This window comes from Watersipora subatra, chromosome 11 (assembly GCF_963576615.1).
Source record: "Watersipora subatra chromosome 11, tzWatSuba1.1, whole genome shotgun sequence".
Lineage (NCBI taxonomy): Eukaryota > Metazoa > Bryozoa > Gymnolaemata > Cheilostomatida > Watersiporidae > Watersipora > Watersipora subatra.
This window is the reverse complement of record NC_088718.1, coordinates 33,179,093-33,251,181: the sequence shown is the minus strand read 5'-3', so window position 1 is coordinate 33,251,181 and position 72,089 is coordinate 33,179,093. Positions and strand designations below refer to the sequence as shown.

General features: G+C 35.3%; 1 protein-coding gene across 1 annotated transcript; it reads left to right on the top strand.

The window, feature by feature from the left end:
- The first annotated feature begins 40,508 nt into the window (after positions 1-40,508).
- LOC137407985 (putative acyl-CoA synthetase YngI) lies at positions 40,509-71,241 on the top strand. The gene is made up of 14 exons (XM_068094374.1): positions 40,509-40,682; positions 44,368-44,502; positions 46,671-46,828; positions 49,502-49,682; positions 51,489-51,575; positions 57,217-57,383; positions 59,545-59,710; positions 63,280-63,393; positions 65,014-65,162; positions 65,950-66,097; positions 67,970-68,025; positions 69,260-69,323; positions 69,815-69,886; positions 71,131-71,241. The coding sequence occupies exons 1-14, from the start codon at positions 40,509-40,511 to the stop codon at positions 71,239-71,241; spliced, it is 1,782 nt and encodes a 593-aa protein (XP_067950475.1).
- The last annotated feature ends 848 nt before the right edge of the window (positions 71,242-72,089 follow it).

Sequence of the window (72,089 nt, the reverse complement as noted above, 5' to 3'; positions counted from 1 at the left end):
AATCTGTTTGACCGTCCACTTGAGGGATGCAAAGACAGAGGAAGTCTTTGTGGTTAGCCCTCTGAGCGAGGATGCCATACTCGGAATGCCATTCTTCATGGCCCATCCATGCGCTCTCGAATTTGAGCAACCGGTGTCTCTGCGTGGATGGCAGACAGCTAGTCTGCACGGAACGACATGGGCTGCTACTACAGAGCAAGGTACAAGTGATAATGGTGGTAGTAGTTCCCACCCGGACAGAGATGGCAATATACTGTCGCATAACCGCGTGAAATTACTGCCCCATGGGACTGATCGAAAGATTTCTTGACGGACCTCCAGTAGCAAGTAGCCTGAATCAGCCGGGACCCAAGAGACAGGTCATCACCCGCTGCATGAATGCTATGGAACGGCCATTGAATTTCCGGTTCAGAGCCACTATCAGCACTTTCACGGGAGTGGAGACCCTGCAGGTCGAAGAGGAGGATCCCTTACTGTGTGACGCCGGTCCGACTTCAATCAATGGAGTGCCGGCTCACCTTGAGGAATTTTTCAAGGCGCCCCGGCCAAACTGTGAAGGGATGGGTCAAATGGCTAGATTGACTTTTTTGCTGAGTCGATATGCTGCTGTGTTCAGTACAGGTGACGACGACGTAGGAAGGAACATCGAAGTAGAACATTCCATTCTACTTAAGGAGGGAACCGGGCCAATCCGACAACCCCCCAACAGAGTCGGACAGGAGAAGGAGGCCGAGGGCAAAAAGCAGGTCTAAGATCTGCTCAAGCAGGGGTTTATCGAACCAGCTGAAGGAGCTTGGAGCTCCCCCGTGGTGTTGATCCGGAAAAGGGGTGGGAAGTGGCGCTTCTGCATCGACTACCATCGTCTAAACGCCGTCACCGAACAGGACGCCTACCCTCCACCCAGGATCAACAACAGCCTGGACGCCCTGTCCGGCAGCCGCTATCTCAGCACGCTCGACCTGGTGAGTGGGACTGGCAGGTACTCCTGGATGCAGAGGTGCAGGAAAAGTCGACTTTCTCAGCACGGTCCGGATTATGGAAATGGAAAGTGTTGCCTTTTGGAATGAAGACTCCGCCACCTTCTAAAGACTCATGGAACGTGTGCTACACGGCCTCCACTGGAGAACGCTGCTACTGTATCTGGATGATATTATAGTCATTTCCCCGGACTTCGATACGCATCTGCATCGGCTGGAGGAGGTTTTCCAGAGACTCTACAAGGCCGGACTAAAGTTAAAGCCGTCCAAGTGCAAACTATTGCGACCCCAGATTAGCTACCTCGGCCACATAGTAAGCCAGGATGTAGTCTTTACAGACCCCAATAAGGTGAAGGTAGTCACGGAATGGCCTAGCCCGCGCGAAGTGAAAGAACTCCAAGAATTCCTCGGGACGGTTGGCTACTACCGACAATACGCCACTATAGCGCATCCCTTGCACCGATTGACTGCAAAAGGAGAGCCCTAGAGATGGATGGAAGGAGAACAGATTGCCTTCAATGCACTGAAGGATGGTATCACCACTACCCTGATCTTGGATTACCCGGAGGCAGTACATCCTGGACACAGACACCAGCGAATGTGGAGTGGGGTCATGCTGTCCCAAGTACAGGAGGGCTGTGAGAGAGTCTTTGCCTACTACAGCAAGACTCTCACCCCCTCGGAGCGCAATTACTGCGTCACTCGACGGAAGGTGCTTGTGGTGGTAAAGGCAGTAAAGCACTTTCAGCCATATTTGTATGGCTAGGAGTTCTTCCTACGGAAGGATCACACGTCACTCCAGTGGCTATGCAAGAGGAGGGAACCCTCGAACCAGGTAGCCTGGTGGCTAGAGATCCTGCTAACTTCCGCTACGTCCTGGAGCATCAGTCAGGGAGTCATCATGGGATTGCAGATGGGTTGAGCCGGCAAATCTGCGAAGACTGCCGGCAATGCGCAAGCATTGAGCAGAGGGATAGTGCCCCTCACTGAAGGAGTTAGCAAACAAACAATGGTCGTTAGCTGTGTGGGTACTGAGCAGTGGCCTTGATGGGACTCCTGCTCTCGACAGGTTGGGATCAATCCTGGGCAATGTCGCATACCCCAGAGGGCCGGCCGGCAACTGGCACGGGACTCCCGCCCCAACAGTGGAGGGATTAAACCTGGGGGCCGGAGGTTCCTCCGAGGGGCTACCGGCCACACCAGGGACAACAGGACCAAAGGTCGAGCTGGCAAGGACACAGGCCAACCGACAAGGACCAGTGGCCATCATGTACTGTGCCATCGCCACAAGAGAAGAGGTGCCAGTAAAACACCTGGAAGTCAGGAGCAGAGAGCTGGATATCCTGCATCACATGTGAGGCTCTCTGCACATACAACAGGACGGCCTGCTGGAAACACGCGTAGCCTCGCAGGGCCACAGCAGATAGTGCGCCATCTGCACCCCGACCATGCGGGAGACCACGGTGTGGTAAACGCACGCCCTGGCTCACTCTGGGGTAGGAAAATTAATAAGCCACCTCCAGCTGACTTGGTACTGGCCAGGACTGATGGCCACAGTCAGACGGTTCATCAAGAGTTGTGAGGTGTGCCAGGCTGCAAAGCATGGAGGGACAAAGGCGGCCAGAGGGAAAAGAAGGCTTTATGCCGAACGACCCTGGCAGAAAGTGGCTGTGGACCTGGTGGGGCCATATCTGATCACGCCTAGGAGGAACAAGTGAGTGCTGGTCCTCACCGACCACTTCACCCAATGGCAGGACGCATTGGCACTACCTGACACCACGGCCCCGGGGTCGCAATCGCACTGGATGAGCGGGACTTCTGCTACCTGAGATTACCCAAGCAGATCCACACGAACTAGGGGGTGCAGTTTGAGAGCCAACTGATTGCCGAACTGTGCCAACTCTAAAACGTGGGGAAAACCCATACGACTCTTTATCACCCACAGGCCAACGGAATTGTTGAATGAAACAATCGGGGATTCAGAGCCTGCTTGAGGGCACTGCTCCTGGCCTGGGAAAGGACGAGTAAGACCTGCTGCTTACCCAGCTGATGAGGGCATACCGAGGCACCCCCCCCCCACTCTGCAACCGGAGAGACAGCCAACATGTTGATGTTGGGACGGTAGCTGAGGTTGCCGGACCAGCGGGAAAGCCACCCACCACCGACTGAGTTTTCTCCTGCCCAAGAACATGCCCTTAAGGTCCAACAGAGGTTGTAGACGGTGCACAAGGCAATATGACAAAGTCAGATGGAGGTGAGACAGGAGAACCGGGAGGAGCCACCACTGTATGCCCCAGGCAACTGGACATGGCTCACGAATAAACGCCGGAAACGGGGAGAAAATTCCAAGCTACAGGCAAAGTTCGTGGGACCATATCAGGTCCTGAAGGCCTGAGAGAACCACACATATCTGGTGGAACGACAGGGCCAGTCTTCCATTCAGAGCGAAGGAAGGCTGAAACCTTATCATGCTTGCCCAGAAGGGTTGAGGCAAGCCCCGGCTACCCTGGAGCCAAGAAGAGGTCCTAACATGAAAGGAGCTCGACCCAACAGGCCGGAGACGAGGCAGAGAAGGTCAGAATAGACCCTGTACTTATAATTCTGCCTCCCAGCTGGGAAAGGTTGCTGCTAGAGGCTGCAAAAAAACGAAGGTAGGAGATAACTCCGGAAGAAAATCCGGCTGGGCCAGAGGAAGGAGAAAGCCAAAGATGCCTTCCGAGTTTCGAGGAAATCAATCCGGCCACACGGGAAAAAGCTTCGAGAGAACCTGAAGCAAACCTGGTGGAAACCGAAGAGACTACAACACGAGATCCTGTCAACCCCGCAATCCAATCAACTCCAGTCCGGCACAATCCGAGGCCGACCTGGACTACCAGGAAGCCGGAACGGTTTGGAGATGGGGTATGCAACTCCATGGAATTGTCAGAAAACGGTCCGGAGGTCAAACAGGAAGGTAGCAAAACGATCTTCACAAACGCGACCAAAGCTTTTCTTTTAAAACACTCGTTTTTTCTGGACGAAGTTAGAGCAGTCAAGAAGATGGACAGTGAAAGTAACACCTCAGTACAGGATTTATTGACTTTGGTCACAACTAGCTTGAAAGAAGCTGAGGAAGCACTGGGTGTACTGAAGCCGGTAGGTGTGGCAGTACCCAATGGAGATCAGGAGTGGGAGGAGGTGACTACCGAGGCCAGCATGAGCTGCCCCGGAGAAGCTGTCTCTGAACAATATGACGAGGACCTGGACAGAACCCTGACAGGAGAAGAGGAGGTCTGCCGAGTGGTTACCATAAGCTCTTTCCCAAGGTCTAGATTGGAGACCGTGGTCACCAATGGAGGGGGAATGTTGTTTAATGTGATCCACTGAGAGCTGAGCCTAGGGCTGAGCTAAGCCGAGCTGGGCTGTGCTCTGTCAGGCAGAGTGACGAGGTCAGAGTTTAGCCAAGCCAAAGCCAAGCCAGAGCCGTGCCGAGTCAAGACCGAGCTGAGCCGAGCCATGCCGGATACAGCCAAGTACGTAGAACGGAGGCGAAGCTTACTAGCTATATAAGCTTGAACATTTGTGTAGAAGAGCAGAGCTGTTCTGGGCCTGTTCATTGCCTGTTACTTGAGCATTCTTGTACGAATTATGAACTAAGCAGAAAATATATGTATAAATTCATGCACCGAGTCTTGTACTAGTGGGGGAAAGTGAAGGTCGCACAAAACCTTTACAATAGCTAATCAGCTGTGAATGTTGCAGTGCAAAACAGCAGACTAATGGAAACAAATCCTAAATTAGCTTTTTCTTAAAGACAGGTTAAACTTCGAGACTAAACTTTTTCAAAGAAAGTGTTTGCTGGTCAATGGAAATTCACTACCTAGAAAACTTGAAAATTTAAATCATTCCAACATATCATGGCAGTAGTGCAGCAATTCATATTTCTATCAACAGTAATAACAAATTCTACATTAAGATTTCAAGCAAAAATAGAAGAATGGTGTTATATTTGATGAAAAGTTGTACAACTGTACAATTACACTAGATCAAAGGGTTGTTTATATGGCTTTGTTAGAGGCTGTTTAGTTAAATCCCTAGGGAAAGAAATTAAATTAGAGCTAATTTGAATATTCAATGTATCGACCAATCACAATTAGGCATTTTAAAAGTAGATCACTCTCAGTGGTAATCAGAATGGCGAGGAGATTAGATGCTTAATATAAACTTCTGTCTGGACTGTCAGCTCAGCATTGGTGAAAAAGCAGACTACTTGAACCCACCTAGCCTTGCCTACATAGCCAATAGTTAAGTTATGGTGCTGAAAACATTCTACAATCAGCTATAAAAGGAATTTTAATTGAAGCCCAACTTGGATAAGAAAGACTTACGACGACCTCAGTCTACAGGAGTCTTCAGAGTTTTGCCGAACAAATGTTCAAAATTCACCGTTACCTTCTGGCATTTTTGTATAGGTATTAGTACTCTAGTAGCCTAGTCTCTGTGAGAGATCGTCAGCTGCGCTGTGAGATATCGTCAGACGTGCCGATGCAGCAGCAAGAATAGCGATCTGCACCGTCAAACGGAAACACCGAAAGGCGGTTGATTAGCGCAGTTGGTAGCGTGTACATCTACCAAGTCGAGTGTTGTGAGCTGCACATCTAACCATTCCTTTGAACAGAAGGTCGGAGAGACACAATCCTTTATCATAGTAAATATCCTGTCTAGCAAAAATTTGAAAGACTAAGCTGTTTTCATCTTTCTAGAGCCCCTTAAATTGAAGGATTTTGTTTCTGTTGTTTTTTAATATTTTAAAATTTTGATGAAAACAAATCAACTTGTAATAAGTTTGTTGATATTTGAAACATTGCGCTAGTCATATAATACTGCTCGCAATGATAGATGTTTCAATCTATATATATAATTCTCCCTGTTTGTCATTTGTTATCAGAATGTCCAATTAGAGTGATAAAGTTTTAAAAACAAAAAATTTGCTTCTCACTGGATTTGCACTTGGAACCCCCAGTTTTGCAGACATGATAGTTCTACTTATTACCCTACGCCTCTAACTGGCTATAATAAAAATGAATTTGCACATACTTATTACACTGGGTAAAATACGCATACTTGAAGTGCCGGCAAAATTACTATTGGTTACTACTAGCACGCTTGAAGATCCTGGTTACGTGAGAGATCACGACCCATAACAAAATGATTATAAGCACAAGCTGGTTTCAGACAAACAGGCACGGCTCTTATTATAATAAAGATTTAGACTAGCTTAAGTTACTAGCTTAAGTTACTAGCTTAAGTTACTAGATTATGTTACTTGTATTATTTTATTATCTGTACAATGCTAGACATTCAACTAGTACACCTATATTATTTAGCATTCCATGCCTCACTATGCGTCATTCAAGATATTGGTAGGACGATTTATTTTCATAGTAATATTAATACCTGGTAATCAAAGTTATAAAAATGCATTAAATAAAAGGAAGTGACATTGTAATAATGAGTTATTTTTAAGAGCTCTGCAGTTTTATAGCAGTCTTGTTAGCTCTACAGTATGTTTATAACGACAGTAACTCTTGTTGTCATTGATTTCCGATACTGTTCATACCAACCGATTCTAAGTTATCTATTCATTTCAAACAAAATTATCTGCCATGTAAATATTTTTATCACATTTCGTTTAAAATAACTTGAAGCTTCCATACAAGCAAGAATTATTAGGTTATGTTGGCCAGCATACCGTAAAACCTTTGTTTGATTGCCTGTACCTTTACCTTTACTTAAACTCCATCTTCAATAGAGCCCCACTATAAAACAAGAGTTGAAAAATACAGTGGCACTCTTTACTTGAATACAACCTCCATTTGGCCACCACTTAAACATTATTTGATTTTTACAAACTCATAATAGAAAGAGATCCGTAGAAAAATGTTCACAAAATGGTACTAATAATGACTAATAATGTTATAGTGATTATAAAAAATATTTACAATAATTATGATAATACTAATAATATTTATTAATAACAATTAATTATTTCATTGATGTAGTAGTAGCCATGGTTTTTGTGATGGTCACCAGAAAATATCAATCATCTCAACCACCAGAACTACACTATGATTCAAAGTCACTGAGGTCTAAATCCTCTAAAATTGTGCTTAGTTTCATCCACAATGTGGTTTACAATCTGACCTGAAAACTTTAATGCTATTTGATGAACGGTGAGAATACTCTTCAGGAACACCGTACGATGTACTGGCAGCTATTGTTATAGAGTACCAAAGTCTGTTTTTTTAACTCTAAAGATTTACGTTTTTTTATAAAACATTAAAAGTGGGTTTAACAAAATTTGTGCAACCAAAGGCATGTTGGCCAATGTTGCTCTATCTGAAAGTGAGGGCAAAATATAGGCGACATTAGCATCGTTGCACCTGTACACAGGTTAAATGTGTTTCCTCAACATTTTGACGAGCTAGATGCAAAATGCTGCACCAATCTCTACCTGAATGACACCTTTAATAAAATGCCACTATAGGGGAAGGGTTGAAAAACAGAGCTTCATGGTGTTCAAATAGAGGTTCTATGGTAAATTATACATTATGACTTTGAACAGAGGGACAGGCTGATACAGCTCTTATTATAGTAAATATTGTATAGTAGAATATATTTTACACTTAACTCAGCTAAAGAAGGAAGTATACACACTATATTGCTAAATAGCATTATGAAGGAGTACATATCTACACTCAGAATGACTTAGTTGGTGAGATAGTTAATTTTTAATCTAAACATTCAATACACAAGTGCTGGTTGTATAAGCAATAGCAGTGAGTTTGTTAACAAGAACTGATTTTACATTCTCATAATACTTATCACAGTTTATTGCTTTCAGGTGATAGCTGGGACAACCAATGACTTCTATGGTGATGAACTAACTTATTGTATCAAGTAAGTTCTATGTCTATGAAGTGAGTGTATGCTTTGTCTGCTGAGTTTCGAGCACTGGCTCATACATCTATACTTACAAATAGTCTGTGCTATTATGCTTAGTATGTGTACTTTTATCTTTGGTAATAGCTCAATAGTCAAACATACTTAATATATCTATCATTCTTAGTGTTTGTATTTTGCCTTTTTTGTGTGCTATATGTCCAGTTATAGCAATTAAAATCTACCAACAAAAAATTCGCTCGGTGATGGGATTGAACTCACAACATTCAAATCGCAAGTCCACTAACAAGTGCATAACCACAAACCTAAGCCATTCCTATGCACCAGTCGCACTTACCATGCACTGTATATCCTTTTCAAGGTTGCGCGCATTAAACTATTAATTAAATACAAGGTGCCCTTGGGTTATGATAGCCTGTATAAAGATTTTTTGCCCTTACAATTTGAGCACAATGATTTTTTGTTTTAGCCTACCGAAAAACCAATTTGTGTTGGCTTTTTTTGCCATACCATATCAACAAAATATTTTTTTGATATTAAAATTTGGCAGTCGGTGTACTGATTACAATGAAATAGCAAAAATACCGATATGCGATTTGCTGAAATCCCTCCCACAACGCCTGAATAAAACTTGATGCTCACTCTCTTTCAGTTCACTGTCATTTATTATTAGTTATAGCAAAAGCAAAACTGAAAACAAAACAGTGATGAAATTTATTTCAGTCTATCACAAAGTTGAAGTTTAGGTTAGTAAAATAAATACTAGAACTTAGCTTTAAGGTGTGTGTTTAGTAAGCTAAATTCATTTAAGTTAAATTCAACATTTATGTTATATGTCTGTCTCAAAAATAAGACTACCCACCGTACATTCTGCACACTGTACATTGTAATGTTAAATTTTGTTGGAGATCATAACCACTGCAAGTTGCCTGTAAATACATATAGTTACCTACAAGTAGCTTTAGGGTATTTACATTTATATGTAAATTTAGGTAACTATAGTTACTAAAATTACCATATATGATTTTGTCACTAGTTTTTAATATTTTTAGGACAAATATAAAATTTTGGTAATTTTTACCAGGGGATGCTTGCATTGGATAGTTGTCATGGGTTTCTATACCACTCTATACAACATTTTTGCCTTGCGATGCCAACACTGAAACAAATTCAAATCATATAATTGTATACCAAATGATTTTTTATTGTAATCATAGCAAAACAGACTTTATTTAGCCATTTCTTGCTAATCATTTCACATTTACATTTAAACACCTTTACAGTTGTATTATTTGTTCTCTCAATTTATTTGAATTGCACAAAAAACTTCTCTCATGATATGAAGTTTGAAAAGTAGAACGGTAAATGTTGTTACATGTTAACTAAAAGTGAATTTTCTGTACAAAGACTTGTTTATTACCCCGCAATGCCAAGCATTCAGCTAGTCTATAAATAAATCTCAATGTTTGTCTGTAATCTGTTTGCCCGCATATCTAGTTATAACGATAAAGTTGTAGGAATGAAAAAATGGATATGAAGTTGGAACCCTCAGTTCCCCAGACAGGTATTATCCAATACACTACACTGTTTAAATGGCTATACTATAAAATAAATTGGACCCATACTTATTACACATGCCAATCTTTCATGGATTCAGGCCTAACACTGCAGATAGCGTCATGAGTAAAGCCATACCACACAAAAAATGTGTCTCTATAAATGAAAAAAAATGCTTAAACTCACATCGCCAACAACAATATCGCAATAAGCCTAGATCTGTAATAAGCACTGCAGTTGGTACAGTATGAATTACACAGAAATGAACCCAACACATAGAAATAAAACACTTTAATTTAAAAGCTAGAATGGTAAATGTTGTGTACCTTGATTAAAAATAAATTTTCTGAGGAAAAACCTTTTTAATTGCCAGTGCAATGCTAGGCATTCAGCTAATATAGATATAAAACAGAAAGTTCTACATAAAAAGAATGCATGACAGGAAGTTGAGTTTAAATTGAAAGTACTTATATTTGTTCTAGGTTGAAAACTGGTGTAGAAAAACAATCAGAGGAAGAGTTGTTAGAGTATGGAGAAGCCCATGAGGTTGGTAAAAACACAGGCAACAGTCTTTCAATTTTTATAGCTCACCGTGTTCTAGAAAAAAATACATAATGCTGATTTTTAAAGTATATCTTAAACAATGGCTGGTAGAATATAACCATGAATTCTTGACACCCTGTTTGGAGTTTTTCAAACATACATATTTTAGCTAAACCAAGTAAAGTTTTCAAAGTCCAAACCAAACTCATCAAGTTAGGGTCGTTGTGATGTTTTCTGTTCTCATATTTCCTTTCGCTGTGATGTAAATTGTTGTCAAATCAATGTCTTGTAATTTATCAGTCAATAATAACATGTAGTCTACCGTACATATCATGTCATATTAGCTAATCATTTGCTAACAGAAGCAAATCAGACTGTAGAAAAAAATAAAAAAATAAAAATATAATGATTAGGTAAATTAAATGAAACATGATAGAAGCTCTTCTGTTGCAAGTTTTTCCCTTTTGGTTACTTTAGCTTCTTCATGTAACTAAAGCTTGTGACCTCGAAAGCTTCACATTTGGTGCCATGTGAATCACTCACTCTTAACCAGAAATCATGCATCAACACATTACCACTGACAAAGGCAGATGCTTCGCACCAATTTACTTATCAATGTGTTCTCAACATAATTGCATTAACACTAACACGTTGGTGCTTGATCAAATTGCTTCTCTAATCTCATTGGCTGATTTGGTTATCAACGCGTGTATCTTTTGGCGTTTTTGACAAATACTGAAAAGATTTACCACATTTTTGTTTGTGAGAAACAAAGATCGAAAATTCCTAATGCGGCATAGAAACGTAAGCTACAAGTCGCAGAGATGAAGGGAAATAGAATAAATCAAATAAAGTTCACTAAGACTATTATACTAAAATCTCTCATTCTCTAAAACTAGGAAAAGCACCTGCTGCAGGTGTTAGAAGCACGTGTTAGCATCAGGTTTCTTTGTTATACATTCTGCATGAGTACACATAGGAAAGCGCCTGCTGCAGGTTTGTTAGCATCAGATTTCTTTGCCATACAAATCTATGAGAACAGCCACAAAAGCGCCTGCAGCAGGTAGAGCTGGTCACTTGAGTTAATATGCTTACTTGAGGAAGACTCAACCCAAAAATTAATTCAATTCAACTCAATTTTCTAGTATCTTTTATTTACTGCAGATTTGAATTGACTAGGCACATCCTACCAGCAAAATTGAATTGAATCGGATGTTTACTGTCATCATAGACAATTTGACTTGTTTCTCTATTTTCAAAAAAGCAAAGCGACCCTAGTCAAAATGCATCAATGCCTCCCTTTATTAATATTATTATTATTATCTATGTGCTTGTTGCTGTGTTGAAAAATCTATCACAGGCAGTTATACCATAGATATAGTAAACCCTAGATATAGTAAAACCCATAGATATAGTAAACCCTAGATATGCGAATAATCAAAACAAGTGAGGCCTATAATTAGCATGACGCAACGTCATGGTGATGTGCAAAGCGAATCAGCTGATCTATTAACTCCTATTGACTTAGCACTAAAAACTGCTCAATTTTTCCATAGTTTGTGCATCTGAGACTGCATATTTTATTGAAAATATGTAAAACTTATATGCAGTAATACTTCAACTTACAAGTGCCCTAACGTACGAGAAACTTGAGGTACGAGCAAGCTTTTAAGCAAGTTTTAGCACTAAAATACGAGCCATGTTTGAGATACTAGCATATGAGACAGTTGCAAAGTATGTCGGAGGTGTTTTATGAGAACAGCATCACTCTGTATTTTTCAACTGCTCAGATTATACTTTTGTACCATGTTTTTTGTGCGCGATTTTCAGTGCAGAATTATGTGAATTAAAAGTACCGTGCGTAGACCGAAAGTTTGCCAGTAAAAGGATAGATAATGCAAAAAAAGCGAATGATAACAATTGATATTAAATGGAAAATTATTGAAAAATATGCAAAAGATGTATGCGTGATTGAGCTTGCTCAACAATATGACAGAAATACATCCACAATTATCAAACACAAGGATTATATTCAAGGCATTTAGTTTGCAAAAGGACTAACCATAGTTTCTAAACGATGCAGCGATCTTCACGACCACTGATGGAGAGACTGCTCAGGTTTTGGATAAAAGACAAACAATTGGCCGGTGACTGCGTAACTGAAACGATGCTACGTAAAATGGCCGGTGCTATCCATCAAGACTATAAAAAATAGACATTCGGACAAGTTGGCTAGCGGTCGTGCATTAACCCTTGGTGACAACACCTGTGTTCATCCTGATCGCAACACGTTGAAAGAGCGACGAAGGCAAACGTCCTTAGATAGGTTTTTCTTAAAACGGCTGGCTGGTCGTGAGAGCGAAACAAAAGAAAAATTAGCTAACCAGCGAGAAACTTAAAACTATGAACGCCGAAAAAACTTTAATTACGTTAAGTTAAAGGTTAAAGTTTGCTTTTAGGTTTGCTTTTAAGTTTGTCTTTTAAGACTTGGATAAAATCCAAACTTATTAAAGTCAACTGTTGTAATGAAGGATAACTTATCTCTCCCTCTCTGGCAAATGCTAGCGTTAGCTGCTATTGTATGTATTTAATTTTACATTTTAATTAATCACATTTCCTTGCATTATTTTTATTTGTTGCTTTTTGAAAGCATGTGGTAAGTTAGGACAATAACCAACATGTTCTTTCTGTTACAATATATTGTTTTGAGTGTTTTATTTGCATTTTCAAAGTATGAAAACCTATCAATATATATTTAATTGTTCTATATATAAATAAATTGCACCAACATGTGAGTAAATTGACATACGAGCTCAGTCTCTGAACGCATAAAGCTCGTAAGTCGAAGTATGACTGTAATGACTTTGGATGAGAAAGGCAAGAATCTTACACACTTGGTAATGAATAATACCAAAGATTTAAAAGCTTCTATATCATTGATAATACAAAGAGTGACTAAATAGAAATTAAACTAATAACAAACTAATGAGTCAAATGAGGTTTAGAAGCAGTTACGCTGGACCCCTGTATTAAACACCCATTAGACATGACTTAAAATAACTAGACGAGATAGTTTTTGTCTAAGGTTGGTTGAACTAGATTCCTGCTTTGAAGCGGCATAGTGTTGTCTGATTTTAGTATAGCGATTTACTATAGTTTTGAGTAGACTGTTGGCATGCACTGTACATGTAAAACCTTGATGGAGGTTATGTAATAAAACATATATGTTACTGTCTGTGATGTTACTTGTTTAAAAGCTCTCTGTGTGATATCACAGCTCTCCATGTGTGAACGTAGGCACTTTTCTGCAGCAATGCATATTTGGCCTATCAATCTGATCACCAATCCTCCTCTGTTTTCAACTGAGATTAGGGTTATGTCATCAATACTGCTACTTTCCACTACTTCGGCATTGGTCAAGAACTTGATACGCTCATCACACTTGAGTTAGAAAAAATCCTCATCACCGAACTCCTCATCTTCACCTTCCTCAGCTTTTGTCTCTTCTTTCTTTTTCTTTCTAGCCAGAGAATGTAGCAGGAGTTGGCCAGTTTTTTCAGCCCTGTTTACATCCAGATCAATACAGTTAACATTGGGATTTGGTGTGATATCTGCTTTTATGAACAGTGCTCGAAGTGCAGATCTAAAGCACTGCACATCCGGGTTATTGTTATAGCCACCCTTAGATCCTATTGTGGAAAACAAAATCTCAATGTGATCCTGGTTGATCTTAAAGGTTAGGAAGTAGTTGATGTAAGGGTAGTTGCTGAAAAGATATTGAGCAATGTCATGTACAGATTTGGCTGCTGACTCAAAACCAATGACGAAATGATGATGATTTTCCTATTATTTTTCACTAGCAGCTTCCAGCTTGGTGTCTTTAATCGGCATAGATAGCTTATGATATTGTTGAGAACTTCACGTTTTGAGTTGAAGTTCTGTTTTCTTATGGGCAATTCAGGATATACCTGGGGTGTTGTGGTCTCTTCTGATGACATTTCACTAAGAATTTGGTCTTATTGTTATGTTTATGACTTAAAAACTAGCATGCCAAGCGTGCTTCCACTGCTAAACTTATTGCTCCAATGAAGGCTTTGATGCTGTGCTGCACATCACTACAACGTAACGTCGTGAAAACAACAGCCAATTATAGGCCTCACTTTTGCTCCATTGTATTGATAGCTATTCGCCAATCTAGGGTTTACTATATCTATGAGTAAACCAATGCTATTTGATGCTATTTGGTGCGAGCTGAACCAAAAATATAAGTGCAGTGTTGCCGGTCACACATGTTCCCAATAGACCTTGATATCATTTTGTATATTTTACTGGTCAACAATGTCTACTAATCACTAATATGATATAGTTCTATGGTTTATCTGCGCACTGGCAATAAGCTTAGCTATGTTATTTTGATTGTCATGCAACAATTGTAACAACACGTCATTCAAGCCCCAGATCTCATCATACACAATTGTCTCAGTTTTATCAGTCAGTAGTAATTGGTTAGTTAGTTCACAGGATGGTTGTTCTCAGTTTCGTGGTTTGTTAGTAAGGTATTTTCTTGCTTGATAAGTAGTCTGGTGACTTAAGTATTTTCTTCAATATTTAGCTATTAACAGCTACAACATCTGGGCTAACTAGTGGAAATGCTTCGAACTGATACAGAATCGATCTTGTCTATTTGGGTAAATTGAGTTGAACCGATTTGTGGAAGTTAGGATAACTAACGAATTGAAAACTGAATTGTAATCATTTTTTTTAAATCCTGACTTGAACCAGCTCTTACTCAATCTATCATGCAAAATAATTGAGAATTGAATTGTTAGTTTATTGAGGAGACTTGAATTGGATCGAGCCGTTTTCAGAGCCTTGAAAAATTTTTAACGGAAGGTTTGTAGCATCAGGTCTCGTTGCCCACACAATGAGTACACATTTTGTCCCTTGTGTCATTGATAATTAAACATTGAACCTACGACGCATAATTATTTGGGAGCATTGTTTCATTTATAAAATAATAACTTTTATTTTATTAGATTGAATTCCATTAACTATTACAGTTGGATGAGATGCAGAGACCCTGCAGACTGATATACATGGAAAAGCTTCCATATACCAACAATTCTCGTAAGGTAAGTCTATGTATGTGACTTACTAATTAAGGCAAGTTTATGTCTGCGAGACCTGCTAATAAAATCAGATCTATGACTATGATCTACTAATAAAGGGAGACATATGTCTGTGATCTACTAATGAATGCAAATCTAGGCCTGTGATCTACTAGTAAGGGTAAGTTTATGCATATGATCTACTAAAGCAGTTAAGTTAAAGTTCATGAACTACTAATAAAGGTAAGTTTATGTCTGTGACCTACTAATAAAGGTAGGCCCGTCTGTGATCTACTAATAAATGTAAGTCTATGTCTGTGACCTACTAATAAAGATAAGTTTATGTTTGTGGTCTATTAATAGAAGCGGTTATATAAAAACAGAATACTATTTTAAATAGGAATTATTTATTCAAATCTAAGTTGTCTTCTCTCTATACGGTGTTTTAGAGCCTAGAGTATTATTGACAAAACCATTCTGATTCTAAATGATTATAAAGAGCTAAACTTGATCCCACTAGTCAACAAGATTTCCCTTCTATTAATATGCTCTCCATGGAGTCATTCTATTTAGAGTCACTCTCCTCTGGGTTACTATTCATAGAGTTACTATCCATAAAGTTACTCAGCATAAAATTACTCTCCATAGAGTCACTCTCTATTGAAATACTCTCCATAGAGTTGCTATCTATAAAGTTATTCTACATTAAGTTTACTCCCCATAAAGTATTTTTACATGAGGTTACTCTTCAAAAAGCTACTCTCCATAAAGTTAATTGCCATAAAGTTACTTTAGCTCATAGAGATTTGTACTTAATACTTCATTTTCTAGAATTTTTAGTGAGATTGATCCATTCTCATCTATTTACATAGATAAGCAAGATGAGGCTAAGGGAGACAGTCCACGAGATGATCGCGAAGGATTCGAAAACTGGGCTTTGTGATTGGTACAAAGAGTTCATGGTTGCCCTCGGAGAACACTAGTTTTTATCCTACTAAAAACGTCAATGTGAACAATACTTGTGTAATTAATTTATATTATGAATAATAGACATAAAAATTAGCAACTGATGGTTATAAGAGCTGCATGAAATGTTCTAAAATTTATAGAATTTATGAACTCTTTTCAACAATTTAGTTTTTAAATATTTTTATCATCAGAAAAGCTTTGTTCCATATGATGATTGCTATACACATAAAATAAATGAAACTATTAGTTATTACTTACTATTATTTTAAATGCACTCATTAAACTATCATAATTGACTTGCTGCCATAAACTTATTACCATAAACCTATTATATTAGACTTTTTACTATAGAACTGTTACCATAGACCTGATACAATAGACCCGCTACCATAGACCCGTTACCATAACCCGTTACCATCTTCCTGGTTAAAAACAATATCTGAATGATTGTGCAATTAAATCTGGAACAAGAATCATATGGGAATCGAACTCACAATTTTGGCATAGTAGACCAGCACTGTAACTTTTGAAATTGCAATTAATATAAAATTGGTGAATTATATATATTATATATATCAAAACTTTACCGGGCTAAATTAAAGAACACTTAAAAAGTTAAAGGCATTTAAATAAAAAGAGGTTTGAATTAATAAATCTTACTTAGTTATTGTGTGTGTGCATGTGTGCGTGTGTGACTGCATATGTGTGGGCGTGCGTGTGTGTGCCTGCATGTGTGTGTGCGTGTATGCGTGCGTGCATGCATGCGTGTCTGTGTGTGTGTGCATGTTTGTGTGTGTGTGCATGCATGTGTGCATGTGTTTGTGTATGTTTGTGTGCGTGTGTGCGCGTGCGTGTGCGTGCGTCATGTTTGTGTATGTTAGTTTCCATAAACAATATGTGGCTCCACATTTTTGCCTAATTTCATCCAAACTTCACATGTATAGACTACATGCCTTCTGCCTGGTTGCTAAAATTATTTGGTTCTAAAACTCCATATGATTCCTGAACCAGCCTCCCAAACATCCACCTGCAGCCTATATAGTTGAAAATGATAGAAATCTAAGGATATCCATCTTTAGGTTTATTGGTATATAAGAATCATGGATGATTTTTAAACCAGATGAAGTTAGGTATAGAGGAGAAATATTGTAAAGGATCCTCAAAGACCTTTTACTTCTCCACGTGGAACTAGCTACTTGTTTGAGTAATAAGGTAATATACTTTAGCCAATATCTTAGCTCAGTGTAAAGCATAAATCAAGAACACAACTGTCTGTTTTCATGCTTTCTTGCGCTCTCTCTCTTGCTCCTTGGTTTTGATTGCTCCAAGGAATGAGAGTTGTTTCTTTCAGAACTGTTCTGGCTGTCTTCTTTTATAGCCTTGGCTTTTTTGCACAGTTCTTCTCGGAAGGCGTTCAGTCTCTCCAGCGCCTGAGCGGTCAATTTTCTAGCCAAGTGTTTCCTCCCTCCTCTTATCATGGTGAGACCAACCCGTTTCTTTCTCTCTCTCTCTCTCTCTCTCTCTCTCTCTCTCTCTCTCTCTCTCTCTCGCTCTTTCTCTCTCCTCTCTCCCTCTCTCTGTCTTCTTGCCAGTTGACTAAAGCTAAGGCTGGACAAGCCACCAAGTGTCTAGCTGACATATTGGTCAGCCATCGTCTTTCACACTCTCCTCCTTGTAGAGGGTGTGGTGGCTCTAATATGTAGCCTTGGGGTTACAACCAGCTGGACCCATAGGCAGCGCTGCCAGGCTCCATGCTCCAGTTGTAAAAACTTGGCACAGAGCTTCTCTGTTTTTTCAGTTGTGACGTCAACCATGACCTTGACCACATCTGACCAGAGGTTACTGTGGGTCAGCAGCTGGTTGGCACTCCTCTGCTCTCTGTCTCCAAAGAGCTTCCTGGTAGGGCGCCACCCCAAGATCTTGACAAGGGAGTTGATGGGCAGAGTGGGTCAGCCCAGCACTTTTGGCGATGGAGCGCTGCACTGAACAGGGTTGATTTTTTTTTCCATGAGCCGTGTTTGTACTCCCTAGCTTGTCAGTTTGGCTGACCCTTGTAGAGTCGTCGGGCCTTGGTTAGTGAGAGAGTAAACGGCTTCATATTCAGGTCAGGGCTCCAGCTTCTGTTCTTTCCTCTGTCTGCTACCTGGTATGGTCAGGTGTTTGCCACATCTTAGAACCCAGCTACTTGTTTGAGTAATGAAATAATATGTTTTAGCAAATATATTAGAACATCCTATATACATGTATATTGGTGGTAAAGCATGCAACAAGAACACAACTGTTCAGGTGGCTTCCTTGTGCGCTCTCTCTTTTTCTGATTCATGCTTCTCTTTTTAAAGCTGTGGTGCTGCCCACTTCTTCCCGGAAGCTAGGAAGTTTCTCTGGTGCTGGTTGGCACTCTGCTGTTCGCTCTTCTATGCAGGTTGGATCTTCCTCCCCTCAGATAAACGGGAAACCTTTGTGTCTAAAATCAAAAAACATTACAGTTCATGATGAAGTAGATCACATGTCAATAAGAAATAATAAAACCTTTATACCAGCTTGTTGACATGCATGGTGATCCTAAAGTGTGAGTTTTAACGAGAAAGCATATTTAAACGATTAAAAATGTGAATATTTTGGTGGTCGTTGCCGCCAACCACTAAAAGCCAATGAAGCTAAGCCATCTCATGGCCGAGCTGAGCCTAGCTGCTTTTTTGTAAGCTGGGTAGAGCTGAGGTGAGCTGAACGGGCAAGCGTCTTCACAATAGATAGGCAAATCATTAAATGTAGATGATTTACAGTAGGTCAACAAATAGTCTGTCGTTTGAAGAATGCATATCATGGTTAGCTCTTAGGGAAATGTAATTATTTGTTGAGATGAATGACTTGGCAATAGATATAGATACAGTAAATATATAGATAAATATATAGATAAATATATAGATATATTGATACATACATGTAGATAAATAGAAAGATACAAAAATAGATATATAGATACAGTAGATAAATACATAGATAAATACATAGATAGATGAGTTGATATGTATAAGTAAATTAGATCATAGGACAAAGAATAAAGAACAGTAAACTATTAGTATTTAAAAACTGTCTTTTTGTGTTATGGTGTTCTGTAATGTGGATTGAAAAGGTGCTGGTTTTTGTATAAGGTGTAGTGGATTCTCTTGGGAAGTAATAAAGTATTAGATGGTCAGGCAAATTAGAGATGCGATTTGAGTATTTTAGACAAAAATATTTAATAACACAGTTAGCTCATCAGCATTGAGGGCATTGAGACACTGGTCATAATCGTCAATATCACGTAGGATAATCATAAAACATAATTTTTGAAATTCTTATCAGTTTTTGATACAAAGTTATACTAGCTTAGAGCAGCATATTACAGAATGGACAATATACAATTATGGTAGAAAAGTGATAGACCTTTTGGTTTTACATCCAAGTGCCATTTATCTGCCTTTGAAAAGTGCACCAAGGTGCACTTGTCAAAGGTAGACATTAACAAGTGCACCATCTGCCATTAACAAGTGCACCAAGGTACACTTGTTAATGGCACATATCATTCCAGCTAGTTTGCTCTATACGATGTGTTTATTTAAATTGTGTATCTTCTCCCCCTACTAGCAAAATTTCTGTAGCGTTTTAAGTTAAAAATATACGTTCCCAGACTGCTAGCGGTGACACTTCAAACCTCCCCTTATGTCACTCCTACTCCACCTGCACGTTTTCCCAGAAAACATCATAGTGCCAGACTACTCCAAGAGATACTTTAATCCCGAGTCTCCAAGACCCAAACAGACAAGAAAGATAGTTGACCTGTAACACAGCGAAGTTCGCAAAAATCACGAACTATCCAAATGAAGCCCTTTGCCAGAATGCAACCTTGCCGATTTCCCGAATCTGCTGGCGCATGCCAACAAACTCTTACGAGCTCCCCTCGAGCACCATGAGACTATTAACTGAAACTAACTTCAAGTCGGGTTTCTTGTGGGAGTTATTTTAGGCCTTAATAGCCCGAGAGTCTTGATAGCCTGAGAGATCGTTAAAAAGTTAGTTAAAAGAAAACAAAGTATTTCCAGATGTTACAAACATCTTCAGTGCAGACATATTTTGGCACATTCAACAGCATTCCAAGCTTAAAGGAAACAGGAAACTTTGTTCACATCATTCACTATGGGCACTGTCAACAGATAAAATCGACGAAGAAAGACGGATACGGCAAGAAAGTTTCCAGCAGCCAAACTTTCTTGATATTTTTCTGAGCATCGACGTCAGCCTGTACAATGTGCACCTTTTCGGTGACAGTAGTTTGCAGTTGCAGATAGCATGATTTATTCATTTTCATTTATAATATTTGCTGTGAGACTAGTATTTGGCTCGAGCATGCAAAAACAAAGAGGGTTTTCACAAAAAAATTAAAACAAAAAACTCAGAACATTATGCCACGAAGTATTTGCTGATGTAAACGTGGATGGGTTTGTGGTACTGTAAACATTGTTATTGCTGATGATTACCAAAGTATTGTGACATCAACGCCAAAATATAGCAATATAGTGTGAGCCGGCTTTAAGTGCTTCCTAATTTTATTGGTTAACCCTTTGCTTACAAAGCCCGTCAAAGCCCATCAAACGAGCATTGTCTAAGCGTATGAATCCCAAAAAATCTCGAAATAATTCGGTCTTCGATAGACCTTTTTAAAAATCTTTTAATTATCAAAAAAGCGTTAAAAATTAAAATTAATATTCCATCAATATTGGTAGGCTTTGTACTACTGTTTTGAGGCTATAAATAATCCTTAATATGCATGTGGAAAGACAACACGTAGCTAAAGATTTGATCTTCCTTTTTGGAAAGCTATTCATTATGAACGCACGTGATTGTTCAAGCTCAGCTAAAAAAGTTTGTTTAGAGGAAGACATCGACTGGTTTAGAAGTGAAGAAGAAGATATCAGGTCAGAAGAATGTGGGGAAGACGATGAAAGTGAAAAAGAAGATCAACAGAGTGAATCCAAATGCTAAAGTGAGAGTGAAACGGCCGGCGATGAAACAGGGAGTATTTACGGATTTCAAAAAGCAGCTGACTTCAAACCCAATAAAAATTGCATATTGATGAGAGCCTGGTAGGTGTGAAAAGTCGAATTCCTGAACAGATAAGTATTTTTGATTATTTAAAGCCTTTTATTACAACGGCTATCATGAATGTTATAGTTAACAAAACAAATAGATATGGCCTTCAAAAACATGGTGATGCCTGGGAGCCTGTCGATGACAAAGATATTTGGCGAGTTTTTGGTCTAGTTTTGCTTATGGGTACTGTCAAGAAGCCTACTCTGATATCTTACCGGTCTACCAATCCTTTGCTATCTACGCCAATGTTTGGGAAAATAATCTCACGAAACAGGTTTTTAATGGTTTTGAACAGTTTACATTTTACTGACAATTCTGAAAACCCTGCTGACAATAAACCGTTCAAGCTAGGCAATGTTTTAGCCATGATTTGTGAGCAGTTATCTTCTGTTTTGCTGCCTGATAAATTTATATTTATAGATGAAAGCTTGTTTGCTTGGAAAGGACGGCTCAGCTTCAAGCAGTATATTCCATCTAAAAGATCTAGATTTGGGATAAAGTTATTTGCTCTCTGCAATGCTGTCTCTGGCTATGTGCACATGTGGTCTGTGTACATCGGTGATGAGCGAGAGCAAGCTGAAGGAACTGACAGAGGAGTCACCCACAACATACTAATGAAATTAATGAATGGTTTGCTGATTACGATCGTTGTTCATGTATGGATAATTATTATAATTTGCCAGAGTTAGCTGCTGAGCTTATAAAAAATAACACTCATGTTTGCGAAACTCCGTGTACAAACAGAAAAGGTGTTTCGAAAGATTTAAAAATTTGTAATGAAAAAGCTATTAAAAAAGGTGAGGCAACAAGCTTTTCTAATGGTGAAAGTATGGTTGGCTGTTGGAGAGATACAAAATTTATTTCTGTAATTTCAACTATGCATGAAAACTTGGAAGTAGTAAATACAAGCAAAGTAAGTTATCAAGGGGATAAATTTTGCAAACCAACTGCTATTTTAGATTTCAGCAAATACGTAGAGGAAATTGTCAAGTCTAATTTAAACTTGCATTATTTTAACTCTGCGCGTAAAACCATGAAATGGTACAGAAACTATTTTTTTTATTCATTAGATATTTGTGGGTACAATGCAGCCATAAGTTATAGAATCCATAGCGGTTGTAAAAGAACTGACTTAGAGTTTAAACATAAATTAATTAATCAGATATTTGAATATACTAGATCTTGTCGCAAAAACACTATGCTCCGCACTTCAAGCGCTTCCACTCATCGAATAGTGCTAAATATTTGAAGAAAAAATAAAAAAGCGAAATATAGAATTTGTAAGCACTGCCCAAAGCGAAATGCTGACGGCACCCCTTAGCAAAGCGAAACTAAATTTAAATGCCTAACATGTGGAGTATCTTTGTGCCCAGGCCTGTATTCCTTGGTTGCAAGTTGGAGGGGGGCGGTGTAAGCCCCCACAACAGGTTTCTTTCACGTAGTGCCTCAACCGGGCCTCTCATGTAAAGTTTTAAACATTTTATCGGAAAGTATATATATTTTTTTATTATTTGAGATTTGTTTGTTATAGGTGATGTGACTGCCAGAACGTTTTCAAAATAAAATAGGCTAAACTTGACAGCAGTTGAAACGCTCAGAAAAAATACATCTTTTTCTTTTTAGCCTTTCAACAAAAGTCAATTTTGCCGATTTTATTTTAAGTTCATCCAAAAGGTCTCCACGCGTTCGATGGGCCATTGCCAAGCAGATTTTTGGTAAAACTTGACCTTTTGCAAACCTTTATAAAAGTCGTTAACAAGAATATTTTGCCGATGATGATAATAATGACGCCTAAGAACTACTAAAAGTTGATTTTTATCTCTATGGCTTGGAATAAAGTCATATTCTACAGCGATAAAAACCGTTTCTGTAACCGTCGGGAAAATAGCTGTTCGAGTTAATGATGTTGAAGTCGAGTTGTCTAAAGCAATTTATCATTGCTTAGGACCGGACCAAACAAATCCGTTCGAGTTAACCAAGTGTTCGAGATAAAATTTTATATTTTATCCAAGAGCGAGTTATTCGAGTTTAACGGTACATAGCCGCCGAAAATACCTAAAAAGTTGGGGCGACTCAGCCGGCCAGCTGCCCCAGGGAATACAGGCCTGTTTGTGCGAGTCATGTTTTAACCCTTACCATGCTAAATAAATTTATTTACAAATTGTATTTTACTTAGTTTCTGCAAATGCTTCATTGCTTTGTATTGCTAGCTTTTGTACATACATTTGCTGAAATGTCATCTAGTCTATTGTAGTTGTTGTGCATTGGTATGTTGTTTTTGTTGTCCACTGTTTTCTTCAGGGCGCCCATGCACCTAATCAAAGAGTTCAGTTCACATATTCTGCAATCTAGCAGAATGATTTCTCCATGATTTGCTGTTTCTGTTCATAATAAATGTTGCTTCCTGTCTTTTGCTGCTTCACCTAATGTGTGAATACAGGCTCACCACTTATTTCTTCTTGTACACAATCAGTTAATCTTTGCTGCAGCATACATGAATTTGTGCAATGATTCGATATGCAAAATTGATACGTAAATCTACAGTTTCAAAAAATACATAAAAATCTGACATCAAAAAATCATAACTGCAAATATATAGATCTCAAGTTGCAAAGTCTTCGTAAGCTGCCTAGAGAAAAAAATTTCAGTCCTTAGGAAAATATCTTAGCTTTCAGATGCATATTTATTTGCAGCTTTATGCCAATTTTCACGAGAGTTATAGCAGAGTTTGAGCGGCCATGTCGGGTAACTGTTGCACTACTTATTGACAAGACCTCATGAGCATTTCGAAGGTCTGCACCTGCAATGCACAGAAGATCCTATCTCAACTTTTGGTGCACTTACACAACCGGTTTTTTTCAAAATCTTGCAAGCATATGACACGTGCAGATGCTTATCATAAAATATTTTCATAGAGTTGTTGCTGCTAAAAATGTATTTTTTATTGATATTTTATGATAGAAAGTGATAACTTCAAAAAATCTGAACTTTGACTGAAAGATTCACAGACGATTTGCAAGGAATAAATGGCTGTTTGTTAAAAAATTTATAAGCTTCCCAATGCATATTCATTTGTAGCTCCATGCCAATTTGCATGTAAGTTATAGCGAAGTTTAGGCGTTCATGTCAGGCCTCCATTTTTAGCTGGTATTCTGAGTCATGCCCTGAGAATTTCAAGTCGCGCTCCTGAAGTGCATCGGAGCTTATAACTCCACTTTCAAAGCTCTTTGACGACCAATTTCTTTTGAAAACTGTTGTGAGCCTATGAGTCCTTGCAAGTAGTATTTATACAACATTGTCAATTACCTTTATTAATTAGAAAAATGCAATGGAAAATGGCTCATGAAATAAAAATGTTAATGCTTCAATAAATTGAGACTTTTGCTGAAAAGCAATTGCAAGTTATTTGCATAATAAAATCAGCTTGTAGAAAAATTTCTCAGCTTTCTTATGGATGTTAATTTATGTAACTAACACAATTTTGATGTAAGCTACTGCATTTTTTATACAGTCATGTCAAAGGCTCAAATCGCCCTAGTAACTGCCTCTGTATGCTCGTACTTTCTTGGCCATAAGCGAACCGTAGTCAAAGGGTTGACATCTGTATAAGTTTCTAATAAATCACCAGATAAAGTTCAGAAGCTTTGTTTATATAATCAGCATGTTTAAAACTTGTTTGTGAAACTGTTTCTTCGTAACCACAGATAGCCTTGATTTTAAAATCTCCATCAATACCATCATGACCGTCAACACTTTTTGTTCATTTAGCCTGTTGTTTTATCTCAGAGCATTTTCTCAGTAGGAGTTGCACTCCCCATTTACATTGTATCAAATATGCATTGTGTATTTGATATAATGTAAACGGGGAGCGTAAATGGGAACCGCATATCAAATATCAAATGCACTATGTGTATTTGATATTTGATATACAAAGCATACACAATGTGTATGCCTTGTATATTCCTGGAGATTTTTGAATCACTGCTTTGTTTTCTAAACAGTATGAAAAGTTTTTCTGGTGACATAATCAGTAATTCAAAGGCAAATACTGATATGTATGCACTAGTGCTGGGCACGCGTACTTCTTGGCCGACGAGTTTAGACTCCCCTTTTCGTTCGAGTATTTTGAGTATCGGGTAGCTGGCAGTGCTTGGCACGAGTACTTCTCGGCCAATGGGTTTTCAGGTGTCGAGTTTTTTGATACGGGTTCTATGTCAACAATTTTTAAACATCAGACATATCTTAAAATTTACAGTGCCATTATAATTTTATTAAATTTATCTATGGTTTTTTACTATTTTCTATTGACCGATAATCGTGCTCGCCGCATTAACAGGCGAGTTGTTAAACAGAGCTTAGAGCGCGGGGCGTAATGGACCGAGTTTTTTTTTCACACGACCCGAAGGATCCGTGTACCGAAACCTGAAATCGCAAGTCAAAACCCGAACGCGCAAGATCGAATTGCTCAAAATTTCTACTACTTGAGAGAAGATAAACCTGCGAGTTCAACGTGTTTCGTTGCTTGTTCCCAGCACTAGTATGCACTATCACAAGAGTTCAGTATTGTTCCTGCCCAGACATGTGCAGCCAGTGCTCTATAAATAGCTTAGAATGAGTCATCCGCCTATCTTTTGCTTACCTACCAGCTGGTCAGCTAGTCTTTTTCAGTGTTGAGTTGGCTAGTGTAACTGTGGTTCAGTTGCTAATAAAGCTGTCTAACTACAATGTTGCATTTGTTTATTGCTTTTAGTACAATATGTAACAACTGGTGTCAGAAGTGGAATACAGAAACTTTCCATAAAAAATATAGTCAACTAACATTAGATTATATTTAGCTGTCAATAAGTGACAATTTGGATGAGCATGTAAAAGCCATTCTAAAGGCAATGCAACAGCAGCAACAGTTTCAACAGTAGTTTATAGAACTGCTCAAAGTCAACAAACAGAGCAACAGAACACAACCAAAATCGTCATTAATACCAAAGTTTGAGCCATTTGATAGAGAGCAGAGAAATGAGATGTTTATACAGAGTGTTTAACCAACATTTCTCGGTATGTAATACGACCAAAGATGGCCAAAAATGTGCATGTTTGCTGTCATGGGTAGGACCAACAATTTATGAACTACTAAAGAATCTATTTGGTTCAGAAGACATCGCCACTAAATCATACGATGAACTAACAGGCAAACTCACAAGCCATTTCGAAGATACCTCTCATGTTCCGGCTGATCGATATACATTCTATTAATGCAAAATGAAACCAGCACAAACCTATGCAGACTTGGATGCTGAAATTTGTGGTTCAGCTCGGGATTGCCACTTTACATGCAAGAGTAGCAGCTTTAAGCAAAGTTACGTTGATGAAATGATGCGGGACATGGTAATCAAAAAAACCGTGCATCCGGATGTTCGACGACAATGTTTTCTTGAACCTGAACCTACTCTAGAAGATGTTCTTAAAGGTTGACTTGCAAAAAAATTCACATTACAGTTATTTGACATCAAAAGTTTCATCATGTCTTGCTCTGCTGTGTTGAAGGTGCAAAATATGTGGAAATGTGATTACAAGATCTTAAAAGCTCAAAACCGAACAGTTAAGCGCAGCCATCATGAAAACGCGGTAGGCTGGAATCCCTCTTCAAAACGGCTCAAATGGGATGTAGTTGAACACGATGTGCTTCTGTTTACACTTTCATGCAACCTCATTTGTTGAAATATTTTACAAATATTCTCATACCCTCCCGTTTGCCAGTCCAATCCCTTACCAACTCAGCCACACAAGATTGATAGATGCCCTAAGCAATATGCGTCGCTATATGGGAACAAATATGCAACGGCTTTCCGTTACTACACAGGGTGATGGTGTAATGCTATAGAGAGAGGTAGCTCTTATTAGTAAGCTTACTCAAATTGTTCATTGGTAATGTCCCAGCAAGGATATAACCCCCCCCCCTCCCCCCCAACAGAATTGGTCACGGCTACCATGGGGGCGGGGTTTGTTGATCGACCTCTGTTGGATGAACCCGAACATGGTACCAGAACAAAGAATTATGCTGAATAAAGCCCCTTGTAAATGTATAAATATTATGAACAATGGTGGTTATTTTACTGATCTGCTGGTTTCATTTTGTTGTCAAATAAATATAGTTGCCCAATATTGTCCCAGTTATGATGAGTCGTAACTGTGACCATATAGCCAATAGTCATAACCAATAGCCGTCGCACAACCATACCTCTACTCTAGCGTCCTATAAAAACTGATTTGCTTGTCAGCTTACAGCTTTGACACTGATGCACCCAGGTGTACCTACCCTATCATTGTAAGAAAACTTAAGCCTGGTTCCCACACACCCGCAACAACCGGCAACAGCACCGCACGGCTATCAGTGGTGACATGAGAACCTTCGCCTCGAGTACCGCCGAGTATTGCTGGCGGTCAATGCAATAGTTCAGCGCTGTTCAACTTTTGCCAAGATCTGCAGGCAAAACCTTATCAACATGCACTGTGCAGGTGAAGATCAGCATTGTCGAAACGGCATGGCGAGTGAACATTTTTTATGCGATTATTTGCGATGCAGTTTTATGCGAACAGAAGCCGTCAAGCCTAGTGTCGCACGTGTTTTGCTGCTCAAGATTACTGCCGAGGTCTCGCAGCTGATATGGAAACCAGCCTTTAGCAATACACAGACACCTGGCTTATTGCCAAGGTTTATCTAGGCACAAAAGTTAAGTTGCCTTGCGAAGTGTGGTTGTTTAGAGCTGTGGATGGAAAACATTTCCATTAAAGCAAACTCTTAGGAAGAGTTGTCTGCACATGCTGCATCATGCAGTAAAAGGGAAGCTCTTAAGATACTCTATACATTCATAGCTAACCAGTCGCTCCACGATAACCCAATAATTATGTTTACTTGCGTTGATCTCAGGCTGCGGGGCAGCTCTCAAAGATTTGAAAGACTAAATGGAGCATGTAGATGTATGCGGGTGTGAGAGGGTATGAGTGTGTAGTGTGGTACTGGTACACTCGTGAAAATGAGATACAGGATTGTTTTTGTCGGATGCTACATATATCTGACCAAATCGAGAGATAATTTACATGCTATTTCTACTTGAGATAATACAAACATCCATATGTAAAACTCTTAAATTTAATAGTTCTTAGCAATCGTGATAAGGAAGGGCTGGAAATTGGAGCTGATAACAGGACAAATTAACAGGACATTGAAAATTACAAATTACAAAAATAGGTAATAAAATTTTAAATGGCTTTAAAACATTTTAAAAAGCAAAACCGATGCTAAAGGTGATATTAAATAATAATAAAAAGTACATCCCCATTTAGCAATAAAAATACTGTAGATCAAATAGCCACCAACGATAAGAATGGCTTAGCCTTGTGGTTAGGTGTACATGTTTGCAAACTTGTGGTTGCACACTGTATGTGTTCAAATCGAGTACAAAGTGCATTTATCATTCCTAAAGTTTTATCGCTATAACTGGACAGGCGACAAACATTAAAATTTCTATATGTATAGGTTTACATATCAGTTGCTACTGCAATTTCATGCAATTATTTTAGACAGCTTAGTTCTCTTCTCTAATTAGCAGTATGTCCCATTGAGTTAAACTGAGCGATTTGATAAAGTTTTAATGTACATGCATAGCATATGTATTAGTTCAACTTTCCTTTTTGCCTTTGTGTAAGTTATTCCTTACAGCAGGGTGAACATGGTGAACTAACCTGGTGAAGTTAGTAGTTTAGGCTTTCTTACAGTGTGAATGATAGACTAGCTATGGGCATACCATATGCCTCGTTAAATAAGATGTTTGTGGTTTAGAACACTGGCTAGCTGATAAGAGCTGTAGTCTGTATATGTCTGTTCAACAGTTTGTACAAATATGGCAGAGACTTTCTTGTTTACCTCATACAAAGCGCATTTATATACAGAGTGACCTTAAATTATTTTGTGATATCAAATTCTTAACCCGGACAGTTCAAATTGTTATGTATTTTACAACTAGTTTCGTGCAGGAAGGGTATAAATTCTAGAGTTGCAAAAAGCTCTTACTGTGTTTGTATTATGCAACCTATTTTCAAGACAACCACCAAAGCATTCAAGTTTGTAATTGATAATCTCTCTCAATAGCATTCAAAGTCAGAAATCACCAAACATTTCAATACATTAGTATGGATGCTTATTATTTCTTTTTGTCATGTGACCAACCTCACGAAGTATTCAATTGTTTTCTTCAATTTTCCATACAAATGAGTAAATTTTCCCTTTTGTTTCTGTGAAATTTTCCTTTTACAACATTGAAATCACGCAAGAGAACTATAGAGCATTCTTACTTGTTCATAAATATGCAGATATTTACGCACATTTTCAGATTTCACACCGTTACCAATCTCAGCTCAAGTTGATGAAACCGAAGATATTGTTTTTCTATTACCTTTTACAACTTAAGAGTTTGTCAAAATTGAGTGTCTTTCAGAAAGATATGATCTTGAAAGCTTCATGCTAAAAATATCAGGCAAATAATTATGATCCAGTTTACTAGGAATAACTTAACAATTTATCATTTCACAAATCTTTAAAAACAATATGTTTCATAAATAGCCAAAAATAAACCAATTCAGGACATATATGTTCTGAGTTGGTTTATTTTTGGCTATTTATAGAACAAAAATGCACAATTTCAAATATTTCTTCAATATGTGCTACTTACCTTAACGCTTCTCTGGATTTTTTACTGAATTCCTAGCATTGGTGTTGATTAAGGTGGTGCAAAGCTGATTCCAAATGTTGATGACTTTAGAATCCAGGACAATTCAAAAAAGTATTTGTTGGTCTATAGACATGCATCAGCTGACAAACTTGAGTATATAAAATCATTTAAACAAGTTTTAACAACAGATCAGTGTTTATTCTGGTAATGAGGTAAAAAATATATAAATCTGTGTATATTATGTAATATACATGTAGAATTGACTAAAACTGATTAAACATTTCAGTACAGTATCTGTACTATTAAATATACTAGTATCATAGTATAGTCTAATGTAGTACAGTATAGTACAGTATAGTACAGTGTAGTACAGTATAGTACAGTGTAGTACAGTATAGTACAGTATAGTACAGTATAGCACAATATAGTACAGTATAGTACAGTACAGTATAGTACAGTAAAGTACAATATAGTACAGTGTAGTATAGTACAGTATAGTACATTATAGCACAGTATAGTACAGTATAGTATAGTATAATATAGTACAGTATAGTACAGTACAGTATAGTATAGTACAGTACAGTACAGTATAGTATAGTATAGCATAGTATAGTACAGTATAGTATAGCATAGTATAGTATAGTACAGTACAGTATAGTACATTATAGTATAGTACAGTACAGTACAGTATAGTATCATATAGTACAGTATAGTACAGTACAGTATAGTATAGTACAGTATAGTATAGCATAGTATAGTACAGTACAGTATAGTATAGTACAGTATAGTACAGTAAATTATAGTACAGTACAGTATAGCATAGTATAGTACAGTACAGTATAGTACATTATAGTACAGTATAGAATAGTATAATAGTATAGTATAGTGTAGTATAGTATAGTATAGTACAGTATAGTGCAGTGTAGTAGATTACAGTACAGTATAGTACAGTATAGTACAGTATAGTATAGTACAGTATAGTACAGTATAGCGTAGCATTTTATAGTATAGTAGTATATACTGGCAGCCTGGTGTACCATGATAGATTGTAATGAGTATAGTGCATAATTCATTAATAAATAGGCAAGGTGACCAAGTGGTGTAGTGGTTAGAGCGCTAGTTTGTAAATTGAAGTAGTACTGGCAGTTCTGAGTACTGTGAGAATTTGTTAGATGTACTGATAAACCACAGAAAGTAAAAATGCTGACAACTGTTCTAAAATGCCGGAAGGCTGACCATTGACCCGTACAGTGTCAGGCCCTAAGAGTGTCAGGCAGCTGTGATGAATGATGCAAGTTCAAATCCCATCAGCTGCAATTGTTTTTCCCAAGCTCCAACCGCAGATTCGAATAGGGGGACAGGCGAACACGACTCTCATTATTGTAAAAAGTATATACTAGATTAGATTTTACACTGAGCTCAGCTATAAAAGGAAGTAAACACGCTAAATATCATTATATAGGAGTACATATCAACACTCAGAATGACTCAGTTAGTGAGATAGTTAATTTTTAATCTAAACATCAAATACTCAAGTATTGGTTGTATAAGCATTAGCAGTTAGTTTTTTAACAAGAACTCATTGTACATGATCATAATTTTGATCATAGTTTATTGCTTTCAGGTGATAGGTGGGACAACCAATGACAACAATGGTGATGGAATGGCTTATCGCATCAAGTAAGTTCTACGTCTGTGCAGGAGGAAGTGATATGCTTCATGTCGGCAGGGTTTGTGACAGTAAGATATGTCTGTGGGGTTTGTAGCAGCAAGCTCAATGATTATGAAGTTTTAATACATTATTTTGTTTGTGGTGTATATAAGAGAGCTTTAAGTATGTTCTGTGTACAATAGAGAATTGTATATGTATTGGGTGTATGTTAGAAAACTGTTCATGTACATGTATTCAGTGTACAACAGAGATCTGTACATGTATATATGGAATATACTCTCCTTAAAATTGTTCTACATAAAGGTACTCTTCATAAAGCTGCTTTCCATAACGTTACTACCCATAAAGTAACTCTTCATAGAGTTACTATCCATAGAGTTACTTTCCATAGGCTCACTTTCCATGGTGTCACTTTTCATAGAGCTATCCTGAACAGGATCACTTTCCATTGAGTTACTCTTCAGAGAGTTACTCTCCATTGAGTTACTCTTCATAAAGTTATTATCCATAGAGTTACTCTCTATAAAGTTAATCCCCATAAAGTTACTTCTGCTGACAAAAAGTTGTAATCAAAACTTTATTTTCTAGCATCTTTAGTGAAAATGATCTACTCTCAACTATTCACATAGGTAAGGAAGACGAGGCTGAAGGAGATGGTCTCCGAGATAATTGCGAAAGACTCAGAAACTAAACTTTGCCATTGGTACAAAGAGTTTCTGGTTGCCCTTGGAGAGCATTAGTTCTTTATCTGCCCAGAAACTGTCAGTGTGAAAGTTATTCGCATAATTAATTTATGTTATCAAGAATAGTCATAGAAATTAACAGCTGATTACAAGAGCTGCATACAATGTTCCCTAATTTAGAATATTGCTTACATTTTGATCTTCACATCCTTTTTATAGTCATAAAACTTCGATTTTCTGTGTTGAACTTTTTACAAACCAGATTATAATCATATTTATGGTTCACCTTTATTGCTAGTGTAAATCATAGGCCGATAGCAATAGATCTATTAATGTAAACATTTTAGCATATATTGTATAATGGGCTAATAGCAATAGATTTATTACCATAAACATTTCAGCATATAGTATATCCCAAACCACATATTTATTGTCTGCTATCCATGTCCCAAATTTTCATTTAATAAAGATTTTGCTTAATTTCCCTTACTATAAATTTATAACTAGTCAAATGAATGATGGTACACACTGAGATTTATATATAAAGAGTACTAGCTGTGTCTCCCGGCGTTGCCCAGGTATTAAAAATCAGCTTTTATACAATAAAAAGTGATGAGAGTTGCTTGCCACTTGCTATTAGCCTGGTACATTTTCAATAAAAAATGGTGTTAAAAATCTACTTATAAACAATGAGAAATAATGAGAGTTACCTGTCACTTGCTATCAGCTTGGCACATTGCCAATGGAAAATTTCAGTAAGACTGATAATAATCAATAGGCTTCTAATGACGGTACGTCATAAAGTTGCGTCAGCATTATAACAATAGCTACGCTATTGTAATAATTGCTATAGCCGGAATGACACACAGATAAATCCACACATACTTTGAGAAATATATCTAAATATACATATAGCATATACTTATTATATTATGTATGACACGTATAATATAATGAACATTATTTGAATTGGGTATTATATATAGTAAGTATTGTATATAATATATACTAGAAATTACCCTATCATACAGCCCACGACCAAAGTGATAATGGAAAAAGAAAAGGTACTGCCGGTTGAGAAATGCAATATTAGCAGTCAAATGGCACTGCAGTGCAATAGGGGAACTGCAATGGTAGCTGCAATGGTAGCTGTAATGTACTGGCTGTTATTATGTACAACAAACAGCAATAATGAAAGGAAAAGATTATATGTTTATATCTCTTCCCTGTGATAGGAGAAATGCAATATTAGAAGTAAAATGGCAAACTGCTGTGTAATATACACAGGGTGGGGGGCTGTATATCATTGGTCATAGCAACCAATATTAAGAAGTTGTGATATTTATCTAGATTTTTGTATTTATATGCAAAAAGTTATACTGAATTTAAAAATCTAAACAGATTTTAGCTGGTTGTTATATAAATAAGTGTATATCTATAAGAAAATGTAGGCCTAATACTTAATTTTGCAGATAATAAAAATGGCTTGGCAGTACCGCGATATTGGGCACAGCCGCAGCATTATCAACAAAATCTTTAGAAAAATAATAACAGTAACATATTGCACACCATCAGTCACTATATACTTCGATCTTGTAAATTCAAATGATTATTCTTACAACTAAGCCTTATACTAATCGTATAAAATCAATTAATTATTCTTACAGTTGAATATTGTAATAATCTTATAAGAATCGTGAAAAAATATCCTCATCATTTTCTTTGCTTTCATTGTTTTGGACATCCTTTGGAATACCAATGTACTCATTATAAGTGTCCAAAATGTCAGAGTCCAGTAGAACAAGCAAAAAAATGATTACTTTTCAGTACTTCTAGGTTAATTACAGAAACCTTCAGCAATTGGATGATGCCATAGACTAGTGAAATGTGCACGTTTTTCTTGTGAAATGCGCACGACTCAATGGTTCTACTCTCTGTTGCACGGCTTTATCGGCGCTTCGTTGGCCGGTCTTAATTTGGATTAAAACATGCTTGTAAAGTTTTCATGGAAGTTTTAGGTCAAATTAATCTGTTTATTTTTGTATAAGCTGATCAGATAGGTTAGTTTTAGGATATTGTGCCAACCTTTCAAATATTTGGTAACATATTTAAATATGTTTATATCTGTTTTGTATCATTATTATACTTAAACAACTCTACACAAAAATGGTCAATTGGTTAAGGGTTAATTTTTAGATTGGATTTCGGTACAAGGGTTTGGTAACAGCCGTTGACGGAAAATCTTTTGGGAGTTGTGTGCGCATTTTCATTTATCATAAAGCTGCCAAACAATCGCTCCGCTCGTGTTTGGTCGTTGGAACTATTCATATTATGCTATATAAAATATAATATATACAAGTATATTTGGAAGTACCTTTTAGTATTTTAGGCTTTGGAGGAGTCTAATTTAAGAGATCTGTTTGCATCTGGTTTTCTATTGGGTTACCTGTTTAATGAGCATGTGCAGAGAGGGTAGGTCACACTTTAAATAAACCTCACACTGCATGTAGGTAGGTTGCATATGGTTGTTAACCTCATGCTCAAGTAACACAGATTTTAGTTTATTCACTCAATCCTAATTACCCTCTACGTATAATGTATATTCTTCATCCAATCGGACACCTTGTTATTATTGAAATATTTTGTCAGCATAGAAATATTTATTCATGAAGAAATTAAAGCATAGAAATGTAGGCTCTATTCATATTTGTACATGGGTAGGTATATCAAGGTATGTACATAGGTAGGTATATCAAGGTATGTACATAGGTAGGTATATCAAGGCATGTACATAGGTAGGTATATCAAGATAACTCAGTTTATACAGCTCCAACCAATTATGGTTATCCTAGTAATGTATATTATAATGACCAAATTATCATAATTATCTAGCCTGGGGATGGTTTTCTTGGGGGTGTGGGAGAGAGCCTGGGACACATTGCAACACTCGGGAAAGACAACTCTAAAAGTCGACTTCTGCCGTCGCTAATATCACAATCGTTATTTCCGAAGGAGTATCATGTGACGGTCTTATTTATGATCTATGCAAGTATTATGTATTATTTTTAATCTGAATTGGCAGCAAACCAACGCTGGGTGGTAATTATGAAATGTTGGTTGCATAATAAATCAATCACAGGAGTTATGTTATTTCATATGTTTAATTAATTATTTTTTGATTTAATTATAATAAAAAATTAAATCAATTAAATAAAAACTTTTCATAAAAACAATACAAACATAGCAAAGGAATAGCAATAGAACAACAAAAATGCATCGCACGCTGCTAGTAAAGAAAAGTTTATCTAATAAAAAAGTAATCTCAGTTTTATTTTACTCTCGAGTATTATGAACTATTATTATGGACTAGTATTATGAGTATTTTACTCGCTACAGTTATTATGAACAACTCGGACCTACCACTGCAAAACGGTGCCATCTGAAAGCAAATACTCTTTCGAAGCCAGTAGGAAGAACTATAAATTGGTCAAAACCTGTGATAATATGTTGTAAACCTTGAGGCTGTTCTGGTCTCAGTGTGACTATGCTTAGCTTTTGTCAGGGTTTGAAGCAATAGATGACCAAAAGTCAAAAGAAATAATAAATTGTGGGATCACCTAATACCACAACTGCTGCAAAACGTTGCAGCAAGCACTGTGGTGCATCAATAAGCAGACATGAAATATATGGCAATTGCTATGCTGCTGGAAATATCAAGCATGGGAGTTGTCCAACTATCACAGCTGATGCAATGTGAATATATGGGACATCAGTTCGATTGGGAGTTGTCCAACCATCACAGCTGATGCAATGTGAATATATGGGACATCAGTTCGATTGGGAGTTGTCTGATCATTATAATGAAAAGCTTAATGAATGAAAAACAGCATAAAATTGTTACTAAATCACGATTATTATTGATCAACACTACTTAATATGAAAGAGACTAACTGGTTACAATAATTATTAATAGATATTCAGCGAAGCAAACAACTCTACAGAGTATCAGGCAAGAATGGAGGTATATCGCCAATATTACATGAGCCAGCCAAATTTATGACTTGTTGAAGCGAAGAAGCAGCCGGCGTGCACCAGATCAGCAACCAGCCATCAGTGAAAGAATCATTTACAACACTTTATTTAATATATTTAGTTATAGCTTATAACATCATTATAGTCTAGAAAATGTTGTAGTGTAGAGCAGTAAAAAATATAGCATAATTATTCATTAACTCAGATATTGTATTTTATGAGAAAATATTGACAAAATGGTTGTAAAAAGAATGGCATAATATGATAATAGTTTCTCTTGCTTCATATAAATTAGCTAGCTAGTAGCGTCTTAGAATGAGGATTACTGTAAAATTAATTTTATAATGCTGCCATGGTTAGTTTTTGAGTTATGGCCAGTTTTGTACAATTTGTTACCGGACTTAAAATATTTTTCACTTCTCATTCGCTTGTCGTCATGGAATCCCAACCACAGTAAGGAATTTTAGCTCACCGCAAGGAATCTGAAATATAAATTAAACAAAAGCTTACGCAAAGACCGCAAGTAAAACACAACCAACCAATGACATTCGACAATGGCTCAAGGACAAGTATAAAAGAGGGGCAAAATCAAGGGAAGAGCAGGAGAAGCTGGCAGCGAGCCAGACGGCAAAGGAGAGCCGCAAAGAAGAGCCAAGATAGGAGGATTAACATAAGCCCAAGATAGCCAAGGGGCCAGCAGCAATCAGCTCGCCGAGGATAGACTCAACAAACACGATTCACCCAGAAAGAGGTGGCAAGCCAGGAAGCCATAAAGCCCTGAGAGAAAAGAGCTAACTCAGCCGCCCCTGTTTACAGTAAGAGCTACTGCTACACGCCTAACAGATACGTACTCATTTAACCTAGTAAGGCCATAAAAAATAGGGCTAAGCATATTGTTATTTTTGCTTGAGCTAGTAAGCCTTGACAGAATAATTGTTATTTTGACCTTTGGAGGAAAATAGAGTTCGCAGACACTTAGAAACAAACCACTGGCGTGTTATTGTCGATTATAAGATAATTACCTGCAGAGAATTGCCTACAAGAGATAGTAGGCCTCATAATCTCAATAAGACTTGATACTTGGGCTCATCGATACAGCAACGCCTTACTGTCAAAACTAATTGCAAGGATAACTATAGTAGTGCCCATCACCATTGATTGAGTTGCTATTTCAATTTTGCTTTATAGCAACAGTCTGATTTTTGTGGGGCAGAAGTGCCACTTTGTCTGCGGTCAAAATTTGTCTTGGGAGAAATTGAACTCAAGGTCCAGAGGCTAACCATTACACATAGAACCATAGAACCATTGTAGTATTTCACGCAAAGGAAACTCACAAAAACGATACATTTCATATTATTATTTAAATATCAAATTATTATTAGCCTACTTTTTATATTCGTTATTATAATAAATTTTAAATAAATATAATAAATTAAATTATTTAAAATTTCTCCCTTAACACTTTGATAGATGATTTTTGAATCGCTCCATTTTTTTATCAGGGAAATGAAATGAAACTGCCCACGTGAAAACGCAAGAGAATAGTAACTTATGGTTCTTATCGTTTCGTTATCAAACGTGGTATTACGTAACCACCTAGCCTATTAAAAACATAGGGCCTTTCATTAGATCAAGTCACATGACCGTGACGATAGACTTTTAAACGCTCCACATCTAATACATCGTGAGATCTGAGTCTAACGACACGCTTCCATTAGTATCAGTCTGAGCGTCATATGTAACCTATGTCTATCGTTTTGCAGAAGTTATCGTACTTTTTTTGCTATGTGTCTCAGGCTCTCTTCTCCACTCCCCCCCACTCCCCAAGAGAGCCATGCCCAGGCTAATAATCATCCTATCAACATATTTGAAGACTCAATTGCTTGGCATGAAGAGAATTCATCACATTGCCTTTTCACCAGTGTTAGCAAATACAATATTAAGCTTTCATTTTTTCTAGTTTTCTTGGATGATAGTCTTTTACTAGATCTGAAAAATGTTATCCTAATACATATTATTAAGAGTGCATTATCTAGATAATTGCAATATTCAGCCAATTGTATGCCAAGTTTCTTTGCTTGATAACTTCTATTTGTGTAGCCTGTGATTGATTAAAAGCTAGCTCAGCGATGATTTTTTCCCATATTGAGTTTTAATCTAGGAAGCACAGACTAGTATCAAATTTATGTCAACTCTGCCATCATGATGACAGAACCATTGCTATCACAAATTTCTGATTATTTGCGGCCACTATATATATATATGCTATTCAAAAGAGCAAAAAATGAGTGTATTATCAAATTGTAAAAAAAACTTGAAAACAGCCACAGAGTCTGTTGCAAAATTGTTGTTTTTAAAGTTTTGCAAATAGTTGCATCTTTATGAATAAATAAAGATGGATAAAAAGACTTTAACCATTAAAAAAAATTGTATATAACTGAATAAGGCTGAATCAAAATGTGGCATATCATACCAGGTTGTGCTGTGTTAGACAATCAGCATGCAAATTTACTTAGTTTGTTTGTAAACATGCCTTATAAGTTCAACTCTTTGGATTGAAAAATTGGGATAGAGACATGTTTTATAATTACCTGTTGTAGATTCACTTCATTGATAGGCACACTTGTTTAACTGCTACATATTTCTCATGCTACATATACTGCTACATGTTACTTTTGAGTGAATATGTATTGACTACAACATTTATAAACTTGTTGATAGTTTCATAGACTGTGGTTGCCGGCAGACCATCTTATCAGCTAGATAAGCTGATAAAAGACAGCTATTTAAGGAGGCGTATATGCATAGCTAGCATAGCATTTACGCTGTAAAGAAGTCCAAACTACTAACTTCACCAGACTAGTTTACCATCTTTAACTTACTGTAAGGAAAAATTTATACGAAGGCAGTAGGGAAAGTTAAACTAAAATTTGAGAAATACTGACAGTGAGAAGATTGAAAGAGGTTAGTATGTTGTATCAAGTTGATGAATTATATATATCAAAATTATATTAAATCCTTGAGTTCAATTCAATGAGTACACACAGCTGAATACAGAAGAGAACTTATCTGTATAACAAGATTACTTTAAACTGAAGTAGCAGCTAAAATATAATCTTTACTATAATAATAGCTGTGTCTATCTGTCTGTTTGTCCAAAGCCGACACTGATGGTTAAAAAAAGAGATCACATCATACAGGGATTACACACACAGCTCTTAGCATAGTAGACCAACACCCTAAAAACTACACCAATCAACCGTCTTCTGGTATTTCAGAATACTGGTAATCTAATTATATATATATAAATCTCAGTGGTTATCTTTATAACTTTTTTGTCCTTTTGTTAAATTTTGTGTCCAGTAATAGCAAATAAAATCTAGCGTTGAAAAATCTACATGGCACTGAGTTGGATCTCATGACCTCTAGATCTAGAGGTGACAAACTCAACTAATAAGCTACATGGAATACAATGGATTCATTGAGCAAATATTCATTACGTTGGTTAAGATACTCAAGTTTGAAGCGCTTGTTTAGGGTTACTAACTAGCACTGATGATCGTACGTAAAACGATTGTTAACCTGGCCTAAAATGCGAGTACTGTTAAAGTAAAGATTTTAATAAAAATCTAGTTTTTCAGGTAAGTTACTCAAATTCATTAGGTAATTATTCTATTACTCGCGCAAAACTGAGCATTTAGCTAGTTTTATGCAATAGTTATTAGACCTGATGATCTCTTACAGCATGCTGTTAAACCTATATCTCTCTTCCAGTATTATATATATATATATATATATATATATATATATATATATATATATATATATATATATATATATATATATCTCATGGCACACTCCATTGTCAGGGTACAATTAATAACTTAAGAGTTTAACACTGTGACATCACAAACAAGGAACTCAATTCTATCTGCTATTGCTAGCTTCTAAAATCTTATTCAAATCTAAAAGTTCAAAATTACAAAAACATCAACACATGAGTATAAGTGAGTGTGCTAATATCTATGGAGATTTTTAGTTCAGAGCTTTTGTTTATATTAAAGTATTGACTGTGCTGTCTAGTGAGAAGTACTGTTAACCAGTACTATAAACATTCATAGATATAATTATTCGATACGCTAATATGATATTTATCTCTCTTTATCCAGATGTCAGGACCTCTAACCAAGAGCTACGTGGATGCCACTGATCCTAGCCATCCAATCAGAGAAGACCTGGTTTTATATGAGCTGTTTGAGAGAGCTAGAGAAAGGGGAGTAGTTGGTGAGATGGTCAACTTGGAGACAAATAGAAGGTTCACCACCACAGAGATCTTAGGAAAGGTAAGGAGTATGTTGTTTTTAAAAAGGAAACTTTGGATCGGCTCCAAAGGATGACTGTTATAGTTTATTAATAGATGTTGTACTTACAACTGCTACCAAAACTGTTTCTCTCTGCCTTGATGGAAAGGGGGATACGCCTGCTTACCTCATGTTAGTATAAGATGCATGATTGCACAAAATCTTAGTATACTTTAGCAGAAAATATTGGCATTTTTTTATCATTTTCTATTGTTTTTGATGTTTGAGGTGATCTGACTACCAGGATGTTTCAAATTAAAATTGCTAAAACTTGATCACGATTGAAATATTCAAATCAAATGAAAGTGGGACTACACAGTCAATAGTTGCGCAGAGGCTGACAGACAGAATAGAAACACAACGTTTCAGCTTGAACACAATAGCCGACATCGACTATCGCAACAATAACAGCTAGTGATGTCATTTTGCACGAATTCTTTTCTGAAAGTTTCAACTGTCATTAAGTTTTGTCAATTTTAAGCTAGAAACATCTGGGCAGTCGGATCACGTCAAACATAAAAACAGTCGGGAATTATAGAAAATTACCAATATTTTCTGATAAAAGCTACTAATATTTGTGTAAGTTCATTATTAATCTAGAAGTAAAAATACCTCAAGCAGTGTTCACTTCTTAACTAAGTATGCAACACACTGTACACTCTTTGCTTAAGAAAACAACAAATTCCACTTTTTGATTAGGAATACCACACAAACTGTTCACTCTTTAACAAAGAACACTATACACTACTCACTGTTTTATGTAAGTATGCAACACAATATTCACTTTTTGACTAAGTATGCCTCCCACACTATTCACTAAAAGCCCCACCCAAATGCTTTGCAAACCTTTAAATAAGCAAGTGACAGGCACGTCATAGGCATCAATCTGTATAAGTTGTGTAACCTAATACAATTTCACTCAAAATCATAAAAACACTCGGTAGTGCGATTGGGTAGGTCACATGACAACAAGACAGCAATAAGACTCATACCAGCATGTTGATGCGCTTGGTTAGCTCTAACCTGGGGTGCTATTGAGAAAGATTATGTAACTAACTAATGATATATATAAATCTCAAAGTTTGTGTGTCTGATGATCTGTGATTCTGTGATTCTGTAAATCGATGTGTCCAGCTATAGCTATAAAAATTTTGGATTGCAAAGCTTGCTTTGTAATTGGGTTGAACTCACGGAGGTTACAACAGCAAGTGATATATATGATGCCGATTTGTCATACCTGTGTATTTATACCAGCCAAATGAGGTTTTGACTAAAACCTATTTCAATTGAAAGGTTCGTGTCTTTCTCTCTCTTTCTCTCTCTCTCTCTCTTTTTTCTCTATGAAGACTGAAAGCCTTTGTTAATTTGAGGATGGATCACTTAGCACAGCTAGCTCACAGCTAGCACAGCCAACATAACTGTTTGTGCTTGTTTTGGTCAAACTTAGACGCTTTGCTTATTTATGTAAGCAACATAATGGCAATGCATATATGAAAGCTGATTGTTGTGGCCACAAAGAGCTTTGACTCTGTCACCCAGTTATATAGTCAATGCTTTGTAGCAATGGAAAGCTGCCTGCAATCCAATCAGCTGTAATACTTTTGAATGTTTTGTGCGACTTTTGTGAAAATGAAATGAATTGTCTTAATAGAAACGAAACTTTTCTGCTGAAAGTAAATCCACTCAAAACATAATTTTTACTTTAGATATAGTCCTAGTTTCAACTAGCAGAAGCTCCAGGTATTAAATGCATTCAACATGCCTAAAGAGAAGAGACATTTTTTTGCAGAAAATAAATCGGCTTGCCTCCCTTTGTACCTCAGGTGTAGAACCAACGCGAATAGAATGTCAGATGCACTGGGGCCACAAAACGTGAAATTTGAAAAAGGAAGGAATCGGTATATTATTAAAGTATAAAAATTTGTCAACAATCACACAGCTATTATAAAAAAGAATTGTCTTTTTAAAAAAATTATAAAGCATCAGCATATTGATCAACAACTAGGGTAGATGAAGAAAAATTTAAACAATGTTTGATACTCTATTTGATTGAATGAACAAAGGCAGAATGTGGCATATCATCCAATGTTGTACTGTGTTAGATAAAAATGTGGCATATCATCCAATGTTGTACTGTGTTAGATAAAAATGTGGCGCATCATACAATGTTGTACTATGTTAAATAAAAATGGGGCGCATCATACAATGTTGTACTGTGTTAAATAAAAATGGGGCGCATCATACAATGTTGAACTGTGTTAGATCAAATGTGACACATCATACAATGTTGTACTGTGTTAGATCAAAATGTGGCGCATCATCCAATGTTGTACTGTGTTAGATCAAAATGTGGCATATCATCCAATGTTGTACTGTGTTAGATAGAAATGTGGCGCATCATACAATGTTGTACTATGTTAGATAAAAATGTGGCGCATCATACAATGTTGAACTGTGTTAGATCAAATGTGACACATCATACAATGTTGTACTGTGTTAGATCAAAATGTGGCACATCATACAATGCTGTACTGTGTTAGATCAAAATGTGACACATCCTACAATGTTTTGCTACGTTAGATATTAGTATTGATTAGGGCTGAGCGATAGCTCGATAGTCGACTGTGACAGTCAGTAGTTGTCTTCCCGGTATGAATATGTTGCCTATCTTTAGCCTTTCAAAATATCCGAAACTTATATATCGTTATTGAATATCAAAAAAGAATATAACCCAATAATTTTGCAGATAATGTAGTTTTTGTTGTTTTTACTGCAGATTTTTTTCTGCAGCTTTTTCTTTTCCTATCCCATCCCACAATCCTCGATTTTTTCAGGCACAATAATCCGATAGTTTTACCAGCTGCCAAGTCATGCGATAACTATCGGTGAACTCTGTCTGCTCATTGATAATTCAATAGCTATCGCTATCGATGAGACAACTCTAATGATAGTCGATCGCACCTTTCCACACTGCAAATGCCATCCCTAGGATTGATATTGCACACTGCACTCAATTTTTTTGTAAACATGCCTAATAATTAAAAACCTTTAGATTGAGAAATTACGATAAACACGTGTTATGTTATTTTTTGTGCTGATAAAGACATAACTCTAACTGAGTGCTTGTACAAACTTTTTAACAAATATGTATCAACTACAATGTTTTATATATACTATAAAACTTCTAATTGAACGCCACCTCTATTTAAACGCCACCTCTATTTGACCGCCACTATGAGAGAAGGGTTCAAAAATAGAGTGCCACTTTCTATTTGAACGCCACCTTCGTTTAGCTGCCACTTTGACTATCTTTGATCTTTATGAACCCATAATACCAAGTAGTCAGTAAAAAAGTGTCCACAAAATCGATTAATAAAGGGTCATTTACAATACATTAATAACGATCAATTCTTTTGCTGTCCAACTCCGAAGCTTTCCACTTTTTTTCATTAAAACTTTGAAAGCAACACCACAGAAACAATCAATCATGGTCTCAAGCTAATAGTAGTTCTTTCTTCAAGACGGTCTCAATACTTCGAAGTAGCCTACACATATAAAAAGTTCAATCTTTAGTTCAATCAAATACATTGTAACATAAGAGTAACTATTTCTGATTGGAGCAATTTTACTTTCACTGACAATCGTTTAGTTTGTTGCATACTTGCAGGCAGATGGCTATGCTAAGGGAATGCTGGCTCTTGGTCTTATCCCAGGTGAAGATACGTTTGCTGTAGTTGGACTTTCTACAATAGAAGCAGTTAACTTGTTTACAGCCTGCAGCGCTATTGGTGTTGCTTTCGCTGTGAGTATGAATATTTTTCAATAATGCCAGATTTATGCATTTTGCTATCTGTCACCACAAAATAACAACCGAGTGGGAGTGCAGGAAAGATTTAATATCTTTAATTACTTTTTGAGTTTAAATATGTTTTTAAAAAGATCAATATATCAATGGCTGACATTAGCAAAGTCTAATTTTGATTTATTTTAAAAAAAATTTCCAACTTAATTTTCATGCATACAAAAAGTTAATGGTTTCAGTAACAATTATTTGCAAGAGAAGAGAAATATTGTTAAATGAAGTTTAAACTAGTAATTTACGCATTACAAAACAATTTATTCCATCAAAATCTACATAGATTTACTAACTGTTCAAACGTTTAAAGCAAATGAAGATTTATCTACTCATAACTGTTCTAACAGACAAATTATAGTTATGCAATGAACTTCAACTATACGCTAAAATTTGACACGGTTTGTGGGAGAAGATAACTTTCAGTAGTAAAACAAAAGGAATTAAAGCAAATAGACCATAAAATTAGGGTGTTTGCTGATAATAAAGCAACTAAACAAGCAAAATTAATCTATATATGATTGCATATTAAAATTATTTTTGAAATTTAACGTTGGAAACAATGCATTTAATGCATGGGGCTTCAGGATTTGCATGTTGGTCAGAAACTAAAGCCATCAAAACTGTCTTCATGCTTTTGAGAAACTTGCTGTTCAACAATGTTTCATACCACAACATACAATGTATATATATATATATATATATATCTATATATATATTTATATATATATATATACATATATATATATATATATATATATAACAACACTAATATATATATATATCAGTGTTGTTCGAAATCTTTTACTGATATTATCCTTGATGCCAAAGTGTCAAACCGACTGTTTTTAGGGCTTTCATCTCTTAAAATTTAAGCAAGGTTCTTTAGCAACATTCCAATTTTCAACTATTAAAAATGACAACCTGATCACTCTCCATGATAGGTTGACCTTTTGTAAGGCGAGTCTAGCTAGAGAACAAAAAAAAGAAATCTTTCAGTTAATATACAATTGAGTAAGTCAACCATTTTAGTTAGTTCGTGCATGGCATCAAACTAAGCACTGCTGTGTCAAGAGCGATAACAAATATTGCCGATTGCGATAACGGATTCTGAAGCTTTGCATGTATATTTCGCCCTATTTTTTATATTTGTATTGTTTTTCAAAGCATTTTGTGAGCCGAAGTCTTCAAAAACTTTTTTGCTTAATTTTATATGTCTGATTTTTTTTTTAATTTTTTGTTAAATCTGGTAAACCTTTAAAACTGTTCGAGCAATTGTGTCTAATCAATTTATGCTAAACTTCTTTGTACCATATCAGACTTGGGCAATATTTTCATGTATATAGATCATGTATCAATAAGATCTGTGCTATTTAAAGTGTTAAAACCTGTCAATGTCGCATGTATGCCGGGATTTATTAATAGCAACAAACTAGCGACAACATATCGAATCAAGTTTGTGTTACAACCTGATTCGACATGTCAGTGTGGCAAAGCCTCTCTATCACAAAAGTGATGGCACCAAACTGACAAGAATTTATTGGGGAATTTTGATTTCAGTTGTTGTAATGTTTCTAGAGTACTACAGTCAGGACTGATCAATTGTTTTAACGCAGAGGCGTTAGCATTTATTAATATACTAGTACCTAAATATGACAATGCGTCAACTCGGAGACTCATCAGTGCATTAATGTGTCAACTCATCGATGTTCTAATGTGTCAATGTGTCAATGCACTAAAGTTCTAGAGCATAATTGTGTTATTGTATCGATTCATTAATTTTGTAGTGTTTCAATGCATCAATGCATCAATTTATGAGTGTGTCAATTAATCAAGGTGTCAATGCATCAATTTTTCAATGCATCGATGTGTCAATGCATCAATTCATCAGAGCACCAATACGTAAATGCATAGATGTTTAATGCATCAAGGCAGTAATGTGACAATGCCTCAATGTTTCAATGCATTAATGCAGTAATGTGTCAATGCATAAATGTGTCATTGTATCTATTCAATTATTACGATATGACAGTATACTAGTCTTCCAATATTCCAAGGTGTGACTCTCTCATTATGTAAATGCATTGATTTGCTACTAATATGGAGTCCTGTTTTAGCACCCATACATCTATACACCTATGGACATATCAATAACAAGCATTCTACTCAACATGGCACCAAGAGCAGTAGTAGTGGGAGAAGGAGTTTCTGGCAAAAACTGCACCAGCTTTTTAGGCTTTTTCAAAGAAACCGACCCCTATCCAAAGTCTGACAAGTGAGTTCGCATAGGATTGTGGCGTTCTTTCCTATTGATATCGGTATCTGGCAGCATTTACAATATTTGAGATATTGCTCCATTCTGCAATAATTTAGCAATTTCATACTACTAGCCCCTGTAGTGTACAGTATTGTCTATGATGCTATAGCGGGTTAGCCAAGTACAAACAAGGGCGCTGGCTATTACGTTGTGTCATAACATTAGGAAATTACTGCTAGTTGGTGTGTTTTTGAGTTCCTTACCAACTAGCCAGTAATGGCTGGTTAACACTGGATCCCAGTCTGTCAGCATTTGTGATCTCGGTGGTTATTTGTGAACTAGGGGCACTAAAAACTGATGACATCGCTAAGACAATGCAGATGTCAGGAAACTTTGTGGCTGTCAAACTTTCCTGATATTTCATTGTACATCCATGACAGTCAATACAATGTGCATCACTTTGGCGATGGTGATTGGTAGTCGTGGATCGCTTGATCTACATGTATATTATACTTTATGATTTTGCCTGCAGGACTAGAATTTCATCGTTTTAGCTACTGCAGTGTATAATTTGACCGTTTTGACTCGGAACTTTTCTAAGGTAAACGCAGATGAGTTTGTAATAGTGTAAACAACATTATTACATCCGAGATCACAGGTGTATTGCGGTACTAAAGCTGGCATACAGCGATACAGTCGGCCGCTTAGTGACTAGGTTGTACATGAGGTTTCCGGATTTTAATGAGCTACTCACAATTTCAGGATAGTAACAACAGACTTTGTCTTGATTGGGAAATGAATTTACCAATAACTCAGCCAGGTGTTCCATCAATAACGGAATGCATGGCGACGCATTTTTTAAGGCCATTGCCTGAGATCTTCATGAACAGTCTTTTTAGATATTTTAGCTGGTCTCATCACAAACACGTTTGGTTTATTCTAAAGGGTTTCATAAGGATTGTTTATAGGTCGTTACAGAGTAACTACTATGTTAGTCACCTATCGCTGAATATAGCATACAGACAATAACTTCTTGTTTATGAATACATATTAAACCACACAAATCTTTATTTGTTTCTCCAAATGTTAGTCCAGTAAACGCTTATACTATGTATATATGCAGACCTTTTTGAGTGAAACTATCTTTTTATTCTTTGATTTTGAACTCAAGTGCAGAATCGAAGGCTTTGAGTATGACTTCACTTCTAATAAAATCACCTGCCTTTGCATAAGATGGTATTCAAAATTTCAAGCACGTGACACAGATTAGGTCAAACAATTTGATGCCTATACAGCAATTTTTCTTTAATAATTGTAAAAGAGCTACTACTTTACTTTGGTTGCAGTATTATTAGTTATTAAGTTTTTAGTACAACTGAACCTTGATTTATGGTCCTCTTTATATAAAACGTTTTTGACGCACTTAGCTCAAAATTTGATTTTGTCATATATGTTATGTTGAAAAGGAAAAAGCTGCTTAAAGGTTGACTTGTAACAAAAGATAAATTACAATTATTTGTTTCCAAAAGATTCGCCATGACTTACTATGCTGTGTTGTAGGTGCAAAATATGTGGAAATAGAATTAGAAACTCAAAAGCGAACAATTAATCGCAGCCATCTCGAAAATGCCATAGATTGGAATTCCTTTCCGAAACAGCTCAAATGGGACGTAATTGAACACGATGGCTTCTGTTTACACTTTCATGCAACCTCATTCACCGGAATATTTTCACAAATTTAATTCACGCATTCACTAAAACCATGTCTATTGCCGTTACGCATCTATTTCAACATCATTGTAATGGTGTCACTTTGACCACTGATATTTCAAAACCTACCGTAAAAATTAGTTTATTTTTTAACCTTGACTAGAAGGAATGCATATCATCCTCTGATAAACGTAACAAGCTTGTTGATCACCAGTGATAGTCGAAAAACGCTGAAAAAACATTTTGCGTTATTTAGCAGGAGTTGTGGATCACATGATCAGATAACGACTAGACGATTAGGTCAAGCCGAAACGAAACTGTAAAGTAGCGAGCATCTATATTTGATACAGGTTTTCTGGCAGCACCCAGTGTTTTTCATAAACTAGTATTACAAAATGTTTGGTATTGAGCTTTTCAATGGCCTTTCATTTCACGTGATAACATCGTGTATCAAAACAATAACCACAATGTTTAAGAACGTCATCAAAATAAAGAGATTCCAAACTACAGCCACTTTGTGATAGCTGCAATTAATGGCTCGCTTTTGAGCTTTTTAGAGCTTGTAATCACATTTTCACATATTTTGCACCTATACAAAACAAAAAAATAAGACATGGTGAACTTTTTGACACCAAATAACTGTAAAGTGAATTTTGTTGCAAGTAAACCTTTAAATATAAAAAGTAAATGAAATGTAATAAAAAATAAGTAAATGAAGCTAATCTAAAGTTTTAAAGTTTGAGTAGAAGTCTATCTTGGACTCTATTTTCTGCCAACCTCACACATCCGCCCATGTATCTCCTCAATATGTGTCACGGTGTTGACATACAAACTAAACATCTAAACTTAACATACAATATAAATGTAACTTTATGTGTTAAACTGGACATACAAAGATAATATAACTTTGGATGTCAAAGTTTTACTGTACATAGTAGCAATTAAAACAACTAGTGCTGCAAAGTATGATTATTGTTTTAGACTTCCCTTCATAGAGAATATATTCTATGACAATTCCCACAATGACAGGGCACCTGCGCACAGATGTCTAAACCCTCTCAGTCACCTTACAGAGATAGGAAAGTCTGTATCAGATCAAAAACTTGAAGAAGCCAAAAAGTCAGTCAAACCAGAATATCGCCTCCATCATCTCTTTTCCTCAGTAAGTAATGACTTTTAGTTGGTTCACCAAAAACTTGCTTCATGTTAAGAATTTAAAACCAAGCTCCAGTCATATTTTTACCACTTTAAGTTTGGGTGACCAGGTAGTAGTAGTGATATAGAATGGTGCAAAACTGTGAAATCTGATATGCTTTACTACGCGGTAACTCTTTTGCTACTGAATATTTTTGCGTGTTCTCACAAAATTAATTTTTGCTGAAAAGCTTTTTGGTTAACATACACTCAATATTTTTGCTGTAAAAGCTAAAGTTTTGGTCACAGAGCTTCAATTTAATTTTTCGCAAAAATTCTGCACAGGAATCACCGCACTTAAATTACAGAAGTCACGGTTAATAGTTGTTTGTAGTTCAGTGAATCTGACTTCAAAAGAAAATTGTTGTCATTTTCATAGTTTGAATTGAAGGCTGAAACTTTCCTTTAGTATAGAAATATAGTTATCCTAAATATCTGCTGCCAAATTTTGAAGAATTTCATAAGTGTTAGCTTTAGATATACCTTTAGGTCACTGCTTCCACTTTTTTTCATATATATATAAAATCGAAAATTAATAAAAATAGAGCCAGGAACTTTAAGCTGTAAACTTTGAGTAATAAGAAAGACGAACTGCTTTGTTTGCTGTGGCAAAATGATAAAACAAGATCTTAAATTTGCTTTGCCAATATTTTAGGTAGAACTAATAATTTCATGATCTGTGATAAATGTTTTTAATAGGTACCAAAGCTAACCGTAATAACAGCTTACTCTCAGAATGAACCTTATAGGCAAGCCATTTGAATGTCTTTCCATAATGAAAGAGTTAAAAAGGAATTTTGATGACAAACCTCTTGACAGTAAAAACAAATAACACTTAGCAAAAATTGTCATAGCAATTAACTCTATGGATAGCAACTCTATAGAGAGTCACTTTATATAAAGTAACCCTAAGGAGAAAAACTTGGTAAAATAAAGGCTAGGTCATTTGCACTATTATAAGCTCTTCATAGTGGTCAGTCGAAATCATTTAGTCAACAAGATTCATATTAGATAACAAACCTCTCAATAGTAAAAGGAAATAATACTTAGCAAACAATGGAATGGTAAGTGAGCTTGAAATGTGCAGACTAGTCTTTATATACAATGTTGAGGTTGGTGTGCTAAAATGGTCGACCCATTCAGTGAAATAGATAGATAAAACTGTATCTCTATAAACATACAAAGTGACCTATTTACTTTGTTATTTAGCCTAAAATCATAGTATAGCTCTTTAATAAAGACTGTTGGTAACTATACATAGCATGGAAACAAATATGTTATATAAGACAGTATAAAAACAAACTTGATAAGTCAAATGTTAACTGCAAACTGAATTAGCATAGTTATAGTCAATAATAATGTTATGTTACTTTGGAGCTGGGAACAGTCATGGAGAGTCGATGATGCATAAATTCATAGTTCAATGTGGATATATAGATCAGTGAGGTATTGATCTCTATATTTTTATTGGTATCACTTAGGCTAAATGAACTTTAAGTTGAATTATCTTTGAATTTCTATATTTTGTTAATTCATTCCATCACTTTTATTACAAAGCTGCAATAGTTGGAAAAACTTTGAACTTTATATTTTGGAAAGTTTTTTGGGATATCAAACCAAACATTTGCTAAAACTTTTAACCCTAACTGGCTTGTGAGGTAATAAGAAGTAAGGATTGCATGTAATGTTAAGTTTGTATCTGGCTGTGAAATAATGAACATCAAACAGTATAAGAAAGTTCTAATGATGTTTTAATGGAATTGTTGTGTTGCAGGGAAGCACAGGGAAGCCCAAGTGTATTGCTCACAGTCACTATTCTTTAGCCAATGAACTCCTGCAACTAAGAGCTGAAAATGTTGAGGTACCAATTTTAGAAATTTACCGTGCTTAGTTACACACTGGGTAAGCTATCTTCTTTTACTAAACGAGGAGATAACTGTAACTTGATTTTGATCACCATTGAAGAGGTTTATGCAAGGAGCAGCATTGCATATTTTCAAAATAGAAAAGACAGTATTTATATTTAAAATTTCAAATAATACGTAAAGTAATATTTTCAAGCTGCATAAAAATAAAATTTGCAGAATTGTATTGTGTTGTCGCATTTTCTCTGCGCGTCTGAGTTCATTCTCTGCTATGGTTTCATAAGACAGGTTATAAAAACAGGTTTATAAATTTCTGCAATTTTGTTATGGCTGTAATATTAGCCTGCTATCTTCTATATTTACCTTGTTTCTTGATTTTAAATCCCATTGAAAGAGCTAACAGGTTAAAGTTTTAAAATTATCAGCATGGCCTGTCAACATTTCAGTTAAAATTATAAAAGGTGAAAGACAAATCTGAGAATGATAAAAACAATTAAAATCAACTCCTGACAGCATCAATTAGTTAAACTCAACTCAGGTTATGCTTTGTGATTTATGGAAAAATTACTACATTTATTAAGCACTAAACCAATCAATTTGAGTGAAAATAAATTATTTTTTACAGTAATTAGTAATTGTCTGTTTAAAACTATAGTTTATATTACAGGCTCTCTGTTGACATATTTGTTCAATTTGTCTGGAGTATTTTACATAATTACTCACTGTGTTCAAGCTTGTCTCAGATTTTAATGAAGCTCTGTGACTTGATTGAAGAACTTGGTCCATTTGTGCTATTGCTGGGATGTCACCAAAACATCAGTTTATAACCACTATTGACTAACGTGACGAAATAGGCCTATATTCCATTGTATAACACACTGAAACCTTTGTCCACCAGTAAAAGATAGACACACATCACTTAAAAATGCTTTTGTAGAAATGCTACATTTGCATGTATGTTTCATGTATCATCTAAACTAAGTTGTAATTTTAGAACTAAGTACTTTTTAGTAGTACATTTTCAACTTGTTATGAAAAGAGCATAAACGTTTTTGTGTTCGGTTAATAAGATTTAGACAAGTCACGGTAGAATTTTAACAGCTAACAAAATAAAAACTGCCAAGGAAGTTATGATACTAATCACTTATCTACCAAAATGGGCCAGTAAGATTTTGGTTAGCATTGCAGTTAGCCAATAGAAAAAGACGTTCGTATAAAACAGCTAAATGCAGAAAAAATAAATTTTTATCATGTTCTTACTATACAAATTAGTGATGAATTAACCCAAATACTCGTAATAAGATTTGGTCAATGAATGAAAAAAATTTAATTTATTTGATAAGGTATTTACCGATATCTTACAGTATATATATCAATAATACCAATATCGATGTATATATATATATATCAATATTATATATCAATAAAATCAATAGATATATAAATGTTGTTGATATATCAATATTGATAATAGTGATATATACATCTACTATATAAACGGCAATCGTTGTCTGTCTGTCTATCTATCTGTGTGCGTGTGTGCGTGTGTGCGTGTGTGCGTGCGTGCGGGTGGGCGTGCGTGTGTCCGCTTTATAGAGTACCGTACTTTTTGGACTATTAGCCGCTACTAAATATCTAGGGCACATTAATAGGAATCTCCGGTTAGTGCACCTCTATACATAACTTATTCATCATTTGCCGTTTTCCCACAAAAATGACGTAATAATTACAACTCTATGGCTTTTTTTAGCTTCATGACACACAATGCTTTTTTGTCTTTGACGTATTAGGGCTAATTTGTTTTCGGCAAAACGATATCGACAATAGACTCTCTCCATATTAGAATTTGGCGATTAAATTTTATTAACTCTATGAAACACGATGCCGTTTTTGTGAACCTCTATTTCTGGCTTTTCTTAAGGTTCATTTGCTAAATCGCTGTTAAGGTCACTACTTTTCACACGAACAATTGTATTATCTCCAGTAGGAATAGCATCTAGATTCTCTCACCTTCAATCTTCAAAGACACTACAATATTTTATTTTTACATAACATATCGTCGTACCAGTATCACCGTATTAAGAGTTTTGATGGATAGCTGTTGGTGGAACAGTAACTTTTTATACACACACTTCTATGCAAGAATTGTTATTATTAATTCAACATATTCACAAATTTTATTTTATTTTCTCAGTTTGCATTAATTGTATCATTACCGAATCATCTCATATTGTAATCGTAGCAAAACAGACTCAATTTAGCTATTACTTGCTAATTATTTCACTGTTACATCTAAACCCTTTATATTCGTTTTATTTTTAAAAATTATTTGGCCTGCACTAAACATTTTTCTCATAATATGAAGTTTAAAAGTTGTTTGACAAAGTAAGTTTGAAAACTTTTACAGTTGTTTTAGGTAGAATGGCAATTGTTGTTATATGTTAAATACAAATCAATTTTCTGTTCAGTTTTTTTTATTATCCGGGCAACGCTGGGTTGTACAGTTAGATGTATTAACTTACACATCTTTTCTTCTAAACCTAACTAATTAGTAATTCGTAATTAATTTCACATTTTACAACAAACATTTGGAAGATTACTGTAAGATTGATTGTGTAAGATTACAAGTATCAGTTATTTCTCCACTCTCTTATATTTACATACATTTACATACTTTGAGAAATATATGTAGATATATAAATTTAAATTTTCTTATTACATTTATAAACTTCTTATGACTTTTGAAGTTTATAATATAAGTTTTTTAAAGTTTGTTTCATCGTTTATATTATTTCAACTTGCATTCTTTTAAACATAATTTGAGTATCGTGTTTGAAGTTTAAACTTTATTCATTTTCCTATCACTTTTATTATTACTTGATTAGTTTTCAATTTTTATTATTAATATTATTCGCTTATTCAACCATTTTTGGCAGACATTGTTTTAATAAAATTTCAACTACAAAATACTATGATATTCTGTCATATTTTTTAGTATCGTCGTATTCAAAAAATTTATGGGTAGTTTCTGGAGGGACAGTAACCTTTTTATACCTACACACTTTTATGCAAGAATTGCGACTATTAATTCAACATATTTATGAATTCTATTTTGTTTTCTCAGTTTGTATTGATTGTATAATCACCGTATCATATTTGTTGTAATTGTTGCAAAACCGACTTAATTTAGCTATTACTTGCTAATTATTTGAAATTTACATCTAATCCCTTTTACATCTGTTTTTTTTTAAATTTATTAGACTGGCAGAAAACCTTTTTCTCATGATATGAAGTTTAAAAGTTACAGTTGTTTGAAAAAGTTTGAAAACCTTTACAGTTGTTTTATTTTCTCTCTTAATTTATTTCAACTACACAAAACACTTTTTTCATGATATGTAGTTTGAAAGTTAGAATGGCAAATGTTGTTATACGTTAAATAAAAATCAATTTTCTGTGCTAAGACTTTTTTACTACCCGGGCAACGCTGGATAGCACAGCTAGGCTTGGGGCCGTGGCGTCACTCGGGGATGCGCGGGAGACCTTTTTCGCCCCGAGTACAGCAAGAATCTCCAGGCACGGCTTTCCGGATGAATGAGTTGGCGAGTGCAAGGCGATGAATTGCAAAGCGATTGAGTGCCAGGCGATTGATTGCGAGTGCGAGGTAATTGGTTGCGAGACGATTGGTTGCAAGTGCAAGGTGATTGATTGCAAGGTGAGTGCGAGGTGATTGATTGCAAGGCGAGTGCGAGGCAATTGATTGCGAGGCGGGTGCGAGGCGATTGATTGCGAGGCGATTGATTGTGAGGCGATTGATTGCAAAGAGAGTGCAAAATGACTGATTGCGAGGCGGGTGCGGGCCGGTTGATTGCAAGGCGATTGATTGCGAGTGCGAAGCGATTGATTGCGAGGCGAGAGAAAGAGCCCGATTGTCAACTGCTTGGCAGGTAAAGATTGGTCAGCCGAGACGGGGGCTCAGCAGCAGAAGTGCGCGATCGTCAACTGTAAATATAGGCGGGTATGAACGGATGCATGAATCTAGACACATGAATCTAGATAATTTACTAGATTTTACACGCATCTAGCTGTAAAACACATTGCAGATTTCCATTGTTCTCCCCAACATTGACATGTATATGTGCATGCATACTCTGATCAGGACAACAATTTCAGTAGACTGCATATTTGGAGTTGTTTACAGTATGAAAGACAACTCTCAATAAACCTTATGCTGCACGTGAATCTGTTCCTGTAGGCGGGTAATGCAGCTAGTATATATATATATATCCATATGTTGGCGGATGCCGGGCCCCGAATTTATTCATGATGTTTTATATACTCGCATATAATTACACTTATATATATTTTGCATATTGTGTCTGTCTTTACTATGTGTCTTACTAGCATATAATTACTCTTATATATTTTGCATATTGTGTCTGTCTTTATTACATGTCTTATCGCTAATACATGTACTTTGTTAGTTTGGCCGCAAATAAGCCAACGTGTTAACGACTCTATTAATCGTTATACTTATACAGCTTCCTACCCGGTTCCATTATATGGGCCACTGAAAAGATATGTGTATATAGGGAATCCTCTCGATAAGTGGGCAGAGTAATTGCATCTTCACAACTAATGGAATTGCTTTCGGAATAAAACGAACACAAAACCACACTCATTTTTCTTCCATTTATGCAACATTTATCACAATCTAGATTGTGCCTGAGTATAGGTTGGCAGAATCTTTTCAAAATATTATACATTATACTATTGACATATATAGTATAACTAGCTGTGCTCCTTGCCATTGCCCAGGTATTAAAAATCAGCTTATAAACAATGAGAAGTAATGAGAAGTGCCTGCATCGCACAGTGCGATGCCTGCACAGCATCGCACTGTCAAACTGTAGGGTGCAAGATCAAATCTTCTTCGGTCCGCAGTTTTTATTCCAAGATTTTAATAACTATAGCCGGAGGGACACAAATACACACATATTCACATACTTTGAGAAATATATACATTTTTATAGATATGTAATATGGAAAGTACTTAGCTGATGGTTAATCATGACATATGTTAAATTATATATATACACTGTATATGCCTGTGTGTCTATGTTGTCAGTATATGAGGATTTAATAACAGTTTAAATGTTTAATTTAAATAAAAATTTAAAATTAATAATTTAATAAATATAATTTTGTTGAAACTTCTTATGATATGAATGAACTATAAACAGCTTGACAACATCTGTGAACAAATAATACAAACTGCTAATTTGTAAAAACCTTTTTCAGTTGGCATATTAATTTTTAAAAATTAAGCAGGTGATTCAAAAAATACTTTTGTTGACTGTGAAAAAAAATTATTTTTTTTACCTTGTCATACTTCCTTAGCAGTTTATCATAGTAGTTCATTGTTGGAGAGAAGGGGCAGATATTTTAGAGTGAAAGTCTCCTTATTTTAGCTGAAAGAGAACTCTGAAACCATCTCTGTTATTTATTCTATAAGCTATAGACCTACATGCTTTTTATTGTTGACAAATGTTCTTCTGATTTGTTGCTTACTAAAATGTTTATGGCAGCCAGATATATCTCACATCATTGATAGTGTTTAAAACTTGAAATTCATTGCAGCCGATGCTGACGATGAACCCAAATAATGATGAAATGATAAGTTACTCTTGTGCAGCATGGGTGCTCGCAGGTAAAGTTTCCAAGTGCGTTTTTATACCAGACATTAAGGGGGATGTTCTTCTCAGCGAGAGTAGCAAGGTCATCACTCAAGGTGTTATTGATGAAGGGTGAGTCATCTAGAAATATAGTTTTCAAGTGGTGATATACTTCTTAAACCATAACTGCCACGTACAACTTTAATCGTATGTTCTAGGTAAATCAGACACGCTGATTCCGATTTTGTACTCAAAATAAAGATTAATCCATTAACTTTCAAAGTCATGAAGGATTTTTAAAGTGCTTCAATATCCGTCTCAAAACAACACAATCGGCCCATAAGCTCCGCTCATAAATATGTGATGTAGCCTAGCTTTTTAGGAGCAGAAGTTAGAAATGTTTAGTCCGATTTAGAATAATAGAGATGGGTGTCTTAAAACCCATTATTATCTAAATTCAGCCTTCGAAATAATCTCTGTCTTTTATGAAAAGTAGATAAACTATTTAAGATTAGTCGTAGCTTGTTAAAGGATATCTAATAGGCTGAACGCCAAGAAAAATGAGCTCCAAAAGTGCAATTTTGTCACAAGCTTTTAAGCTTGTGCAACAAGTTTTTAAGCTTGTTGTGCCGATTGTGTTGCTTTCGAAACAGATATTGAAACGCTTGAAAAAATCCTTTATGACTTTGAAAGTTAGGCATTTCAAAAAGCAGTCATTGACTGAGGTCTTTAGTTTTTTTAAGTACCAATTAGTATTATCAAATGTAAACTTATTGCAATTATCAAGTACATAAATATATACTTGAAAAAATAACTGATCAGGAGACAGGTAACAATCCTTGCTGCTGGACTTGAGAAAAGCTGCGGCAATATCAAATATTAAAGTGTTTGGCTGTGAAGCGATGAGCAATGCCTATGCTTCATTTTTTGTTAAACTACTCTTTGTGTGGTAGAGAAACAATCAGTTTAACATCGCTAAGCAATGATTAAGGTTTCATTGAAAGTTTGGTATGATGGAAAAAATATAAATTTTATAAATCTGCATGACAATATATTTAAAAAAAAAGTTTTTTATTTGTTTTTAGGTATTCTAATGAACCAATAATAGGCCTATAGTTTAAATTTTAACTAGCATTTGTTAAAGTAATTTTTCATCAATCAGAGACAGAAAAAAGTCATTAAATTTTACTTATGTCAAATCATCTTTGTTAATCTAAACTGTTCAGGTACTGTAAAACCTCTATTTAACCTCTGCGCCACTATTATTTAAGCACCACCTTTAATACATGTAAAATGCAGTTATAGGAGAAGGTTTGAAAAATATAGTGCTACTTTTTAATTGAACACTACCTCTATTTAACAGCCACTTTGACATTCTTTGACCTTTATGAACCCATAATAGATTTTGATAAGAAAAGTGTCCTCGAAATAGTACTAATAATGACTCGATTAAATATACAACAATTGATTCTTCTGTTGTTGCCATGGCTCTAGTAACAGTGTACCTGAAAAGACTGATCATCAAAGTCACCTGAACTACACCCTGATTTGAAGTCACTAAGATCTAAATCCTATCCATTGTCTTCAGATTAGTCAATAATGTGTAGATTATAGTCTGTCTTGAAAAATTTAAAAGTTTTGATGAACGATGAGAATACTCTTCAGTAACACTGTATTATGTAATAGCAGTCATTGCTGTGGCATTCCTAAGTCGGTTTTCTGACTCCAAAGATTTATGGTTTTTTTTCTATAAAACTTTAAAAAGGTCACATTGAAATAATTAATAACTGCATTCGGGTGATATTTTTATCACTGAAAGTCGTTCCTTGTCTAACTTGGTCTGATATATCATTGCTTATGAAAAACGGTTCAGCAAGAATGCTGAGGTCAACGGCATTAATGTCACTTCACTCAAGGAAGAACCCAAAATATAGGTAACATTAGCATCGCTTCACTTAAAAAAGAGTTAATTTATCTTCTCAAAATTCTGATGAGCTATTCGAAAATACAGCGCAACCCTCTATTTGAACATCACTCTAATAAAATGTCACTATAGGGGAAGGGTTGCAAAATAGAGCACTATGGTGTTCAAGCAGTTGTTTCACAGTATGTTGAGTTATTTTTGTTATTCTAAACTCTTCAGGCATAGCAACTTGCCAACTAACATAGCTTCATGTTAGGAAGTAGATTGACAAGTAAGAAAGTTGACAGGAGCAATGTGGTGCAAGTTGAGGATGAAGATTCCGAAGCTACATAATGATAAAAAACAACATTCTTTTTTATTCTGTTGCAGGGTTCAGTACTTGATGATTCTAGGCTCAGTCAATACCATGATCAGAAACTGCATTCTAAATGACAAAGTTGACTTTCCACCAATAAAGCTTTTCTTAAATGTGGCACAGATTGTCTCCAGAGGCTTCAAAGAAAACTTGAAGGAATACTTTCACGGAATGGCCTTTGTAAGAAGAGAAATATGTTTCTTCCCACACTAGGCCTATATTCTCCTCATTGCCTACGCTTTTTCATTTGCTTCATACACTATCATTGCAGTTGAGCCAAACTTTGAAAAACTGTTAAAAATGAGGATTTTTGTAAAATGTCAACACTAAAGTACCATGATGTGTTTTTTGAGCAAGTCATCAAGAGTTATCGGTTCTTCATTAAAATGGTTTTCTTTCTGTGACTGGTAGTGCAGAAATTACTTTTACACATCATTCATGCAGAAGAGATGGTTTATCTTAGTGTCACTTTTAAACTCGCATCATATATAATCTCCTCCATCATATTGTAAAGGTTTTGTGCGACCTTCACTTTTCCTCCACTAGTACAGGACTTGGTGCATGAGTTTATACATATATTTCTGCATAGTTCATAAGTTGTACCAGAATGATCAAGTAACAGGCAATGAACAGGCCCAGAACAGCTCTGCTCTTCTACATAAATGTTTGAGCTTATATATAGCTAGCAAGCTTCGCCTCCGTTCTACTTGGCTGGACTCGGCACGGCTTGGCCCAGCTCGGCTTGGTCTTGACTCGGCACGGCTCTGGCTTGGCTTGGTCTTGACTAGGCATGGCTCTGGCTTGGCTTGGCTTTGACTAAACGTAAGGGGACGCCATCCACCACAATATTGTTTAAAGAGTTTACACATATGCAGAAGAGTATCAATGATAAGAAGTCACCTTGATAGATGTTACGCCTGATTATTACATCCACCAGCTTTTTTCCATTGGCCTCTAGTTTTGTCTTCCAGTGGGTCATGGACATTTTTTGATGAGCTCTGTTATAAATGTGTCACCTGTCATAGATGTGTTGAAACAACTATTTCAACACATCTATGACAGGTGTGTTGAAATAGTTATTTCAACACTAGTTATTTATAATAATCAGCACTTTCCAGAGCCTAGAGTTCTGTTAGCAGTAGGCCTGACTACTTATCCGTTATATGACATTTTTTATTCATTAACTATTATTTAGTTATTTATTATTTTTATTTAGTTTATTTATACTTTTATTGCTATTTAGCTGTATAGTTATTTATTTATTATTTGATTTGTTTATATATTTGCTAAAATATTCACTTATGTATATCTTTATTAGTATATTCATTTATTTACATATTTATCAATATAATTAATAAGGTTTAGTTATACATTTACATGTATGTGAATATTACTTTAGTTACATATTTAATAGTGTAATTATTAATTAATGTGTTTATTTAATAATATATTTATCTATTTGGGTATTTAGTAATGTATTCAATTATTTATATGTGAATTATTATATTCATTTAGTTATATGTTTATTTATATATATATTTATATACAGAAACGGAAGTTTAAAACTTATGGTTAAAACAGTTTTATTACTAATAGTTTCATGCTCTGAAGGAGCAATCATCAGCAATATATATATATACATATATATAAAACTATGTGTACTAAAAAACTACAAGTTTTGTTAAAACATTTTATTACTTAAAGTAATAAAATGTTTTAACAAAACTTGTAGTTTTTAAGTACACATAGTTTTATATCAGCCCTGTTTTTACTCAAAACATTGAGCACTCTTTTTACTAATGTGTATAAATATAACTTAATAACTTATATATATACATATATATAAAACTATGTGTTCTAAAAAACTACAAGTTTTGTTAAAACATTTTATTACTTAAAGTAATAAAATGTTTTAACAAAACTTGTAGTTTTTAAGTACACATAGTTTTATATCAGCCCTGTTTTTACTCAAAACATTGAGCACTCTTTTTACTAATGTGTATAAATATAACTTAATAACTTATATATATACACATATATATATATACACACATATATATATATATATATGTATATATATATATATATATATATATATATATATATATATATATATATATATATATATATATATATATATATATATATATATATATATATATATATATATATTGGTTTTTATTTATTAATTTGGATAATGAGTCACCTTGATAAATGCCCCACCTGAATTTTACATTCACCAGATTTTTTCCATTGGCTTCTAGTTCTGTCTCCCAGTAGATCATCGACATCAAAAGCGTAGAGTGCTGTTAGCAGTAGGCTTGATTACTTGTTCATTATATGTGTACATTTTTTTACTCATTTATTATTTTTTAGCTATTTATTATTTTATTTGTTTTTATATTTATTAATATATTCACCTATTTATATATCTTTATTAGTATATTTATTTACATATTTATCAATAAATTTATTAATGTTTAGTTACATATTTATTAAAATATTGTTTTAGTTACATATTTAATAATATATTCATTTATTTATTAACATATTTATTTGATAATATATTTATCCATTTGGGTATTTAGTAATGTATTCATTTATTTATACGTTTATTAATGTATTCATTTATTTATATTTTTATTGATATATATTTATCTATCCATTTACTTTTTCTTATTAATTTGGTAATTATATATACTTGTTTATATATATATATATATATTTATATATATATATAAAAAAATTGTTTCCTCACCCCGGATACCCCGTATGGGTGGTAAATTCTGCTCTAACTCGGGTCTCCTACCAGAGACCTGGGAGTTTGAGCACTCGCCTCAAGGTCTTAGCTGTTCCCAATAGCGCACTTTTCTGCAACTCACCTTAGTTGATTGTTGTTGGTATTTGGGCAAGCCACATTTTATGCGCCGGTGTTATTGCGCCCAGTGCCCCAATGACTACTGGGATTACAGTTGTTCTTACATTCCAGCATTTTTCAATTTCTTCTCCAAGAGGGAGATATTTCTCTACCTTTTCTTTTTCTTTGCTGGCTATATTGTAGTCATTGGGCACTGCTATATCTATTATAGTAGCCCTCTTGTTCTTCTTGTCTACCACCACTATATCTGGTTGGTTTGCTAGGACATGCTTGTCAGTTTGGATGTAGAAGTCCCAGAGGATCTTAGCGCGGTCATTTTCATTGACCTTACCAGGAGCTTCCCACCAGTGTTGTGGTTTATTAAGGCCATACTCATCACATAGACTTCTATACACAACACCTGTGACATGATTATGCCGCTCAGTGTATGCATTCCCTGCTAGCTGCTTGCATCCACTGATGATGTGTTGGATGGTCTCAGGTGCATCTTTGCACAGTCTGCATCTAGGATCGTCTCTAGTGTGATAGATTTTCGTTTGGAGTTATATATATATATATATATATATATATATATATTTATACATATATTTATGTCTATTTGTATAATATGATGTCAGTACATTAATTTCGAAAATTGAATGCTTAATAAAAGCTTATTATAATATGGTTTAAATTTTTTACAACTTGAATGAACTACAAACAGCTTGAAAAAACTTTTGAAGAAATAATAAGAACCGTTAATTTGAAAAAAACTGCAAAGTTGAGATATTAATTTTCAAAAACTGAGTGGATTAGTTAAAAACATTTTAGGATGTATTTATTAGGGACAGCGTACGTCCCCTCATTATTACCTTGATTCATATTTCTCTAGACTGCTTATGGAATGACAGACACATTCATTATTGCTACGACATCACTATATGACACGAAGGAAAGTGAAGAAGCCCGTATGCAAGCCAGACTTGTGGTAAAGCCCAACACACAGGTTTGTAACATTCAATACTGACTGTGAAGTTCAATGCTGATAGGCATTAACTATTTAGCAGAAGAAAGCAACTCCTGATTTCATGTCAAGTTTGGGTTTTAGTTTACAATATCTTTTGTAATCTACATGAATTTTTTATTAGCCACTTTAAGTAATGCTCAATAAAATATTCCTATTGTCATAATAAAAAGTGAATTGTTGTGTTGAATAACCACTTTTTCTCTGTGTTAAGCTCGAAGCCTTGCTGAGATACTAGCTCCTTTTAATGTTTACTTTGTTATATATCAAACCTTTAAAATCATGAAAGTTTGTCTCATGACCAAACGAGCGGAGCGAAGTTTGAGAGTTTTTATGATAAAGCATGTGCACACAACATACAAAAATTATTCATCAACAACATCGCAAACCCTTGTTTTGAAATCTCATCGACAAATTTAACCATCGTTTTGTAGAGTCGTTAAAGTATAATAACGATACAAAACACATATACATGTAAGCCTATTTAAATATGTTACCAAGTCTTTGTAAATTGTCGACAGTCTCATAAAACTTACCCATCTGATTGGATTATACACAAATAGACTGATTAATTTGGCCGAAAATCGTCACAAAACGCTTGAAAAGCTTGGTTTAATAAAAATTAAGACCGGAAATTGAAACGCCGAGGAACAGAGAATAGAACGATAAAGTCTTGCGCAATTCACAAAAAAAACGTGCACTTTTCACCAGTCTATAGCATTGTTTCCAAGGTTTCGGCAATTAACATAGGATTACAGAAATCGTTTCATTCTTGTCGTTTTCAATTTTTTCATTTTCAATTTCATTTGCTGACACATTTGAGTACTTCCGTATTCTAACTGATGTCCAATGAAGTATAAGTAAAGGAAATGACGATGATATTTTTTAACAGTTCTTATGAGATTATTACAATAATTGATTATAATTTTGGATGACTACAGAACAATGACTACGTAGTACAGATTTTCAAAAAATCTAATGCAGTGTATGTAGCCTAAAGGGAAAGACAATGATATTTTTTTCTAACGGTTCTAATGAGATTATGACAATAATTAATTATAGGTTTAGATGACTGCAGAACAATGGCTACGTAGTACAGATTTTCTAAAAATCTATATCAGTGCATTTTACTTCTAATATTGGCCGATATTGCATTTCTCTTTTTGCAGGAGGAGAGATAGAAACATATAATCTTTTCCTTTCATTATTGCTATTTGTTGTATATAATGTAATAACACCCGCACCCAGTACATTACAGCTACCATTGCAGTTATCCTATTTGACTGCTAATATTGCATTTCTCAACCATCAGTACCCTTTCTTTTTTCCAATATCACTTTGGTCGTGGGCTGTATGACAGTGAAAGTTCTAGTGTATTAGTAGCAAAATAAACAGTAGCAAAAACTACAAACCAAAAGCTTTGCAACTTTTTAATACAAAACTCCACTTAAATGATTTGTTGTTTTGCATTCAAGGCTGTCTTGAATGCAAAACACCAAAATTCATTTGTCATTTGTACAGTTATTACTGCTATTTGGCGTTCCCTGTACAAACATGCAGCTGCATTACGACATCAGACTAAGTTCTGTTTTGCTTTTTTAGTTAAGGATTGTTGACACTAATGGTGAGGTGGTAGACATCGGTAAAGATGGCATGGTGCAAGTGAAAACTTACAGTCGCTTAAAAGAATACAGGAAACAAGAGCAATTGACAAAAGATCTATTCACGGAAGATGGATTTGTTAAAACAGGGTAAGGAATGCATTGTTATAAATTGTCTGCACCTTGATTTTTAGCTGTTTTAGCAAAAATAGGAATTTGCGTGACTCCTACAATCTTTCTCTTTATAAAACTGGAATTATTTGTGTAATCATCTTATCTACTACAAGAATCCATCTGGCTGCCTGAGACCAAAATTGGAAGATAACATAAAGGATTGCTTTGCATGGGACCTGAACTCAAGACATTCAGCTCTGTAGTCAGTTGCTCTAAGGTCTGAATTCATTTGAGCTTCATCACAAACTATAATATATCTATTTATATTAGTAAACTACACGCTGTCATTGTGTGCGCGTGCGCGCTTGCTCATCGAAGCTGCAAACAACTATGCTCTGTGTCTTCTGTCAGGTTGCTAATATTATGTAGTTTCAAACTTCCATCTATTTTTGGAGAACTAGCTTCTTAAATCTTGAGCCTTCATCTGACTAGCAACTCAAGAATGTACTTTCGCATGCATAAAGGACAATTGCCCTTTATGAATCTGATACCGGATTGTTGTTGTAAAAGCAGTGTGGCACTCTGTGTTGAAAATTTACAAACATGCTGTGGGCCATATGATTAAAAATTGAATAAATTCTGGACTTAATGCCAGTTTATGATACGAGGTGGAAACATTACATTAGTTCAATTACATCTGTACATTTACTGTGCGAATTACATCAGTTCAATTACATGCAAGTGCACCGAATTGTTTTGCGATTTTATAATAATCATTATTCTTATAAAACCACTATTGTGAAGGCAAACTATCTGTATGCAGCGATATGGGAATGATGTATGAAGATGGCACATTCATCATCAAAGGTAGAACAGCAGATGCTATTAGATACAAAGTCCAGGGAGATGTTATATATCCTGGGCCAATAGAAGAGGCCATGTCACAACACCCTGCTATCGACGACATATCGGTCAGTTTATGTCACCAAACAATGGTCAAAATGCGTGTGTGTGCATGTGTGTGTGTGCGCGTGTGCGTGTGCGTGTGTGTGCGTGTGCGTGTGTGCGAGCGTGTGCGCGTGCGTGTGTGCGTGTGTGCATCTGTTAGTCATTGTGATCGCTATGCGTTTCCACATTTTTTACCCGATTTCATCCAAACTTTCCACGCATATGCTCTATGCCTTCTACCAAGTCACTAGAAATACTTGGTTTCAAAACTCTGTCTGATTCCTAAGATTTGGCCCCTTAAACACCGTCCTGTGGGCAACCTGATTAAAAATTAAACAATCCCAAGCATTGCCAGGCATACTGCTAGCTAACACTGAAGTAGATGAATAAGATTTACCTAAATAACCAGCAACCACAGTTTACCTAAGGTAATTTTTTTTTAAGTTTGCTATTATAATTGAAATATTTCCATTCATTATTTTTAGCTAACATGAAGAAATCAACTCTTGTTCAAACAAGGCTTTGAAAAGGCTGTCATAGCTGTCAGTGTGGCTAAAGCTCTGACGCTAAAGATGCTAGAATGATGCAATAATGAGATGAACAATTTGCTATCTCACAAAACTACGCTAACTTTTTTCCTTAACTGAAAACTTTTTTTACAACTGACAAGAAAATAATTTTGATACTACTTTCCTTCAGCATTACAACTATCATAAACCATCATATGAAAACGTTTAGACTAATAAACAATTTGTTAAGACTTAAACATTTTTAGACGATTTAGACAGCATTTAGCAGAACCTGCCTATGAAATACAAAACAACGATCATATCTACGTTCTTAGCAACTTAATACAGCATTGTCAATCACGCCGGCTGTTTGAAGGTGTAAAACTCCTGTACTTGCTTAAAGCTACATGGGACAAAAGCAAACAAATATTTTTATTCACAACTGATAATTTGTCCAAATAAATGTTCATAACATGTTAAGTTAACTAGTTACATAGACAGCTTCATGAATAACTCTATGTAAAAGAGTCACTTTGGTAACCCATACAAATCCTTGTTCGCTCGGAATAACACAGACTGGGCTATTTCTGGACATTGAAAAGTCTGGTCTTTCAAAATTGATTACTGCACTGCAAAATAATAGCATCGATTCTTCCAGAATGACTTATGGTGCAACTGGTGCAAAACTCAGGCGCATGCATTGTGTGCTTTGACTGTCAGGTGAGTCGCCTATTAGTCAAAGCTAGCATTCTTTGAACAAACATGGCGGCATCGTGTAACTGCTCAGACCATGATGTTTTCTGGATGATTGAAATTCAGTTAAAGTTAAGGTCAAAGAAGCGGGGATTGTCTGCCTGCAGAAGTTAACTTGTACTCTCTAGACATCACCCAGTGAGGGCATTCCACAGAGCTCATTGTAAAGATAAACATGCTCATCGTTCATCAACCTCTCTGCTATTATTAGCTACAAATTCTAAACTGCTTTAACACTGAAGCCTGAGACTGAGAAAATTCAGGGAGTTGTTTTCCCACCTGATCCTATGCTCTAGTATACTCAGCTGCATAGTTTCCCTTTGTTTTGACCACTCCGGTTCAGATAGGAATGTGAATTTTTAGCCATGTTTACCAGTTTTAGAAATGTGATGTTTTTAGTATAAGTTCTAAGTTTGAACATCTATTAAACTACTAACTCTTGAGGTATTGCCAAAATATTGAGTGTATTTTTGTATCAATATTTTGGCAAGTCACATAGTTTAGATGAAACTTAGCTTCATAAAATATAATCAAGATGGCATAAAAAACTAATCACTCTATTCCACTCTTGAGACTACTAGTTGTGACAGAAAGATTTACATCTGGTCATAATGTTCACAATTCTATTTTCAGGTGATAGCTGGGTCAACCAATGACTACTATGGTGATGAACTGATTTACTGTATCAAGTAAGTTCTATGTCAATGTTTGCAGCAATTTTTGACAGCGTAATTTACTTCTATGGTGTGAGGAAAGCTATGAAATTGAGAACTTAATACTCCGTAAGGCAGAATTGTTACAGCAAGTTTAAAATTATGTCTATAAAGTACAAAACAGTAACTTCTTATGTTTTTTGGCTTGGCTGCAAGTTCCATGTCAACGGAGCTTGCATCAATAAAGTGTCTGTGTCTATAGATTTTTTTGACACTAGTTAGAAAATAAGTTTAGTAACTAGGGGACTTTTGATAGGTCAAAAATAGAGTCTATCATGTAGTAATAAGGGCACAAAAACATCTTGTTTTGAAAAAAATATTTACCTTATACATGGGACAGTTTTCAAAAATTCAGAAGATAAAACTTAATCTGTTGAAATGGCTTTAGTAATTGAATAAATAACATTTCCTTAAAGACAGTAATATTACTTATTAACTTATATTATTAGTAATAGTAATAATTATGATAATATGACCAGTAAATTTGATAGTTTTTATTTCCTAAAAAAATCCAATAATACAAGTTACTCATGAAGTCATTGTTTACATAAATATAATTTAAAAACATTTTTTGAAGCTTTTATTCAATGGTTAAATATGGGAAAAATTTAAGTTGCACCAATATTTTTATAATTTTGAAAACTGAAAATGTTTTTGAAAATAACTGTAGTAATTCAATATTTTTACACAAGTTTTACATGCAAAATCATTGTAGTTTTGTAATTCAAAATATGTATAATTAATTTGAAATAGTTTCAGACTGATGAAATCATTTCAATTTCTCAAAAATAAACATCTTGACTCATCAATCAAAGTATATTTGGCAGTCATTTGCTGAGGTAAAATAATGGTGAACTATATATGAAGAAAATGGCATAGCGGTGAGATTTGGCTGTATTCCTCTATTAGTATTGTATTAATATTAGTTTAGTATTTGTATTTTATTGCCACATTTATATATTATATATAGTACTTTATTGGCAATAATTTCATTTCACAAATAGAAATGTTTTTTCAAATTAGGCCATACAACAATAGTAAAACAACAAAAAAAGAGTAAAAAGCAAAAATTAGCCATTGCAATTGAATAAATAGTCTGACAAATAGTGTTTAAAATGCCTTTCTCTGCTAAGAGAACGGATATTTGGTGGAAAATTGTTAAAGCAGCTGGCAATGACATTTCACGTTGTAAGAGACTTAGCTGTTTTAGGCTAAAAGCGGAAGCGATGAGACCAACAGAGGAAGCATTACTAGCATATAACACAACACATCAGGTAAGAAATTAGGTTAAAATTTTATTTTATTTTAAATTTACAGACAAGCTCGCGTTAAATTTAAAACTTATTTCACTCAGTATTTTTACTAATTTATTGTAAGTAAAGTGGAATATCTGCTTTATTTACAATTGCACACATACGCTCTGTGCTTTTTGCTAGGCCACTAAAATATTTGGGTTCCGAACTCCATGATTCTATAGAAGACCAGCCTTGTAAACATCCACCTGCTGACTATCTGATTAAGAATGAGAGATATTCTGGGCATCACTGAGACTACTGCTGGTAGCAATTAAATTAAGGGCAAATAATTTTATTCCTTTTACATCAGAGAGTAGTTGAGGTAATACTTGATCAGTTACACGTCTGAAGATTGATAGGAAACCTGCCATGTCATACGATGGAGCTAAAGGTAGCAATGAACTGAGCACTATTTGTTGTATCCCACAACATGTTTAATACAAATATGTGTAATTTTTTGGTTAATATAGTTGGATGAAACTCAGAGACCCTGCAGACTGATTTTTATGGAAGAACTTTACTATACCGACAATTCTCGAAAGGTAAATAAATACTTTACGTTAGAACTTTAGATTTCATATTATAGCTTTAGACTTCATGTTATAGATTTATATTTTATATTATAGCTTTACACTTCATATTCTAGTTTTAAACCTCATGTTATAGCTTTAGACTTCATATTATAGCTTTAAACTTCATATTATAGCTTTAGACTTCATGTTATAGCATTAGATTTCATATTATAGCTTTGCACTTCATTTTATGGCTTTAGACTTCATATTATAGCTTTAGACTTCATGATATAGCTTTAAACCTCATGTTATAGCTTTAAACTTCATATTATAGCTTTAGACTTCGTTTTATAGCTTTAGACCTTTTGTTATAGCTTTAGACTTCATATTATAGCTTTAGACCTCATGTTATAGCTTTAGACTTCATGTTATAGCTTTAGAGTTCATATTATAACTTTGGGCTGCATGCTATACTTTTAGACTTTTGTAGGGTTTGCATATTAAAAGGACAGTTGTTCATACTAGGATTGACACAATATACTGGCTGACATAAAAACAATTAGGGTTTAAGGACATTTGCACGGCTTTGCTTAAATTTATGTAAAACAATAAATGTGGACAAGAGGCTCTTTATAGTGGGGTCATTTAGCATCTACATTTTGATTTTAAATCTATTTATAGTTTAGGAATATTAAATTGATTTAAAAAGATTAAAAAAGAGAGTAGCCGTGTGTATACTTATTTATTTTATTCATAGTAAAAACAACAGTCAGCCTGCTCAATTCTTTACTTAACAAGTTAAGTAAGCCAAGTAGTCTTTTTTAAATATTGCCAGACCACAAAAACAGGAAACTACTCATTTCCAACATTTGCTTGATCTACTGAAACTATCATAAAAACTTATGTGAAAATGATAGTGGAAAAATTTCTATAAAAATATATTACATTCTATTAAATTTCTTACACACTCTAAAACAGTAATCAATCAATTAAATTTAGCAATGAAATGTATTTTGTGAAACTATGAACATGCTCAATATAAAAGCAAGCTTGGTATGCAGAAACAAATTAATAAAACAGTGGTTAGCATAGAGTCACATAAACTGAAGTATAGACTTAACAATGTGTAAGTTTGGCAGTAGATTGATAGAAGTTTACAACGCAGCTCCATTTAACTTGAAATACACTGTAAATATGATTTAGTATAGCCTTACAACTAGAATATGCTCATATCTCTTTCTGCATGAAAAGACAACTCTAACATATTCACTTAGGTAAGCAAGAAGAAGCTAAAAGAGGCAGTACATCAGATGATTGCGAAGGACTTGACAGTTGGGCTCTGTGATTGGTACAGAAATTTTGTAGCAGAGCTGACATCGCAGTAAATGTGCAGAGCTTATTTATGTTGTTTTACAGTTAATTGCTCTTCTATTATTCACAACAATCTTTGTGGATTTTTGGGTAAACCCTTTCAGGAAATATTTTTGGTTTATTTAAAATTCTCTTGGAATATCCTGTTTCCTATGAAAACTATTTTGTGAAATATTTTGATACTACTTGTAAAACCTCTCAAAGGTTAGACCAAAAAATTCATGTCAATGAATTATAATACTCTATTATATTAACTAATTTAATAACTTTTTGTTGATTCCTACTTTTGATTTTATTATTACGAATAGTTCAATAATAATCTATATACTTTGAAAGACGAGCGTGATGAAGTTTTACTAGAAATGAATCTATTCACTATAACATAGCTATAGATAAGCACCAGTCATATGCAATTAGTGTCTCCAAGACATCTGGAGTAGTGTTTGCTATAACAATACTTTGCATATCTAAAGCCATGCGCAAGAAGTTAATAAGCCACAAAACACAATCATACCATCTTATAACTTTTTTCAACATGTCAGACCACAGTGACTGCTGCCACAACGTTATGTCATCAGCTACAAGTAGAAAGATTTATCTGAGAGCGGTAAGATTACTGACTTTACTAGTAATCACAATTTTTTTCTACTTTTTCAGTTAGGTTATAATTTTTTAGTAGGATTTTTATCATTTATGGCTAGACTTCAGTTTTATTTCACAAGATTTTAACGCCATTTTCGATTTAAAAAATACTTGTTTGCTCCTTAATATTATGCCAAAGTTAAAGGTAATAAATTATTACTAAATATATTATTTCTTTTTAGCAACGATATACTTTTTCTCAATAGAACTTTCAGTTCCA

Coding starts and splice junctions, on each gene's coding strand:
- LOC137407985 (XM_068094374.1), top strand. CDS start 40,509: ATGTCAGGACCTCTAACCAAGAGCTACGTGGATGCCACTGATCCTAGC. Junction 44,503..46,670: donor CTATTGGTGTTGCTTTCGCT/GTGAGTATGAAT, acceptor GTCCTGTTTTAG/CACCCATACATCTATACACC. Junction 59,711..63,279: donor ACTTTCACGGAATGGCCTTT/GTAAGAAGAGAA, acceptor ATATTTCTCTAG/ACTGCTTATGGAATGACAGA.